The sequence below is a fragment of the Cannabis sativa genome, unplaced genomic scaffold, assembly GCF_029168945.1.
Source record: "Cannabis sativa cultivar Pink pepper isolate KNU-18-1 unplaced genomic scaffold, ASM2916894v1 Contig1, whole genome shotgun sequence".
Classification (NCBI taxonomy): Eukaryota; Viridiplantae; Streptophyta; class Magnoliopsida; order Rosales; family Cannabaceae; genus Cannabis; species Cannabis sativa.
In genome coordinates, this window is record NW_026870037.1 from 1,478,505 (window position 1) to 1,550,593 (window position 72,089).

Here is a 72,089-nt window from a genome sequence, read left to right on the forward strand (position 1 = left end):
ACAAACAGCGATTATGGATCAGTTGAAGACCATAATGACGCTCCTGCAAGATCCTGGAAGGCCGGCAGCAGATTCACAGCCACAGCCACAGCCACAGGCACACCCACAACCGGAAGAGGAGGCTCGGACACCGGAAGATGACTTCATTCTCCCAAATGATTACCAACCGGATGATGATGACATGTTCTGTACACCTGAGAAGACGAATATCACCAACATCGGGGATACTCAGGATTCTGAGGTGCAGGTGTTAGAGACAACTCCAGAAGTCATGGAGAACCGGAGGAAGAGAAGGCGGCCTAGGTAGTTCGCTGAGTACACTGAAATGAAGAAGAAGGCTAGGGCTACTTCGACACTCGTGAATGCGGACCCCCTTAGAGTGATTGATCGGAAGCTGCTCAAGACTTTTCACAATTGGGTACTCGGCCAGATTGGGAATAATTACCCGAGAGAGTGCTTCACCGGTCGATACCATTCGTCTTGGTTCCTCGAACTGCATACTCAAAAGTTTTGGCTTGGGAACGATGTAAGTTTTTAAGACTTTTTTACTGCTTTTGCTTTTAAAGACTTTATCTAACTCTTTTTTATTTAATCTCTGACATATTTAATTTTCATGTTTTAGCATTTGGATGCGGCATTCCATTTGATGAGGAGGTGGCAACACTTTTATCCGGAGTCCTACCCGAATAGATGTGTTATAATGCCGTGTATTTTCCCAGCAGGAGTTATTGCTCGGTGGGAAGCTGCGGGTGATGAGCAGGCTAACTATCAGTGGGACGAGAGCATATTAGATTTGATTCAAGGGGATGAAAGTCAATTCTTGGCCAGTTGGAAGAACAAGGAGAGAATATATATGGCCCTCTACTTCGATGGAGCAAAGCATTGGGTGGCACTAGAGGTAGATCTAGATCATTGGTTGTTGAACATATTTGACTCGAGCCTCGGATCGATTTCCCCGAACGAATTGAAGCGTCACCTGGCAATGTGGGAAAAATTACTACCAAATTTGCTGCTGCAGGCTGGCTTATTCGAGAGTCATGACATGATCCTCGTGCCTCAACTTACCGCCTCAGAGAGCCAGGTCAGAAATTTCACTTCAAAAGTCATGGATCGGGCCGTTGTTCCACAGACAAAGACAAGGTAACTTAATTACAATTGATTTTTTTGTTATTTAACTTGAATTTAATTTGCATACTTTTATTTATTTACTTTTTATTGTCTCATACAGCGGTAACTGCGGGATGTACGTGATAGAGCACATCGAGCATAGTATGCTGGAGACTACGTTTGATAATGTGCACGATGAGAATATGAAGAAATTTAGAGAGCGGTGGTGTGTAGATTTGTTTTACCAGAATTTAGCATGAACAAATATATTTTTTATTTGGTATTTATTAAGATAACAATGTAATTGGTTTTTTTTATTGGTATGTTTATGTTTTTTCAAGAGTTCATACAAATTTTACGCCTTTCTTTCATGCAACAAATTATAATAATTATGTAAACATAAAATATCACAAATTCTAATGTTTAAAATAGTCCAACATTAATTCAATAACAATACATAATAGTCCAACACATCACGATACAAATAAACTAAAATAACATTTTTAACCTCGGTAGTTGCAAGTGCTTCTGTTGTGCCCCTTGGCACCGCACATGCTACAATTTCGTGATTTGATAATCCTTTCACCGTTACAAGCAGTTTGGTTGTTCTTAATTCTTCTAACCTTTTGCTTCTTGGGTCGCCCTACTGGTTGCTTCTCAACAGGCACTCCAACTGTCATGTTCTTGATGTCATCAGGCAATTCCCAATCATCCTCGTCACCAACTGGCATAATTGTTCCTTCATATGTCCTCCTCCAATATTCAGTCGTGTAATATGGCGAGCATAGTGTGTACGCGCTAATACTTCGCTCCTGAGATGCAGCACATGCATGAGGACAAGGAAAGTTCATGCACTGGAACAAGCCGCAAGTGCAAGTATGTTCCTGGAAGTCCACTACGCCACCGGTCATAACTGTTCCTCCAGGGTGAACCTACAACGTGTAAGGCCCGCATGAGTCAACGTTCAAATACCGACCTTTTTCAAAATGCAATGTCAAGTCCTCCTCCATTTCTGGTGCTAGGGGTTTCGTCCACTTGTCAGCTTTTTCTTTTTGTGAAGCAAACAACTTCTGGACTTTGGACCTCAGGAATGCTACAGCAGCAGTGATCGAGAAGCCTCTTGCATCCTTAGTTGTGTTGTTGAAGCTCTCAGCCCAGTTGCTCGTCATTACATTGTAACGTACCCCTGGAAAGTACGACCGGACCCATTTTTCAAATCCAATTTCCTCAAGATATTGTGCAACCGCTGGATTCATGGCCCGAATGTTCTCAAATTCTTTGTGAAACTCTAATCTTGAATACGTGTAGGCACACGTGTAAATGTGATTCGTGAAGACGTCAGTCTTGAACTTGTGGTTGACGTTCATAATAATGTGGTGGTAGCATGCACCGTGGTGTGCATCAGGGAACACGATATCCAAAGCACGAACAATGCTTTGATGCCTATCCGAAACAAAAGCTAAGTTTTCAACATCACCAATCGTTTCTTTCAATTTTCTCATAAAATAGGTCCAGGAATTGTGGTTTTCACTGTCAGCTATAGCAAAAGCTATCGGAAAGATATGACTCCCTGCATCCAAAGCCACTGCACACAACATTTGCCCACCATACCTAGTCTTCAAGAAAGACCCATCAATGCATACAACAGGTCGACAAAACCTAAACCCCCGAATAGAAGGACCCAGAGAGAAGAAACAATACTTGAAGCGGCCATCTTCTACCACAAAATCCGTGATGGTACCTGGATTCCGCAACTGTAGCATGTGCAAGTAACTAGGTAATTTCGAGTATGAATCTTCAGGTGTACCCCGAGCTAGGTGTAGTGCCTTCTCTCTGCACCTCCATGCCTTTTCGTAACTCATTTGGATCTCGTAATCCTTGTGCATACTTTTTCTTATATCAGAGGGAAACTGATCCGAGCCGTCAGTTGCGAACTTATCCTTAATTAGATGGGCAACTATTACAGGTGATGCTTGACGGTTATCTTTTCCTCGAAGATCAAGGGAACATGTATGTACATTATGAAATGTACTCACCTCAAACATGTTAGAAAGTACATTCTTCTTCGCTCTTAATCTCCACCCACAATCTGTATCCTTACATGTGACGTACCAAATATCAGTACCGGACTTCCTAACGTAGTAGTCAAACCCTTTCTTCATTGCATACAGGCCAGCAACCATCTTTAAATGCTCTTTGTCTCTAAAAAACTTTCCCACATGTAACTCCCCGCCTGGTGTGCCACCCGTAGATATATAATGACTATGTAGAATCACTATGTTTTATTATAATGTTACCAACGTGCAATAACCCAGAGAGAGAGAGAGAGAGAGAGAGAGAGAGAGAGATCAAACAACTCCACGTTCTCATAATATGCAAACACTCACGACACACTACAGGGATATGTGTACTTCAACTCTCTTCTTAGCTTTGAAGGAGAAATCAATCTCTAGTGTTGTTTTTGAGCCATTTTAGGTAAGGCGTACTTCCCCCATTGATTGGCAAGGCAATAACTTCTGGTACCTCATATGGATGGTTTTCCTCAACATGTTTCGTCAAAGCTTCCAGAAGGGATTGTCTACTCTTGATTATGAGAAGTTCTTCAGCATCAGACTGGATCTTTCCTTCCCACTCGTAAACTGATTCAATACCTGGTACTATGTTAACACAAGCTGCAAGTTTTTCTCTAACAATGCTTTCTGCCAACTTCTTTCCTTCTTCTTTGTTGGGTACTGTAACGTAGACGACGATGCTGGGAACAGTGTCGCTACCACTCTCCATTCTGATAGAACTCGAGGTCTTAGCTGGTGCTTGGGTACTGAACTTTGATTTCAAGAGAGGGGCAAAGGGCAGAGACTGAGCACAACCCGTTTTGACAGAGAAAGATGAAGAAAATGAAGGAGAGAAATTGCAGAAGCCGAAGCTGAGCATGCAAAACGCCCCAATTAGAGGCAAACGACGTCGTATAGTGGAGGATGTGGAGAAAATGGGCGAAGCTCTGGCTCTGCAACACAGTGTAGAAGCCATGATATATAATGACTATGATCCTCGATGTCTTCTCTTGTATACATTTTCTCCTTGAATTTACCGTAACTTGTCGAAGAAGAAAATGGATCGCTCCATCCAGTCACATTCGTACCTCGAGCATCAGTAGGACCACTAATATCATTGGTCTCTCTACCATTATTAGGACCTGTACTGTCTGTAGTTCCTCTAGCATGACTGGTTTCGCCTGGACGACTACTACTAGTACCAGGTGTTTGGCAATTTTCTCTACGGGGCATTCTTTTCCGTGTCGGTGGCCTCGGTGGTATTTGGTACGATAGTGGAGTCAAGTTCAAAGGTACAGCAGCAGGGGCCTCTGTACCTTGGTCGTCTCTTACGCCCTCATTGCCCTCAACATAACATTCAGGGTCTAGACCATTTAAAAAACCATCGATGAACGACATTTATGCTACAATATCAGCACTCGGCATCATATTGTTTAATTCAGGTAATACATCCGCCACCAACACCTCTGGATTTGTTTCTGGAACAAAACTCCCAACCTCGCTACGATTATCCTTAACAGAACTTGATGTGGGACTAGGATCGACACAAACATTCTTCTTTAACAAAGTCACAAACAAAGGAGTAAATTCATCTGACTTCTTCGCAAGTGTAGATAAAAAGTACCTTGCACGCTTATCATTTCCAATAACTTCAGGGCGATACTCAAAGCCTTTCTTGTACTTGTAATGTACTTCCAATTTCAAGTCAAACTCCACTTTGTCGACATCCAGTTCTTCATACAAAACATCAACCAAACTTGAGTAGCTTAGGTTCGGATCAATGTCAAATGTCAAATTGTCGTCCCGTTTATAAACCCAATCTCTACCATCAAACTCCCAAACACCATTATACATAACACACGCATTTACAGTTGAACCTGTCACATACATTTAAAAAAATACAGTTATAATTTACAACAAAAATCTCACCGGAAAAAAATCTTAATTAATAATTATTACTAAAACCATAAAAAATAAAACAAAAATTAATAAAACAAAAATTATTAATACTAATTAATAATTAATAATGATTAATAATTAATAATAATATTTCATAATTAATAATAATAATTCATAATTAATAATAATTAATAATTAATAATTAATAATTAATCATAAAACAATTATTAATAAAAAAATTAATAACACAAAAATTAATAAAACATTTGTTGATAAAACAAATAAAAAAATTAACAATTAATAATCCAATAATTTATTAAATTCATTACTCAATAATAAATAAAATAATTCTTAAAAAATTAACTAAAATAAACATTATTAAATAATAAATAATAATAAACAAAAAAAACACGTCGGGTCCGATGGGGGTCCGATTGGTCCGACCATCGGACCCACATGGTGGACCGTCGGACCCATGTTCAAAAAAAAAAAAAAATTAAAAATAGACATAAGGCCCGATGGGGGGTCCGACCATCAGACCCACTTGGGGACCATCGGGCCAGGATTAAAAAATTAAAAAAAAAAAAGGAAAAATAGCCTCGGGTCCGATGGGGTCCGACCATCAGACCCTCTTGATGGACCATCGGACCCATCGGGCCATTACCCCTGCGAACCAAATTTTTCCACACATCGGGCCCCCATCGGCCCAGCATCAGATCCCATCGGGCCCGATGGAAAAAAATGCAGAAAACCAGCAAATTCCAATTTTCACATGCAGCAAACATTTTAACAGAAAAAATACCCAAATAACAGCAACAATAGACAGATCAAGCAACAAAAACAACATTCTTAATTAAATATAACAACAACAAACAATATTTTAAAAAAAATTAATTACTTACCCATTAATGGAGCTTGTAGTGTTCTAGGTTCTAACGTGGTGGATTTGTGTGGGGGATCCCTAGTGTGGTGCCTTGTAGTGTGGAAGGTTGTAGGTTTAGTGTATTAATGAGTGAAGAGAAGAAAAAAAAAATTTGGTGGTGGTGAAGGTAGGAGTTCGGGTGGGGAAGGGATTGATGAGAAGAGAAGGTTGGGGTGGGTACATGTAATTAGGGGTATTATGGGGAAAACAAAAAAAAATGTCATATATAACAAATTATGTTAAGTATAAGTTTAGGGGAAAAATTATAAGGTAATGTAAGCATATTAATTCAAATTTCCCTAATTGAAGATAGCATTTGTCTAAAAAATTGTAGATAAGAAAATTAATGGTAGTCATTGGTGGATTTCAATCTTCATTTGCTTCAATAGAGACAATAGTGTAATTTTTATATTTTGCACTTTTCATTCTAGCCGGGTCCGCATATATCTGGATTGTCCATTTTTTCGTTGATAAATTGAATATGGTAGAGTGTCGACAAAAAGTGAAAACAATGTTTAACAAAAAGTGATAGTATTCTATAACAAAATACTATTAAATTATTTTAAAATACAATATTTTATTAAAATAAAACTCTATACGATTAAAATTTCATATTTATCTTTATTCAAAAAGAAAAAAAAAATTGATAAAAAAGAAAAAAAAAATGAAAAGTTTCTATTATTATTATCTCTACTGCCTTTCTAGATGTGAATGATAGTTTCTTCTTTCTTCCATATTCTTCTTTATTTTTTGTATATTGTGTTTGCAACATATATGTAAATTATTACGTAAATTTAAAAAACTTTGCTCCTGGAAACTAATGCATATGTCGAGCACTTAGAATCATTTGTTAGCTGTAAACTTTGTTGGGTTTTTTTCGCCATTGATGTTTGGTTTTGTGAACTTTGATAAAAGTCACGCTTCTTTTTTATTATTATTACTTATATATTTTGTTATTAAGTTGTGAAGAAGAAAAAAAGAGAACTGCGGATTGGAATATTATGTGTGATCCTATGAGAATGTCCAAATTGTAATAGAAAAATGAATACAATAAATAATTAAAGAAAACTCAATCGTAGATGTACAACAGCAAAAACCCAATCGTATTTTTTTGAATTTAATGGGCTTTATTTTATTTATTTTATTATATATAAATAAAAAGTGAAATTTCTCATAAACTATTTTATTTTTAATACAAATAAGAAGTTACCTATGAATTTTTCATAAACTAAGAATTTTGTTATATAGGCACACTTTATATAGAATATATATATATATGGGACACTTCTTAATGGGTAATACCCATTGATGAGAACTAAAAAAAATTAATAAGGTAATAATCTAATAACTTTTTATGGCAAGTTTCTAAAAATTATTTTTTTCAAAAAAAAAATTATTTTTATTTTTTATAAAATTGAAAATAATAATTACAACTAATAATTTGAAAAAAAAATTATAATTTTTTTTAAAAATTAATTAAAATTACTACTTTATTATTTTATAAAATTATGAGTTTATTAATAATTTATTATTGTAAACTAAAAATCATTTACATGTATATTAATGTGTTTTATTTTATTAGAAGAATAGGAGCTTGATTGTGGAATCCAATTGTCTTAATATTATTCATATTCTTAAAAATAAAACGCTACAATACTTCTTAGTTCTTACTTAGGCTATCATTGTTAGAAAAATATTATTATCATCCAATGATTTTTTTGATATTACCATGAATCATTCTCCTAGAATAACTAATGAGGTGTTGTTCATTATTTATATTTTTAGGATTAGAAGATGATAATCTTGTCTAGGAGTCAAATATAATTTTCAGTAATGCAATTTAGAATTTTAGTATGAAGAAATTTTATAAAAAGATAAATATACACTTTTTTTTCTCTTTTTAATCTATAAAATGATTTTTATTGAAAAAAATAGTTTGTTAATTTTTTTAGGGTGTTTTATTTTTTAAATAACAATTCCATTTATAAATTTTTTTATTTCTATTAATAGTTTTATCTATTTTAGGAATATAGAGAATAACAAAATAGGAAATATTAATTTTTTAATATTTAATTAATGATGATAAATATCAACCATTAGATATTTGATCCAATGGTCAAGAATAAAATACCCATACATGGGTAATACCCATTAAGAGCATACCCATATATATATATGCATATATATGGAACACTTCTTAATGGGTACTACCCATTGATAGATAAAAAATAAATTTAATTAAATATTAATTTTAAAAATATTAAGCCATTAAATTTTAATCCGATGGTGAATAATAAAAGAGAAATTTAAATTTCTACGCTTAAATTAGCTACTTAATTAAAGAAAATATCAAAAAAATACATATTTTTACACTATATCAAAAATAAGTTTATATGAAAAATATTTAAGTAAAACTCAATATTTTTTTATCATTTTTTTGCTGAATTTTTTTTATTATTATTTTCTTTTCAGCCGATGAAATAACCTCAACCCATATAATGAAAAAAAATGAGAGATTTTTCTAATTAAATAGAAAAATTAAACATAAAAGCTCCATTTTTTTAATATTACCTATTCATGGGTAATACCCATTAAAAGTGCATCTATATATATATATATATGTACATACCCATCTTTCAAAAAAAAAAAAAATTGTACATACCTAAACTACCCGATTATAATATAGTTGAGTGTTATTATTATTTCAATCCAACCTAAAAAAAATTATAACAAATTATTAAAGTTTTTATTTTTACCTTATTACTGAAATTCGAAACTAATACCGACTAAACTTTGACCACCACGCACAACTACAAGAAAACAATCTTAACAATCTAGGAAAATCCTAAAAAAATTTACAAAATAAAATATAAAAACAATTTACATTAATAAAATTATTAGAGATTATATTTATACCTTAGTGGACGTTGAGATTCAATGATTTCTCCACCAAAAGCGGCAGCCGAAGCTACAATCACCACCTCTAAGCTCAGTTTATCCTAAAAAATCAAACAAAAGATGATCAAATTACGAGAATATATTTTTGGGTATGAAAAAGGCAAGTTTTTTGAAAAATGGATAAAAACATATGAAAAATGAAGAAATGGGGGATGGAAGGCGGTGGTTGGGTGAGGGTCTTGTGAAAGAGTTGTTGGTTATTTTCTTTGGGGAGAAGACGAAGTGAGGAAAAGGAAGGGTTGATCATGGTTATATAAACCCTATGTCATCATTTATTTTGTAATGACCGATGACATAGGGAACACGCGTCAGCCAATGCGTGTCCCTATGTCATCGATTATTACAAAATAACTAATGCCATGAGTGTTTTCATTAAAATTCATCCCTCTATGGCGTCGGTTATTACAAAATAACTAATGCCATATGTCTTTTTCATTCTAGACTCACTCTATGGTGTTAGTTAGCTTCCTTTTTGTATTTATTAGCTCAAAAAACTACCTCTAAAGGCTTCTTTTGTAGTAGTACAAATAAATTTACGGGTAAATACCATTTTGGACCCTGTGTTTTGTAAAAATTACCAATTAGATCTTTTATTTTGTTAAATGACAAAATAGACTCTCTATTTTGTTAAATGGTAAAATAGGACCTTGAGCTCAATTTTCAACAATTTTATTTTTTAATGTAATCAACTTTAAGACAATTTCTAACACGAACAGATATAGAAAATGTAACTAGTTTCGTCATAACATCTCTAGATCGAATTATTATTAAGTTTTATTTTGACAAAAAAATCAGTTTAGGGTCTTATTTGTACAATTTTAGAAAATACAGGGTCCATCTTGTCATTTAACAAAATAGAAGGTCCAATTAGTAACTTTTACAAAATACAGGGTTCAAAATGATATTTACCCTAAATTTACTCAGTTTGGTAAAATTATTAAAACTACAAAGAAGAATATATTTCACTTATAATTAACTTCAAAATTACATATGTTGACCGAGGTTTTCGGCAACTAATAAAATATGATTATACTATTGAGCTGTAAGAAAGTGAGAGAAGGATTTTTACGTGGTTGGGGCGTTAATGAGCCTTAGTCCACGAGTCTTTGTTATTTATGGATGTATTTAATACATAATTTATGCTTGGGAGAATGTCACCCTTATAAATACAGAGAATGTTCTTGGTGAGTATTTACTCTTCTTGCTCATATGCAGCCCAAGATTCTCGATCACATTTAATGAGCTTTGAGGGGGTATTTATAGTGTTTTGGTGGGGTAATCCCTAGAATTGTTCTTACAAGTGTATCTGTAAGTATCCATAAAGTTGGGTATTCCCAATGAATATACCATGGGTGATGCATGGTCAAATCCCTAGGTGTTGTAGGGTTTTTATGAAGAATGTCCTTTTTGCCTTGTGATTGATGTGACTCTTCGCAGTGTAGCCGTCGCTAGACTTAAATGATCATTACTGTGGCGCTGCTGGTTGGAGGTTGTGCCGTCAGACTTTATTGCATGTTGCGATCTCAACACGCTTCCTCCCATGCAGCATTAAATGCGACTTGATGGCTCAGGAGAAGCCTGACACCTCACGGAGAGGCTTTATGCTATGCGAGCTTCCGAGAGCACCTTGTCCTCCGGGTGCCTCCTCCGGGACCTATGCCCAGGGTATTTCCTAGCGGCATACAAAGACTTAGTGAATATTTATAAATTATCTGATCCACGTGTCCCTGTCCAGTTGGTCAACGTATATTGGGTGAAATCAAGGGCAACATTTACCCCCCAAGCCTTGTTTATTTGAAAAATAAACCAAGGCTTGTTCAGGTGCCTCCGGTTGACTCCTCGGTTTCTCGGCACGAGCTTAGAGCGCGTGAGGGTGTATTTAATGATGGCATTAAATGCAGCGATTCGCTTTTTGCAGAAGTCGATTCGTTTCATGCCCATTGATTGATGCGGCGCATTAATGGTGTCAGACGTATACTCAAACGTTTCCACCGCCTCTATTGCAAATCAATCTGGCCTGTTGATCTTTGGGTATTCGAATCGTGCGTTTGCCTCACCGTTGGATTGGTAGGTGGTGACGCCTGTTCCTCATGCACTTTTGCCTATAAAAGCCACCATCTTTCCTTCATTTCGGTTACTTCCCATTTCTTGCCAACTTTGCTCGAATTTCCTAAAGAGAAAATCCTTGAACCCAGCACGAAACCTTTGAACACTTTGCCATTTTCCCAGTTCTTCCTTGCTTGCTGCTATTAGTCCTTCTCATCTTTACTCGACTCACATCAGGACCCCCAGTTCAACACTTCATTGTAAGTTTCTTGCATCCTTTGGTACTGACATGCTTTTACTTGTTCTGTTTGTTCTTTTCTGGGTTCGCATTTGAGATTTCTGGGTATGCAAGTGTTTAAGTCCTTTATGCATTTTGTTATGCGTTTACTGCTTTAGTTGTAGGATTGCCATTAGCATGCCTCTGTTATTATTGTGCATTTTCATTGTAGAAGACCATACGCTCTTCGTTCAATGGTTGTTAATGGCATAAAATGGGGTCTTTTCTTTTTTGTTCCCCTTATTGTGTAAAACCACCTTCTGCGATTTTACTGCACCCGACACTTGTTCAGGGAATCTTTCTGGGGTTTCCCGTGTGACACGTGTCCGGAGGGGGCCTCTTTCCAGCGGTTAGGGGACCCCCATTCCCGTTTTCTTGACTTAGGGTTTGGTACGGGGCCTAACTGCTGAAATTTTTTCTTTCCTTTTTTTTTACAGAATAGACAATGTCTGCCTCTGGTTCGAAGTCCTCAAAGGCAAGTGGGAAACGCATGGCTACCCTAGAGGAGGTCTCATTGGGACCCGTTGCCCAGGAGGGGTATTAGTCCCGGGCGACCGGATGGGAAGCGGCCGAGCTTCATTCCACCTTAACCTGTCCCCATCATCTGGAGAATATTGTGGAAGTTGCTGGGATCAAGCCTTCCACATCTGGAACCTACCATCGGCCACCTCGCGACTCGGAGACGCCCAACCATAATTATGACGGCTTTGGAGCCTGGAGCCAGACGCACCTGATGGCTGGTGCCATGCTTCCTCTTCAGGACTATTTGATTAATTTTCTTGTTTTTGTCGGCCTTGCGCCATACCAACTCATTCCCCAAGCTTATCGCCTGCTTTCAGGCTTATTCATTTTTTATGCCGCCCGCGGATGGGGATCTCCCCGCCCGGCGGAAATTTTATATTTTTATGAACTTGTATCCGTCCCCAAGAAGGGGGACAAACTTAAGGACGGTTTTTATGGTTTCTGGATCCATCCTGCTAACGAAGGGGTGGTTCCGTATAATAGGCAGACTCACGTCAAGGAGTATCGCCATCGCTTTTTCTTTTCCTCCGAGTTCAGGGCAGTGGACCACCCGGAGCTCCTTACCGAGTGGGTGAGGATCCCTCCCTATCAGCGGACGGCCCCTACACAGACCTTCCTCCGGAGGGCCCAGGCCTTTGCCTCCTATGACCGAGCCGACCTCGACGTCGGGGGTTTGGTCACTACGGAAAACTGCAGGAAGGCCAAACTTATCCTTCCGCATCAATCCGCGGAGGACTCAAATCTCTCCCGGGTCATCTGTCCCAATGTAAGGGCGCCGGTCGCGGAGAAGACCTTCCGGGACGAGATTATCGCCACGGCGGAGAAAAAATACCAGGACTATCTCTACCGGAGGGCCCAGGAGAAGGCATACTCTCAGGCCCAGGCGACCTCCGGGAGGGGACTTCGCGTGGGGAGTCCGGTGGTAAGAAGAAGCCAGGCGATTGCCGGGAAGTCCGAGGCTAAATTTTTTGACAAGATTCTTCAAGAAGAGATTGGAGATCGTCCCGCCGGGAGGTCCCTTCGCATTGAGGATTCTTTGGAGAGAAGGGCTCCTAGGCCACAGCCTTCGGTTCCAGAGCCAAACTCAGGGGCTCCTGGTGCCAGCACTTCCGGTGCCGGCGGTAAGTCTCCTTTGATAATTCATTATGTTCCTTCTGTTGGCGAATATGCCAGTCGTAGGCCCGTTGGGTTCGACGAGCGTCTATATAGGTTTAGGATGCCCTCGACCCGGTGGGGGGATCGTTTGAAGGAGTTCTATTTTTCAAACTTAGGAGATTTTCTAGGTCGGTCCCGGATGGGTTCTGGTCCTCCGGAACGTGTTCCCTTAGGTCCTTCAGCTTACATTACATCCAGCTGGTTCCGGCCTTCGGACAGCTACCTTGGAGAGGATGCTGCCAGCATTAAAGTTCAGGACTTTGCTAGGGCCGAATTAGGAAGTTCGGGTAGGAGTAGTTTATTTGCCATATCTTGTGTAAGGGGTTTCCCACGGATGTCTAACACTTGCCTATTTTTGTTAAACAGGTACCTCCATGGACGCCATCTTGGACCAGCTTGCCGGAGTTCATACTCCTGAGGCTCCTCCGGCCTTTACTTCTTCCCCAATAGCCCCTGCCTTAAAGGCCTCCTCCTGCGCTCCCCCTGACACTATTGACTTAGTGGATGACGAGGAGGTACTACCGGGAGAAGGTCAAGAAAAGCAATGGGGCTTTTCTGAGGAAGTCGCAGAAGGTGCGGGAGAGCTCCGGGCTCTTCCTGGGGACGCTGAAGAAGGCGAAGAAGAGCCTGAGGTTGCTCTGATTCGTAAGCGCAAGGGCAAGATGGTTGCCCAGGATGAGCCCAAGCGGCCTCGGAGAGCTGACACTCCTGCCCATGGTCTCGACGGTGGGGTCTCCCCCATGGAAGAACATCCTGCTCCTCCCAACATTGTGCTGACTCCAGTTCCTGGGGATGAGGTGAGGAAAGAGCTCCGGATAGCCAAGCATAACTATGCCATGGACGAATATTCCCGGGGGTTTGCCGAGGTGGAAGCCCTTAGGAGGGTTCTGCGGGTTGAGATGCACGAAACCATCAACAACCCGGAGTACCAGGATCCGTGGGACCTAAACTTGGACCCGCTGTCGGACTGGTTCCGTCGCTTCCTTGGGCCCACCTTGGCTCCTTTCGCCGCAGAGATGACTGGTGAAATTGCTTCTCAGCTTACCCGGTGCACGCCCAAGCAGTTCGCAACTTGTGCCTCCCTGAACTCTATCTTCCAGGTCCAGGACCTCTGCCACTCCCTCACTGTGGTAAGTGTTTTACAAGTTTGCTTTTCCCTTTATTTTTCTTTTTTGGGGATTCTTTTTTACACCAGCTGTATTGTTTTTCAGCTTGCTGCTGAGGCTGCCCGCCTCTCCAAGAACATCATTAATCATGGCTTCGTTCTGTCTGATTTTGGGGATATGAACGACGTCAGGAAGGTCCTTCAGGACCTCACTGCGGAGAGGCAGCTCTACCAGGAGGCTGCTGAGCGCCGGGAGGCGGCTGCCAAGGCCAATGAGGAGGAGGCCCAAGCGGAGGCCATGATCCGGGACGAGGCCCAGCGGAGGGACCGGGTGGAGGCCCAGCATCAGGAGGAGCTGAGGGCACAAAGCGAGGCTGCTGATAAGGCCAAGCGGGAACTCCGGGAGGCCAGGGAAACTTTGGACGAAATGGTTGCCAAGGTGAGATCCTTAGAGGAAACTCACCAGGCGAACTTAGAGTCCAAGGCCGCTCTAGCCGCGGAGTTGAAGGAGCTCAGGGACTTCAAGGAGCTCAGGGACTTCAAGGAGCAAACCATCAAGAAGGCAAAAAGAGCCGAGCTCCTTTCTCCTGTTTCCTGCGGCCGGTGCCCGAAGCGCTTCGACGATGGAGTCTACATGGCTTGGTCTACCAACGACCAAAATATCAAGCTTACCTTCTATCCCAAACCTGAGGAAATGATTGCCAAATTTCGGGAAAAGAAGAAGAAGCTTGATGCCATGGTAGAGGCACGTATTGGACCTCGCCTTTCTCCGCGCATTGACTGGGCTGCTTTGAGATTGACCCAGTACAACCAAGATTCCACCCGCTTCTTTTATTATTATTATCTCTTTTTTTTCTTTGTACATATTTGCTGCTGCCTTGGAACAATATATTTAGGTAGCAGTTTTTATTCGAAGGGGAGACAATTTTTTAAGGCCTATCCCCGGGCCGTTTGTATGTATATGACCTGCCTTTTGGGTCAGGATATTTTATATGTGATCTTTCTTTTGCCACATATTTTTGTGCACACTTTTTGACCTGCCCTTTGGGTCAGGATATTTTACTTAGTTTGTTTTTCTGTCTGTCCGTGCGGTATACCCTAGTACCCCCCTGAGTGGCATAGAAACTTTGTTTTTAAGGCACTCAGTTTTATTCAACATGTAGAGGAGGTATACATTTGGACGGTACAAACTCTTTGAACAAAATCTAAGTTATATTTTTGCTATTGGTAATATTTTCTGAGGTGATCGGCATTCCAGGCTCTTGGCACAATGGTTCCATCCATTCTTTTTAGCTTGTAAGTGCCGGAGCCGATCTCGTCCTCGATTTCATATGGTCCTTCCCAATTTGGCCCAAGTACCCCCACTCCAGGTTCCTGGGTGGCTGGGAAGACTCTTCTTAGGACAAAATCCCCAATAGCAAATTTTCTGTTTTTAACCTTAGAGTTAAAATACTTGGTCACCTTCTTTTGATAAGCAGCCATCCGTATTTGAGACTCATCCCGAAGTTCTTGGACTTGATCCAAAGCCTCTTGAAGCAGAGCTTGATTCGTGGCAGGATCGTAAGTCGTCCTCCTGTGGGATGGGAATAATGTTTCCACCGAGACCATCGCTTCACAACCGTATGCCATTGAAAAAGGCGAGTGACCGGTCGTGGTTCTGGGGGTTGTCCGGTAGGCCCATAATACCCTTGGCAATTCTTCAGGCCAGTTGTTTTTGCAGGCCAGCAGCTTCTTCTTCAAGGTGACCTTTAGGATTTTATTGACCGCTTCCGCCTGGCTGTTTGTTTAAGGCCTGGCTACCGCGAAGAAGCTCTTCAGTACTCCGTGTTGGTTACAGAAGTCAGTAAATTCCTCGCAATCAAATTGCTTTCCATTGTCAGAGACTATTTTGTGAGGCAAGCCATATCGACACACTATGTTTTTGATAACAAAGTCCAATGCTTTCTTGGCAGTTATTGTCTTCATGGGCTCTGCCTCTGTCCATTTGGTGAAGTAGTCTACTGCTACTATTGCATACTTTACCCCTCCTTTTCCTGTTGGTAAGGACCCGATGAGGTCTATTCCCCAAACCGCGAAGGGCCAAGGACTAGTCATCAGGGTAATTTCATTTGGAGGAGCTCTCGGTATGTTCGCGTACCTTTGGCACGAGTCACACTTTTGGACATAGTCTATACAATCTTTTTTCATTGTTGGCCAGAAGTACCCTTGCCTTAATATTTTCTTTGAGAGGCTGGGTCCTCCCGTATGATCTCCACAGAACCCTTTGTGGACCTCTAGCATAATTTGTCTAGCTTCAGGGTCCGATACACACCTTAAATAAGGCATGGTGAGTCCTCTCCGGTAGAGAATTTGATCCATCATCACATAACGATGAGCCTGATACTGAATCTTCCGAGACAGTGCCCTTTCTTGGGGCAACTCACCTTGTGTTATGTATTTTATGATGGGGACCATCCAGCTAGGTTCTTGCCCAACCGTTAGTGTGGTCTCTTTTATTTTGATGCTTGGCTCTGCCAAGCGTTCCACTGGTACTACCCCCAGCTCTTCGATTTCGCTATCCGAGGCTAACTTAGCCAGACAGTCCGCGTGAGCGTTCTTTTCTCGGGGGGTTCTTTCTATTTTGTAGTCCGCAAACTCGTGGAGCAGTTCTCGGACTATTGTTACGTACGCGGCCATCCGCTCGCCGTGGGTTTGGTATTCTCCGCATACCTAGTTTACGACCAGTTGGGAGTCACTGTAGACTTCCACTCTTTTGGCTCCTACTGCTTTTGCCAATTTCAGCCCTGCTATCAGGGCTTCATATTCGGCCTCATTGTTTGAAGCTGCGAAGTCGAATCGGAGGGCCGCCTGGAGTCGCAGTCCAGTTGGTGATATCATAGCCCCTACGGGTCCAGAACCGTTCTCATTAGAAGCTCCGTCCACGAATACCCTCCACGTGGGGATTGGTGGTACCGACGTGTTTGCTGTTGCCTCGGCTTCGTTGCATTCAGTAATGAAGTCTGCCAAGGCTTGGCCTTTTATAGAAATCCGGGGGACGTAGTGCAAGTCGAATTGACTTAGTTCCATTTCCCACTTGAGGAGCCTTCCGAACGCTTCAGGCTTTTGGAGAACTTCCCGGAGCGGGTGATTGGTCAGAATCTTGATCGGATGGGCTTGGAAGTATGGCCTTAACTTCCTTAACGCCATCAGGAGGCAAAATACCAGTTTTTCAATGACCGGGTATCTCGTTTCGGCCCCTATCATGCGCTTACTGACATAGTACACTGGATGCTGAGTTTTTTCTTCTTCCCGGACCAAGGCAGTGCTGACCGCGTGTTTGGAGACAGCCAAATAAAGAAATAAGTCTTCTCCGAGGACGGGTTTTGATAGGATAGGAGGCTTGGCCATGTGGTCTTTTAGCTTTCTGAATGCCTCCTCGCATTCGTCCGACCATTCGAACTTCTGGCATTTCTTTAGCACGTTGAAGAAGGGTATGCACTTGTCCGTGGACCGTGAGATAAAATGGCTCAATGCAGCTACCTTTCCGGTCAAGCTCTGCACATCTTTATGCTTCTTGGGGGATGGCATACTCAGGAGAGCCTGGATTTTCTCCGGGTTTGCTTCAATCCCCCTTTGGCTGACTATGAAACCCAGGAACTTTCCTGATTTGACCCCGAAGGTGCATTTCTTTGGGTTGAGTTTCATGCCGTATCTCCGGACCACTTCAAAGCATTCTTCTAAGTCGCTTGCATGGTTGTTGCATGCTTTGGATTTGACGAGCATGTCGTCCACGTACACCTCCATGTTCTGCCCCAGGAGGCCTTTAAACATCCGGTTAACCATTCTTTGATAGGTTGCTTCGGCGTTTTTCAGTCCGAAAGGCATGACTAGGTAGCAGTATACCCCCTTATCGGTCCTGAAGCTAGTGCACTCCTGGTCCGCCATATGCATTTTTATTTGATTGTACCCAGCATAGGCATCCATGAAGGATAACAGCTTGAATCCGGAAGTGGCATCTACCATCTGGTCGATCCTGGGCAGCGGGAAACAGTCCTTTGGACAAGCTTTGTTTAGATCGGTGAAGTCTATACAGACTCACCAAGTTCCGTTCGGCTTAGGCACCAGGACAGGATTGGCCAGCCACTTCGGATAGTACACGTCGCGGATCATGCCGTTAGTCAAAAGTTTGTCCACCTCTTTCTCTAGAGCTTCGACTTTCACCGAGTCGAGCGGGCGTCTCTTTTGCTGGACAGGAGGCATGTCCGGATTGACATTGAGTACATGTGTGATGACATGAGGGCTTATGCCAGTCATGTCTTCTTGGCGCCATGCAAAGATGTCGATGGCGCCCTTCAGTGTTTTTATTATTTTGTCTTTTTCCTCCTGGTCAAGGTTTTTCCCTAACCAGAGTACTTTGGTGGAGTCGACATTGCACACTGATATTTCTTCGACGTCCTCCATTGGTTCCACGATTCTCTCGGACCCTACACGAGGGTCCAACTCATCTTCTTCAGCCATTTCTGGCTCATTGGACTCCCGGACTATAAGTACTGGCAGGTGGGTTGCAACATTATAACATTGCCTTGCTTCCCCCTGATTTCCCCTCACAGTCCCGACTCCGGCCTCCTGGGTTGGGAACTTTAGGCACAGATGTCGGATTGAAGTGACTGCGCCAAAGTCCACTAGGGCCGGTCGGCCGAGGATCGCGTTGTCGGCTGTCGGACAATCCACCACCACGAAGGTGCAATATTTAAATGTGCTCTGGGGAGTGTCCGGGCACAGCGTGACCGGGAGCCTCACTTTTCCCATTGGGATAAGTGTCGTCCCGTTAAACCCTGTGAGCTGGGATCCATTAGGCGAGAGGTCAGGATCTGTCAAGCCTATCGCGGTGAAGGCTTCTTTGAAGAGCAAGTTCACGGAACTCCCATTGTCAATTAAGACTCTGGCCACCACTTTATTCGCGATAGGGGTCTCTATGACCAACGGGTCGTGATGGAGAAAACGCACCGTCTTGGCGTCTTCTTCTGTGAACGTGATGGGTTGGTCCATCAGCCGAGGCCTTTGAGCTGGGAGTTGAGTAACTTCCCATATCTCATTGTGTTTTGCGGCCCCGGCGTATCGCTTTCGCTCCTTGCGAGTATTCCCTCCGATGTGGGGGCCTCCGGAGATCATGGCTACCCGTCCATTAGGCCGGGGTGGCAGTCCGGGGATATGCTGGGCGTCACCTGCGGGAGCAGCTGGAGCCAATGAACCTGCTGTACCCCCTGGTGTTCCCGGAGGCATACCCCCAGCTACCTGACCCGGATTGAGGTGGGGCAGCCTATTCTTGATCCACTCATAGAGGTGGCCCAATCGGATTAGATTTTCGATCTCGTCCTTGAGATTCTTACATTCATTGGTGCTGTGATCAATGTCGTTGTGGTACTCGCATCTTTTGCTCGGATCTCTCCGGGAGCTGTCTTTATACAACGGCTGTGGTCTCCGGTAGTGTGTATTTTGCCTAGTGGCAAAGTACATACGTTCTTGGGAGTCCGATAGTTCCGTGTATTGAGTATATTGGGGGGTGTACCCCTTTTTTTGGCGCTTCTCTCCCGCCCGGGTGCTGCCTTTGGAGGACCTTTTACTCCTTGATCCCTGGGAAGGGCCTGTTAAGCTAGCAGCCGGAGCAGAGTGTGAAGGAGCTTGCCCATTTGCTCCAGACGGGTTGCCAAAATGAGAAGATTCCGGTGCCAAAGCTTGGCCCTGGCTATACCCGGGGGTAGCAGAGAACTGTATACAACTTGTTTGTGGGGTCGCAGTCGGGGCAGTACCAGAGGGCGATACTCCGGGCATAAACCCTGCTATTCCGGTGGGGTAGTAGCCCCCATAAGCCACGATTTGGGCTTCTTCGAGGTTGATATATTTTTGGACTCTCTTCTGGAAGTCCTGGAGGCTAGCAGCCCCCTCTTGCTGCAACTCATTCCAGAAGGGAGTTCCAGTACGGATTCCTGCTTGGAGAAGTGCCAGCTGTTGTCCGTCATCAACCTTCTTGGTTTTCGAGGCTTCCTCTCGGAACCTCTTGATGTAATTTTTCAAGGTCTCGGTGGGCAGTTGCTTGATATTAGTCAAGGCACTGACCTCCAGGTTGACCTTTCTTGCGGCGACAAACTGTCTCCGGAAGTTGGTCTGTAGCTTGTTCCAACAGCCCACAGATCCTGGTTCCAGTTTTTTGAACCATTCCTCCGCGGACCCACTCAGAGTGAGTGGGAAGCACAGACACTTGGCGTCATTGCTGACCCTCATGACCGTCATGACACGGTTGAACCGTGACAGGTGGTCGCTGGGATCGGAGTTCTCGGTATATGCTGCCATTTCGGGCATCTTAAAGTTTTTAGGGAGCTTCGCCTCCAGGATGTGCTTGGCACATGGCTCTCGATCCTCGCTGTCCGAATCGGAGTCGTCTCCCTTCTGCCTCCGAGAGACTCGGGCAATGTCTTTTCGGAGTATGGCAAGTTCCGCCATAATTCCTTCATTCAACGTACCCGAGGAAACCACGGGTCCGTATCTTTTTTGGTCAAGGTGATCCCGAAGGTCACCTTGGTTCCTATTGATTTGATTTCTCAGATCAACGGGAGGATATCTCTGTCCTCTTCTCCCTCTACCCCCGGGTTCCTGGTGTATTGAAACGCTTTTCCGGTCCCCTCGATCCTGAGGGCCAAGCCTCCTTTTTTGGGGCTTGCCCCTCTGCGGACCTTTCCCTTTAGGGAAATCTGAGCGGACCTTTCGCAGATCCTGCACCTTTTTCTTTCGCCCAGGGGTAGAAGTAGGGTTTTTTGTTTGATTCCCCTCAGCAGGATATCTTATAGGGCTAGGTTCCTTAGATTTCTACTGCTGGGAATTAGGCGAAGATGTCGCTGGCTCCTTGTCGAGTCCAGCGGTCATTGCCTTGGGGTGCACGTGAATGCCAGCTGCTTCCATGGCTTTTTGCATGGCCAGCATCACTTCCTGCATTTTCTGGTTTTGCGCTTTCTGAGCTTCGATCTCGGCTTCGTGATCGATAGCTTTTTGTCTAAGAAGCACCAGTTCTGAGTAGCTTCCTTCGTCATAGGCGTACTCATCGAGGTTTCCCTCGTAGTCATCGTCGGGGACTATTTCTTCTTCCTCGGACTCCTCTGCTGCTCTTGAGGCTACATCTTCCTCGTTTGGGTCTTGAGCATCTTCCAGAGGGCGAGGCTGACGAGTATTTCTTCTTGTCTCCACCATTTTTGTGAAGTCAAATGCTTGTTTTGTAGCAGCTTTCTTCAGCTCTCAATGAAAGCACCAAAATGTTGACCGAGGTTTTCGGCAACTAATAAAATATGATTATACTATTGAGCTGTAAGAAAGTGAGAGAAGGATTTTTACGTGGTTGGGGCGTTAATGAGCCTTAGTCCACGAGTCTTTGTTATTTATGGATGTATTTAATACAGAATTTATGCTTGGGAGAATGTCACCCTTATAAATACAGAGAATGTTCTTGGTGAGTATTTACTCTTCTTGCTCATATGCAGCCCAAGATTCTCGATCCCATTTAATGAGCTTTGAGGGGGTATTTATAGTGTTTTGGTGGGGTAATCCCTAGAATTGTTCTTACAAGTGTATCTGTAAGTATCCATAAAGTTGGGTATTCCCAATGAATATACCATGGGTGATGCATGGTCAAATCCCTAGGTGCTGTAGGGTTTTTATGAAGAATGTCCTTTTTGCCTTGTGATTGATGTGACTCTTCGCAGTGTAGCCGTCGCTAGACTTAAATGATCATTACTGTGGCGCTGCTGGTTGGAGGTTGTGCCGTCAGACTTTATTGCGTGTTGCAGTCTCAACACGCTTCCTCCCATGCAGCATTAAATGCGACTTGATGGCTCAGGAGAAGCCTGACAACTCACGGAGAGGCTTTATGCTATGCGAGCTTCCGGGAGCACCTTGTCCTCCGGGTGCCTCCTCCGGGACCTATGCCCAGGGTATTTCCTAGCGGCATACAAAGACTTAGTGAATATTTATAAATTATCTGATCCACGTGTCCCTGTCCAGTTGGTCCACGTATATTGGGTGAAATCAGGGGCAACAACATATATTCACCATCTCAATTTCTTCACCCAAATTCTAATACACTATTTTTTTTTCTTTCTTACTATCATCACACTACAAGCTCACACTCACTTTTATTTTCACATCTCATTCTTTTTCTCGCATACCACTCTCTCACACACAAAAATACATATTTACAAAAAAAAAAATAAAATGTGGGCACCAAAACTTTCCTTTTCACACAATTAATAATTACCCAAAAAATTATAACTTTATAAATATAAAAATTAATTTGAGTCAAAATTTAATAAGGGTACCCACATAGTCCATCCCCACGAGTAAAAGTTTTCATCCATAATTTAAATAATAATCAAATTTCATTAAATATAAAAAAATCCCACCAACTAGCTTTAATAAATTAATTACAAAATATAGTGTATGGTCCCAAACTACAATAAAAGTTAGAGTTTAAAGTTATTTTTTTTTTTTTGGAGGGTGGGAGTTTACAAAAGAAGCTCCTTTCAATTTTTCTTTAATCTGTCTTCTCCTTAATTTTGAAAAAAAAAAATCTGGTCACAATGCATTTGGACTTGACACTCGAGAGCGGCACAATTGCAACCTATCTTCAAGGTGACCATTTTGAGATGTGGAAAGTATATATATTTTTGTCATTGCTGAAATCAAAACAACTATTTGGTTACTCACAATATCAATCATATTATATTGACTAAGAACCCAACCCCAACCTTGGACCCAGACTCGATCCCACCCAACCCGGACCTGAACTCCGATCCTGAACTTGAGTAGACTTGGACCTCGACATTGGACCCAGACTTAGACCCGGACCCTGGACCTTGGCCTTGATCCTAAACTTAGACCCTGCCACACACCCGGGCCCAAACTCGACCACAAACCAAAACCCAACCACAAACTCTGACCCCAGAAACTTACCTTAACCCAGACCCAAATCTAGGACCCAAACTCGAACCTAGGCCCCAACCCGAACCTGGACTCAACTCATAACTCGGATCCAGACCTTGAACCCGACCCTTACCACGACCCTATATCCTGACCTTGACCTAAAAAAATGATATGGAAGATAATGAGTGAGGATAGAGAAAATAATGAGAGAGAGAAAGTAATGAGAGAAAAAATAAGAAGAGATAAAGTGGTGAGAGAGAAAATGAGTTGAGAAAATAATGTGAGATATAGTGAACGAAAAAATATTGATAACAAATCAATTGTTTTTTAAAATAGAAATCAACATTTGTGGTTCTCAAAATTTTTATTTTTTGTAACTTTTTCTTGAATTTGTTTTTCTAAAAAAATTAGCTTTCTATTTTTAAAAATAAAAACAATTTGTTAGTTATGATGTTAAACATAAACTTAATCTTGTTATTTATAATCTTCTCTTGGTTTTGCATTAATTGATAATTTATCATCATAGCATTGTAAGTGGACAATTTTATATATTTATATATTTTTGTGAAAAATAAGATTATCCATTAATAGGTAAATAAGACAAAATTTATTAACTGAAAATATTGCTCATGGAGTATAAAATCAACAAAAATAGGCTAAACCGTCTACAATAATAAGAAAGAAAATCTTAATACCTTCAACTAAATAATTCATAAGCCGCCAACTGTAAATTGGCATGCGAAGAATGATAAATTTCAAACGTTGAATGAACATGTGACAAATTACACTTATTAATGACTATTAACCAAAAATCTTTCAATAAAAATTGAATAATGATAACCTACTTACTCAAACTAGAATAAAAAGGAATAAACCAACCATGTTAAGGAAGAACTTAATAAATGATCAATCTATAAAATGTGGGGTTAATAACAATCTCGAAATCTCCCAAAACTTGAGCATTGAGTAGAGGAACTTTGCTCAAAATAATGACTACTACTCCCACTGATACAGTGGAATGGTGTGGAACAATTATTATTGAAAGCATAAAACAACTATTGAAAATTAAAACAAAGAAATAAAAGCACACAAGAAAACTAATGCGAGAAACAAGCACCAACACTTAAAACTCTAGGACGCAACAACCACTACTACCACCAAGTCAAGAAGCACCCCAGGCCCATAGAACATTGCCATGGCGAACGAGAGACCAGCCAAATATGAACTTGAACCCCCACCAGATCGCCACCGTGTAGCCCAACCCCAACAAATCTCTAACATCCATTTGAGAACATCTCTACCAAACCGCCCATTGGGAATGAAAACAATTCTCACAAAGAACGCAAACCAAACACAATGACCAGGTGGAAATTAGTAGACAATTAAATTAATACTAAGATAGGAGACAAGGATGATTGAAGGGACAAAAAATTTAAATTTCCAACTTATTTTACTAGAAAAATAATAATTAGTATTTTTGCTCTGTAAACTAATAACACTGTATAAGTTCAATGGCCAAAATTACTTATTAAAGGAAAAAATCATTCAGATTACAATTTGAACGAAAATGTGATCACTAATTCAATTTAGGGAAGAAAAAAAAAGTTAAAAGTTAAATGTAAAAAACTAAGAAATAAATCATATTTGATCTTGAGTAGCCTTATCGTTTGTGTCTTCACCTCCCCACTCTCTCACGCGTTCAGTCGATTGTTCCACCTGTCAAAATTAGAATTTATAATCAATTAATTAACACAACCTATATACTTTTATGGCTAATTATGATTTTTGTTTCTAGAATTTTGAATTTTTATATGTAGCAAATCATGTTCCCTAGACTTTTAAGGTCGTTAAAAATATCCCCTGAACTATTGAGGTTGTTGGATTTAAGGATTTTTGTCCAATTTTAGTAAAAAAAAGTCTAACATGGATGCAAGTTCAGGGGGCATAATTTAGTACATGTCAAAGTTCGATAGACATGATTTGGTAAATATCAAAGTCTGGAGAGCATAGTTTAGTACATAAACAATTACTGAAATAGTAAAATTAAATGAAATTAGACAAAAGTCCTTAAATCTAACAATCTCAATAGTTCAGGGGGAATTTTTAACGGCCAGAAAAGTACAGGGGACATAATTTGATAAATGTTAAAGTTTAAGGGGTAAAAATCTTAATTAACCTACTTTTATCTATACAAACTCAGAATTACTTCTTATCTTATTTCATACTTTCTCCATATTCTGTATTTTAAGACTTGGAAGTTATTGAACCTTATAAATTGCAAGTAGAACCATGATGACAAAAGATATAACGTTGAATGACAGCTAAATTAAAAGGAAGAAAGGATAAAGAACATAGCTCTCTCGAAGTACTTTTTAAATGTATATTACTATTATTTCATTTTTCGAATTTATTTAAAGGTTTTCATATATAAATTGGGGAAAAAAAACACTCCTACTAACATTACATTGGTCTTTCTAAGTACAAGTTGTAAAGGTGTGAGTACTAACCTCCTTTGTCCAGTTGGTCCTGTATAGTATGATTGACAGAATTAAGGTCTGTAGTGCAATTCCGATTATCATTCCACCCCAAAGTCCCTTCATTTATAATTTCATAATTCATCCATGAATTCAGAGTTAAATAAAATTAACAATATTCCAAATGAATGTAGATTTTTCATTTTTATTTTATTAATTGTAAATAGTTTAAAGTGGATATTATAACATACCATAACTCCAAACCCTGCATAGTGACCCAGAACATATCCAAGAGGCAGGCCAAAAATGTAGTAACTACCCAAGTTTACATAGGCTACTGTGGATTGCCATCCACCTCCAATGGCCACTCCTGCAGATGCAGTGGAAAATTAGCACTACATTAATGCTTAAATCAACGAAAAAAATCGATGGATGGACAATAACAGACTCAAAGTGTACTGGGGAATTACCCCATAATATATACTGTTTTTTTAACTTTTTTATTTTTCAAATTTACACGTGGGTTTTCAAAGTGGTTGTAGTGCTAGTTGCAATAGGGGTTTCTATACAATTTTTTGTTGCAATTTAAGTTGCAGCGCTAATTGCAATAGGGGTTTTTACGTAAAATTTTATAAAAATGCGAAAAAGAACTGTTATGAAGTGTAAAAATAAAAATGTCCCTAATTAATACTACCTGAAATTACTTGCTGGACACTGTTGAGAAGCATTGTGAAGCCAAGGAGGTAAGCAAGATGGGAGACTGATTTCCTCAAAGCGGCGTCGTTTGTGTAAATTAAAGCCAGGTATTGTCTGGCTACCAAGACAACGATCATGAAGAAGAGTCCTATTAGTAAAGCTTGAAACAAGGTCACGTATACTGAGTATTTGGCTGCTCTTGGACGTTTCCTACCAAGCTCATTGGAGACACGTACACTGTACACAATGACAATTTAAATGAATTAATTTCCATGACATAACTAGCTGCTAGAGAAAAATTAAAGAGCACTTCAAACACTAATTGGTGTAAATAAGGATAATATTTACAACTCATTACTAAACTGAATTACAGCAATGACTAAAATGATAACAATGAGTACTAAATTACCAATCCATCCATTAAAAAGAAACAATCCTAATTATGATTTTTGTCCCTGAACTTTGACACGTACTAAATTATGCCCTTTGAATTTTTGTCTAATTTAATTCAATTTTATTATTTTATGTACTAAATCATGCTCCCCAAATTTTGATATCTACCAAATCATGCTCCTCGAATTTTGACATGTACTGAATTATAACTCCTGAACTTTCATCCATGTTAAACTTTTTTATTAAAATTGGAAAAAAATTCTTAAATCCAACAATCTCAATAGTTAAGGGGACATTTTTAACGACCTTAAAAATCCTAATTTGCCAAGAAACAATTACTAATCCATCACATGCTTTATGGAGCATCCTTATTTTAAAAGAAAAGGTAAAATTTGAAGAGAAAGAGAGAGATAGTGGTGAAACTTACCTTATTGCAGCGTTTACTCCAACGAATAAAATTCCTTCCCACCCGTTAAGATTGAGGCTGAAACAAGGTCACATTATTAAGATATATATATATATATATATATATATTTTTTTTTTTTTTTTTGTAAGGGTGACATTATTAAGATCTAGTTCTTAGTTCTTACCAAATAGAGAGTGAGCCAACAGCAATAACTGCATTGTCTAAACTTCCAGTGAGAAGGTAAATGCTCATTATGTACCAAATCTCTAAGCAAAGCATCAAAGCAGAGGCAAAGGAAAGCTTAAGAAAGGCCCATAGATCCTTAAAGGCCAACCAGGAAAACCCAGTCCAACCCTCATTACACCAACGCATAATATAAACAATTTGAGCCAAGCAAAGGCCCCATCTAGTGATATTAAAAGCTATGGCTGCACCCATTGTTCCCAATGAAAGGACGTAAATGAAGAGCCAGAGGAGGCCAATGTGAGCGAGTAAGGCCAGAAATGAAATCCATGCGAGGACGTCGAACTTGGACTGAGATTGAAGGAATTTCTGTGCTGGGAAATTGAAGGCCAGAGAGAACAACTGAGGAATTATCTGAATGGAGAACTGTCCAGCCAAATCTGCTATTTCATCGTTTTGGCCGAGCAGTTTGAGAATTGGTCCGGCGAAAATGTAGATTGGAGTGAGTAAAATGCAAAAACTAAATAATATTATCCATGATCGTTGCATGTAAATCCCAAGCATATGAACTTGTCCAGCCCCAAATGCTTGTCCACATAGGGTCTCCAGTGCACTCCCCATACCAAGCTGCACATAATGTTTGGATAGAATGACATCTCAAGTTATGTTTCAACTATTGGATCTTAATAATAATAATCTCTCCTATATTTTATAGAATAAATAAGAGTTATCCGGACCCTTTTAAGAATTTTGTTCCCAAAACATTTTGCTGTTACTTTGAGGTATAAAAATCATTACAAATGTCAGTTGCATTTTGCTTATTTTTTAAATAATTTTGTTGATATAACAGTAAAGTAATGTGAATCTAGTCCAATTTAATAATACAGATGAATTTAGTCCAATTTAGTTATATAAATAAAAAATACATGTATAACTAGTAATTTATTGATAAATGATAAATTATGAGAATATGTATATTTTTAAAGTTAATATTTATATATTAATATTAATAAATTAAATTTAAAATAGCTTAAAATTATTAAATAAGTGGTACATAACTTTTCATCAAAAAAAAAAAGTGGTACATAACGGATAGTAAATTATTTATAAAAAAAGAAGAGCATAATATAACTGGAGTTTTTACAAAAATGAATTTTGGGCAAAAATTTATTTCTACACCAATTTTTTTACAAAAATGATGTCTTTTTATATAACAATGGTAAAACAATAAAGTAGAACAATTAAAATAACAACCGAACAACTAAAAATAACGAACAACTGTAAAAACTTAACAAAGTCCGTACTTTGCAGGCAAAAATGGAATTTATTCAGTTATAAGTCAGTCAGTCACAAAGGTTTAAATGACATAAATTACAATATATACCAATTCTAGCTATATATATATAAAGATATATATATATATATATATGGACTGAGCAGAGAGTAATATGTATATATGTATACCATGAAGCCGAAAGAGAAGGTACCAACGACGCCAAGAGAAATAGAAATGGCAGAGAGTTGAATATCGCCGAGATGTCCAACAAAGATGCTGGTGGCCGAGTTTGTACCATACTGACACATAATGGTCACTACTGCCGGACCAGCGATTCTCCATAACTTCAAACTCTCCAACCAAAACACTGTTTTCAACTCTTTAAATCCCCTCGCCGGTGAATAGTCTTCATTTATTATACCCTCCTCCGCCGACACGTGGTTATTGATATTACCATTCACGATTTCCGATGCTGTCCTCTCAAGCAAAGGCTCATCCATCTTTTCTTTTCTTTTCTTTTCTTTTCTTTTTTTGGCTATTATATACCAATATTCAATATAGATAGTTGAAATTATATATCTTTGACAGTTGGGTACAAATAGCCCGGTTTGGTGGTTATGTTAGTGGTTTGAGAGTGTGATACGACGACTGTGTTTGCTGGATGGACCCTATCACTGTAAACATTAATGACTAGTGTTGTTTTGTACCGATCAATAATCAAGTGTCATCAGTGGTCAGTGGATAGAGACAAGTGGTAGTAGTAGCCACCACAACCCCCAGCTACTACTACATCGCACGAAACTTTTAAGTTTTTCTTAACCAACATTAATTTAAGAAAGTTAATCATGAGACCATCTCACCCACCACTACCTTATTTATTCTATGAAAAGGCTAGGGTACCTTAAGGTTACAACTTACCCAATTTAGGGTAGTTAATGTCCAATTCAATTATCCAATTACAAAACAATGGGATATTTAATTACAATTCGATTAAATTAGATATTAAAAGTTAGATTGTAATTGAATTGGATTAGTTCAATCTCAAAATCTAATTAATAACCAATGCAATCAATTTACATTTATATATATTAAAAAATTATTTATATTTAATAAAAAATATTAAAAAATAAATGAAAAATGTATATCTTAGTCGTTTTTTTGAATTTGTAATTTCGTTGTTTTGTGTATTTGTTTTCATATGTTTTGTTTTATTTTGTTTTTGAACAATGTTGTTATTTTAGTTATTTCAAACTTTTAGTTACATTATCCCAAAAGTTGCACCAATGATGTGGCACTTAGCGAGGTGACACGTGGTTGAAATAATTGAACCTAGGCAGAGTATATCTCCTAATTATATCGACTAGGCCAAAATGAAGTTGAATTAGTCAAAGTCGGACCCTCGACAACAATCATCCGATCGAGCAGAGCTAAGATCTTGTAAAATACCAAGTAGGCTTAGCGTGACGAACGATTCTAATGGCTAACCAGAGGTACGCAATGAGTAAAACTCTTCCACAAATCTTTTCCTTAACTGTTTCCTCAAAAGTAGCTCAATTAAATTCCTATTATCGTGGGATTTGCTAACCAGATTAAGATAATTGTGGGATTTCAAATTTAACTCCTTACCTAAAATTTCCCCTTTAATATCGAAATTTACATTTAATATCTATTATAATTCAGCAACTTACGTAATTTCACTTCCCTTATAAATAGTGAAGTCATTTCACTATTTAGGGGGACCTTTTTTGCATTCTAAAAGAGTAGACACTCGACAAAAATATTTGTACACTTTTCAAGAGCTATTGAGAAACTCACCTGACCAGACCTTGTGGTCTTGATAGGTCGTCACAATAATACAATAAAAATAGGAGTAGGCTATATCATAATTAGGGGCTGAACTTCTATAAACACTGTGTGTTATTTATTTTCTTATTTTATTATTATTTACTCTACAATATTGTCACTTTAAAGATTCCATGTTGTTAGCTAAAAGTGAGGTCAACATTTGGGTTTTTTCATTGAGGGCGAGGAATTTCATCTTGCTCTCATCAACCTTCGATTTTTAAACCACACTTAAGTCAACAAACCATGGTTTTGACAAGAAGATCTTCGTCAACTTAACCACGTGATCCTATGGTGACAGATCTTAATGTCCACGCACCCGTTGATTCAGGGGTAGACAACCCCAACACTGGGCTGCTTCCTCAACAACTCGAAGTCCCCGCAAGTGCAAACACTAGAAGCACTCAGGTCACTACCCCCACCACTAGATTCACACTTGGTGCTCGAGAGACTAGGACGGCCAGTACACAATATGCCAGAGAAACTGGACCTGACACTGTTCAGCCATCCCAAGGAGAACCTTAAATAGACATGGGAGATAATTCTAACCTGCATAACTTAAGAAAGTCCAGACGCATACCAACACACTCCACCACAACCAAGAGAAAACACATATTGTTGTAAACCATACTTTCGAACAACAACATCGTGAGCTCTAGGAGTGGATGAATCGTTAGGCTCAATCCATGCGTGCACAGCAAGAAGAGATAAATCTTTGCTTCAAGGAAACTACTAACCTTATTAGGAAATTTACCCAACAGGCTGGCGGCAAAGACAGGAGGTCCAGCCACCTAGACGAGGCTCCAGAAGAGGAAAAGGTCTTTGAATCCCAAGCGAATGACGAGAATATGGGCTCAAGGAATGTCCAACCAATTATATACCTTCTAATTCCATGCCCCAAGATCAAATCACTGGTTGCCTTATAGATGATTAAGTTTTACCTGGTCACTACCTCAGAAGAAACGACAAGACGAACTTCCAACCCGAACTTGAGAGAAGGAGAGAGGGCATATCTCCTTGACAAGCTGGAGAATCCCAGCGACATGTAGGCCTGTATAATCATGATCGAAGAGTCCAAGTTCATGGTCAGAACCAGTATGCCGACTAACAACCTCAACAAGGTCATTCAAGGTTCTGGAGTGGACAATCATACCCTAGCAGGAATGATGACGAAGCCGACAGTAGGCCCTGTAATGATAATCAAAGGTGTGACTACCGTTAGGACAAACCGCCCAACGATGGTAATCATGGTAACACCTAGGATGTCGTAGATCCTCCCAGGTCAGCAAGGTCCACAAACCAAAATGCGAACACAAGGCTAAAAGCTGACTTAGTCATCCAAAAGATGGGACCTAGGCCCAAAAATAACCATCAGGATGATTTGAACCAAAGTAGAGGCCATCGGGATGGACATTTCGTCCCACCACATGATAATCATCATATCAATGTGGACAACTATGTCCTGCAGAATAGAGACAACTTTCTACGCTTTTATATTCTAGGGGTCCAACAGGTGACCCAGTCAAAAAGCTTATTGATTTAATTCATCCTTCATTTGGGCGAGAGGGAGGCTGTGAGTCACCTGGGAAACCGATTTGTCGATTGGTTGATTCTCGAAATAACCTCTTGAGGAAAAAGGCCCTCGGGTCCCGACCCACAAATGAATAGGAAGCGGGGCGAGGGTCTTTCATTACCCCTTTACTTTATGTTCTTTGTATGGATGTATTCTCAAGATATCTGTTGGAATTGGCCTCAAGAAATACAATCAGAGGTTTTAAAGTAGACCGAGCCGAATTGACATCCTTAATCTTGCTTGGATTCTTACCCCCCGGGTCTGCACCATCCGTTCGGTCAACAGGCAGGTCAAGTTGATCCAGGGGTGCAACCTCAATTAGACCAACTTTAGAGCCTAATACAGAGTCTAACCAGCCCAAAACTCACTAACTTGGAACTCAACTAGGCAAGAGGCACGCCTTTCTTAACACGGATCAACTCCCTTCACCTCATGACTATGTTCAAAATGTCAACTTGAAAGGTGTACACCGAGAAGGAGGACCCTTTGACTCACATTAAATATTTCATTAATTGAAATAATGGTACAGTGGAGGTATATATAGTACAAAGCTAGCTGATGAAAATAGTTAGAATTAACAACTAACTCCTAACTAACCTATAACTAAACAATAAAAATTTTAAATTTCACAGTGTAAGTTATTTGTAATTTTTTGAAAACTTCCATAAAATTCATTATAATAAATCCTGTCACAAAAAATAATTGAGATTAAAATATTTAAATAGTGTCAATTAAAAAATACAATATAGTATAAATATGTACACACTAAAAATTAAGAGGATCAGTTGCCCCCTTCTCTTTTAAAAGTCTGGCTAGCTATGTTAAATGAGTGTTTTTCCATACTCAGTTATAATTAATTAATCTTATTAATTATTGAAAATATAAGATTAATTATTTTTTAATCATCAATAATTAATCTTATTTAATAAATAAATATAACATTAATTTAGTATAATATTTTTTTATTAAAAAATAACAAATAAATAAATTAATTAATTTCGAGTAAATTTAAATATTTAAGTTTTTGGAGAATAGTTGGGTGGGTGGAGTAACGAATGTTGGTAGCTGCTTTTATTATAAGTGGCAATCCTACAAGGGAATATATACTATGATCAATTTCATATTCATGGTGTGAACCTACATACAATCCGTGTGATATTAATTGGTGTGATAGGCCCTTACAAAAAAAAATTAAATAAATAAAATTAGTGTGATAGATAATATATAAGTATAAAAAATAAATAAATAAATAAATAAAATTAGTGTGATAGGCAATATATATAGTGTTGGATTATTTATTTTACCAGGATCTTAGATCTACTCACAAGTATGTTGTTTAATCACCCTAAATATGAACTTTCTAAAACGATAAATTAAACACATATAAAGTTAAGAAAACCTTACATTGATGCAGTGAAATTAATGTCTCCTTCCACTCAGATCTCTAACCCTTGAATCCTTTCTGTAGCAGAGTATAATCAAGATCTGAGCCCAAATGTCCTTCTTCTTCAAGTTTGATCCTTCACAGTCTTCCAATCTATGATTGAGTTGCGCTTCTTTGTGTGTGGGCACTTACTCTTTCACTAGGGTCACGAAATTGATGAAGGGAAAAGAGAGGGATGATTTCGGCCAGGTATAGAAAGTGGGGAAGGCTCAGTTTTTCTGAAGAGAGAAATTTCTGTCAGAAAGATGATCTGAAAACTTGTGATTTGACTGAGCCATCACTTTCTATTTATAGGCAACTACTAGGTTTAGGTTAGGAATTATTTGGCATTAAAATAATGAAAATATTAATTTGAAATCCCACATTAAGTGGCCGGCCATGGTGTTGTATTGGGCCTCACTTGATTTTGCAGTTTTGTCAAATTTTATCTCTATTTTCTCAAAAACGCCAATTTTCCAATTCTAACCTTTTAAATGCCAAAACTAATTATTTAATAACTAAAATAGATTATTAAATAATATTGTCATTTAATTTAATTATTAATTAGACATATAAAGTCCATTAATAAATAAATAAACCTAGAATCTCTTTTCTTTACAATTTCACCCCTGCTTAGTGAAAATTCATAAAATTAGACATAGTCTAACTTTAGAATTATAATTGATCAATCACGAATCAATTAATGAGTCTTACAAGCAGAATGTTCTCAACTAGAATGGGGACCATGGATCTATATGCTGAGCTTCCAATAAGTGAACCAAATTTACCAAGTAAATTCCTACTTATTAATTCTTCGTTGAATCCACTCTTAGAACTTAGAATTGCACTCTCAGACTTATATAGAGCATATTGTATGTTCCACGATATCAATATACTATCTCATTTAACCATTGTTATAATCTTATTGTGATTTAAAGATCCTCTATATAGATGATCTACATCGAGATGGGATTTCTTTACCGTTCTCACCCCTCAATGTATTTTGCCCCTTAAAACACTTAGCTACCTGTAAATGGTGTTTAGTGATCTAATAATTAGTCAGTTAAACAAGAGCTCATCCATTTACTTCTATTTGCTAAGCTCGAAGGGAATCATCACTTGACTTCTATACACCAGTAGAAGCTATAGATTCCATATTTATGTTCAACACTCCCACTCAATCATACTATCATGTTCCCCAAATATACGTATCACCCTGACCCAAAAGTAGGCTTAACTAATAAATCAAAGAACATGAATATCACTCCTGAGTTGAGCCTAAGCATATCAGGATTTAGATTCTTTTAATCTTAAGATCAACTACTGATATTGACTTGGAAAGATATGTATAACGGTAAGTTTGTAATATCTTAACTTAGTTGCAATATCAGTCCAGTCCAATGTATACTCCATACATTCGAAACTAGTATACTTTACTAATCTCCTGGAAAGAACATAACACTTACTACAAGTGTAAGTACACATCATCGCTGATTATCACATTAGTGTAAATCCAATAACACTGATGAAACAGGGACCAAGTCTTTTGATTCATATGATCACAATCACATTCCACTGTGTTGACGATACTGTAATTGTGAATAAACATATGATCTGGATTTAACTGATTTTGTGTGTATGAATGTAATAAACATATCAAACCATTAGCATGTAAAATTCATGCAAACATCAATCACTTCAAATTTCTTATATTGATAACTAATCAGATTGTAAAGAGTTTTATTTAGGGCATAAAACCCAACATATAGCTATATATAAGTATTATCTATATATCAGAAAAAGTGATGGTTCAAATTTGAACACATCAATGGCAAAAAAGTTTCACAAATATGTATTGTACTTTTATACAAGGTAAGATATTCTTTATGCAATTCTTACTATTTTTCTTTGACCACATCTCTTTTTCTTTAGATCCAACATTGAGAATTTTTTTTCCTTATATTGCTTAATTATTATTAATTTTTGAGTAATTTGCGGCAAAAATATTTAAATTTTATGTCGTGTAGCATATAAATACCTAAGTTATATTTTTTGCGGTAAAAATACCTTCCATCACACTCCTGGAACTTCCGTAGGTACCTCTCCGTTTTCTTCCAAGTAAGTGTCCACGTGTCACTCTTTTATTAGTCCATATCATTAATTTTATTTTTTATTTTAAAATTCGTTTAAACCTATTTAAAAATCATTTTTAAAATAAAAAAATATTAAAAAAAAAATATATTCTATTATTCTTACCTTTTTTTTAAAAAAAATATCATTTTACATAAAATTAAAAAAAAAAAAAAAAAAAAAAACATCACTGTACTCATCACCACTCATCATCCTCACCACATTCAAAACTACTGTTCATCATCTCAACATATCCAAAACCAGATTCAAGAAAAAAAGCCCAAGAAAAAAAACCCAAAAAATTAATAGGTTGTTCCATATTCTTGTTCTACAAACTCAAATTTGTACATATGATTTTCCCTAACATATACACAACACATTATAATATTAAAGCATAAAACAAAATATACATATATTGATTCTCACAGTTGCACATCTCCAAATTACTCTCCCACCAGATCTATCTTTTTCACTTGATCTTCTCTTCCATTCCTTAAACGATTTCCATTCAAACATATCCAAAAGTAAATATCGAACTTTTTGTTCAAATTAAAAAAAAAAAAAAAATCCAGAAATTAATTACCTATTTGCCAAGAGAACTCATCTGATGCAGCAACCTCAGATCCAAAAGTCTCAAACCAAAAAGCCACATCCTTATTGTACCTTCCTGAGCTTGCGGTGGTGGTTGCCTAAGTTTGGGAAGGTGGTCGATCGAGTCATTTTTTGGAGACTCAATCTGCCCAATCCTCAATCGTTAATGGTGTATCTCTTTAAATTATCATTTGTATAGTTTTCATCTCTGATTGTCGAAAAGCTTCCCACAAGTTAATGTGTGCAGGTATGGTGGGGTTATGATTTAGGGTTTTCAATTTTACTAATAGATAGAAAAAAAAATTATAGTTTGCAATAGAGAGATTGAGAATGAGATTGATGGAAATAGAAAAAGAAAAGGAAAACGGGAGGGATGATAAATTTTACAGAAGGATTGATGATGAAGAAGAAGATCGTGGATGAGATTGAAGAGAAAAGGGAAAAAATAATTTTTTTTAATTTTATGAGATATTTTATTAATTTTATTATGTATTTTTTTTTTAATTTTAAAATGCTTAAATGAATTTTTAAATAAGAGATAGAATTTAAATGATGTGGACTAATAGAAGGGTGACACATGAACACTTACCTGGAAGAAAACGAAGAGATACCTACGGAAGTTCCACGAGTGTGACAAAAGGTATTTTTACCGCCAAAAATACGACTTAAGTATTTATCTGCTACCCGACATAAAACTTAGGTATTTATGCCGCAAATTACTCTTAATTTTTTGAGTTTAGATATTCTTTAATTTTGAGTGAGTTCTTTATAAATTTGTCAATTTTTAATATTTCATCAATTTATTCATTCTTTAATTTTTTAGATCTACTATTACTTGATGGATCAATTTTTTATAAAATCACTTAAAATACATCAATTTATGATCTCTTTTTCTTATATTTTTTAATTTTTTATTAAATTTATAAATATTTATATATATAAGTGAAAAAAGACACTATTAGTTAACTATATAAAAATTTATATATATATAAAATTTGAGTGAGTATCAATCAAATACAAAATTAGATATTTTTATTTTTTATTCACTAAAGATAGTAAGGTAATTTTTCTTTTCTTCTTCTCTTATATTTTTTTAATATCACGTATAATTAGTTTTTTTTTTTAATTAAGTTTAAAATTAATATTATGCGCATATAATTAGTTTTCTTTTTATTAAGTGTAATTAGGTGATGTTAAGTGCAATATATATATTTAATTTTTTTAATTAGGTAATATTTTTTTTTTAATTTTTGAAATTGAGTTTGAGATTTTAATCTTTCAGGTTTTTTTTAGCTATTACGGCTAGGAATTATCTTTTATTTTAATTTAAATTAAACCAATAAAGTTAAAATGTGGTTGAAAATATCTAAGTTTATTAAATTTAAATTAATTTTCTTATATAAAATATCTAAATAATTTTTATTTTTAAATATATATATATAAATATTATAAAATTAATAAGGAATATTATGTTATACAATTTTTTAATTTTAAATATATATAATAATATTATAAAATTCATAATGAATATTATGTTAAAGAATAATATTAAAATTAACATAGAAAATCAAAAAATATTTTTAAACTAAAAATTTTGTTATATAACCACATTTTTTGAAGTGCGGAGCACATCATCAGATTGTGTCCCAATTTGTATAATAGCAACATGCAAGCACTTGAAATAAACGAATTAAATTTTGAGTATAAACCTAAACAATATCTAAAACAACTACATAAAAAAACCAAAAAAAAAAAAAAAGTTACCTCAATAAGAATGTCTAATTTTTTGTTCAATTCAACAACAGCAGTCATAAGAGTCTGTTGCTTGTTAATAACAACATAAATATCTTTTTTCAAGTCCTCGTACTCAATACGAGTGACATGGTCATGCGTCTTTAATGATGATAGACCAATAAATTTAGCTTCCATAGAAGACTTGGGGACAGACTTAGAATCTTGATCACGGTTGTCTTTACCTTTAACCTTAATAAAGGACAGAGTCGTGTCACCCGAGAAATAATCAGCCAAGTTCAAACTTACTCTCTCCACCGATGTTGGAGAAATATTTTTCAGTTTTAACTACAACAAAAAAATAAAAAAGTTATAAACAAAGGGCATAAATTGAATTAACTGAAAATGAAAACAAATAGAAGTAACAACAACTATAAAATAATAATAAAACAAACGTAAAAAACAAACAAGTATCTCCTTCAACAGCCGGTTAAAGATGAGGTTGTTGACATTATCCATCTTTAACTGTGTAACTAGCTTTGGCATTTTAGGCCAACTAAGAAGCCTTGGAATGCCAATGTTTGAATACAACATAAGTTTCCCAACAACATATGGACAACACTCAAAAAAACCAAATTCACAACACTAACAGAAATCCAATGACCTATAAAACCACCATCTTGTTCCTTCTTCTTAACCTTCTTAATACCATCATCAATTTTACCCTTCAATGATTCAATTGTCATATCGAAACACTATTTTCCCCACCCATAATCATTGTAACGACTACTATTCACAACATTAATTTCCTCAATGGAAATAACCTTTCTAGGAGAACCACCCAACAAGTAGCACTGGACAAAATACAATACAATCAACTTGATTGCTAGTTCATCATTATCCTTAAAATTATCAACTTGGATAGAATTCTTTGTAATTTTTTTATTGGCCTTTAAACAGTGTTTAACAAGCATATTTTCATCCTACTTGTACTGGAAAATATCAGAGTAAATATGGCAATCTATACCCACAATTAACAAAAATTTCTCGACACTAATCCTTAGCAATTTGCCTTGCACAGAAATTCCAAATTCCAACTCATTTGGTTGTTGAACCTCCCTCAACAGTAGACCATGTACTCAGGAATACGGAGAAAATGAGCAAAGCTAGTTTTGGAAAATATTTCTTGTTGGGTTGGGGTGAGAATAGTTTTAATATCTTTTATAATTGAATAATACCCACAGGTTATTGCTCTGAAATGATAGTATTCCAAATGAGTGTACTTGCAAGTCCAGTCCTAGAAAAACAGAATAAAAAAACCTACTTAAACAATACAATAACAAAAGAAAAACAAATGAAGCATAAGTAACCACTAATAGAAAAATAAAAAAGCACACACCTCAACAATCCTTTTTCCAGTGACCTCATCAAACACATCATCAGATTCAACATTCTTAACTCGATTTATCCTTCCCCTACAAGTAAACAAAAAAATAATAAATAATACCAAGACAATTGTTAATCAACGAATACTACATTCAAACAAAACAAACACACAAATACAAAAAAAAAAAAATAACAAATAAGACATATGACATAGAAAATTAAGAAATCCCAGACAAAGATAACTGTAAGAAAAAGAAATTGAAACAAAACCCTTAAAGCAACATAAAAACAACCAAAAATTACCTCATCAACTTTGGGTGTCTGTAAAAATTCAGGCTCAACTCAAAATCAGAGTCTGAATCTTCTGAAATGGGACGAGGATGTTTGGATATCCTCTTCTTCGAAGTTTCACCAACTAATTTTCATTAGGTAGGAACTGGAGAGATAGGGCTAGGGGATGTTCTTTGAAATTCCTCTTTCCCATATTGAGAATCGAGGTAAGTTTTTCTGAAGTTTTTTTGGGGGATTTTTTACGTACAAGTGGGGAAGAAGAGATTGATCGGGTAACATTCATAGATAATGAACATGCAAAGTATTTATAGGAAAACAAATAAAGGGGGAAAATATAGAGGAAAACTTGTGATTTAAAACTAAAAAAATAACGAAATAAATTTCAAATATGACCAACTAATACTGCCCCTAACACAATAACCCTATGAATTTCAAAACAAAAATAAATATAAAAAAAGATTCTCACGAAAAAGATGATGAACAAGGAGAGAGAATAATGGGGAAGTAGGACTAAACTGAAAAAAAACATGTAGTGAATATTAAGGGTATGATATTTTTCATCATCAAATTTAATTAAAAGAAAATAAAAAAAGAGAGAACTGTCACTAAAGTGACGACACTAGGTTAAATCAAAATTTTATAAAACTTAAAATATAATATAAAAAGATATGAGTAAACCCTGAGATGTCACGTGTGATAAAACTGGGACAAAATTTTTTTTTCTAAAAAACATAGTATAAAAAAATATTAAAAAAAGCAATAATTGTTAGTAATAGTAAAAATGAAATAAAATGGAAAAAAAATGTATAAGTTGTAAATTCCCCATATAAATATACGATCCTTACAAATATATTGGAGCATGAGTGAAAATATAAGTATATGTTTGGTATCATTACTAAAAAATTATTTTTTATTTTTAAAAATAGAAAATTATTTTTTAAAAAACACTTAGGCGTGTTTGGCATTGTCTTTCGAAAACTGTTTTCAGAAAATAAAATTACAAAAATTTAAAAATTTTGAGAACAACAAAATATTATTTTCTGTTTTAAAAAATAATTCAATTTTAGTCAATATTTTTTCTCCTCTTTATCTCACATCATTATACTCATGATTTTTTATACTATTTTCTCTCCCTTCATTTTCTCACACTTTCTCTTTCATTAGTTTCTCACATTATTTTCTCTCTCATCATTTTCTCTCTCTTCATTTCCTCATATTATTTTCACACATTATTTTCTCTCTCCTTAGTCTGGGTTTGTGTCCAAGTCGGGGTCTAAATCTGGGTCCGGGTCTGAGTTCGGGTTTGGGTTTAGGGCCAGGGCCAGGGCTGGGGTTCGGTTCCAGGTCTGATTCCAGGTCTGGGGCCTGGGCGGAGGTCATGGGCTGGGTTGGGCTGGGGTTTGGGGCTGGCTGGGGTTCAGGCCCGGGACGGGTCTGGGGTTTGGCCGAGGTTCGGGGTTGGGTCGGGGTCCGGGGCTAGGTCAGGGTCGGAGGCCAGGTCGAGGTCCGAGGCTAGGTCGGGCTGGGGTCTGGGGTCCAGGGTCGAGTTAGGGTCCAGGTCCCAAGGTCGAGGTTTGAGTACGAGCTTGTGTCCAGGCCGGGGTCCAGGGGCGGGCCAAGGTCCGGGCCGGGCCGAGGGCCGGGGCTGGGGTCCGAGTCTAGGTCTGAGCCGGTGTCAAGTCTTGTTCATATCAGGGTCTAAAAGTATTAAAGTGTTTTTCAAAAAAAATAAAAATAAAAATTATTTTTTGAAAAATATTAGCCAAACGCGACTTCTAATTTAAAAACTTTTAAAATTATTTTTTATTTTTATTTTTAATTCAAAAAAATAAAAAACAATGCCAAACATACAAAATTTCTGAAGTGGGATTGTTTTTCCTAGTAGAAATATATAAAGATGTTCCAATTTAGAGTCACGTAGAGAATTATTCTGCAAAAGTAAACTGTATATTTTACAAGTCACGAGAAACATAATTTATTTAATTACATACATGAAGAAACAAAACATAGATTGTTCATATTTAATGGAAATTGCAATCTTTCTCAAAAAAAAAAAAAAAAAATCCATAAATTGCCCTTCAAATAATACTAAAATGCATGTTTATATATTTAGGACCAGTAATACTGAATTTATTATAGTGTGTTTCTATAATACTTCCTTTAAAAGGGATGCATTATGCATTGATACACCATCTACTTATTTCAGCATCGAGGATAATTTTTTTAATTTTTTTTTTATATTCGTGTATGTTATAGTTATTTAATATATTTTACAAAATTTTAAAAAAATTGAAATAATTTACAATATAGAAAACAGTGTTCAACTAATCTATTTCACACGCGTACAAAATAAAATAATCATGCGTGCAACATAATGAGTGAACCCTGTTTTCAGTGTATTAATTTTTTTTTTGAATTTTTTAAAATATTGCAGGATTTCTTAAATAATTATAACATACATAATGTAACACCCTAACTAGCATAGGCGTATCACGTGATTTTTAAACATACTGTGCAGCTCGTTGCTAATCAACGAGGTTTATGGAAAACGTGATTAATTAAAATTTTTGCTTTTTAATTAAACTTGTAAAATATTTATACAAAATACTCGGGATCCCGATTACAAAACCATTTACAAAAGTTTACTGTCTATATAAAATACTTGTCGCCTAGCGACTAATTACAAAAATAGCCTTGCTGTCCCGATGATCGTACACTCCAGGCCTAACCGCCCCGACATGTACAATCTTCACCGGCTCGCTCACGGTCCATCAGCCCTAGCCTTGCCCTTACCTACACATAAACATAGCACTGTGAGTCGACAGACTCAGTAAGAAAAGCATAATAATACTCATACATAAATCCCGGTCATGATCAGACGCCCATACCCCTGACCATAACCCTAACTGCCGTGTCCAACACGATACTGAGTCCTGAACGTTCATAGGGACGGTATTATTGACAAGTAACAGCCTATACTCGGTCGAACTGGTCATACTCCAGCTGCTGGTCATACTCCAGCCTGTACCGATGTGTTACAGTATCAGCCTATACTCGGTCGAACTGGTCATACTCCAGCTGCTAGTCATACTCTAGCCTGTACCGATGTGATACGTCAAATAGTACGGAACCACCAACCTAAGTATCAGCCTATACTCGGCACCTTAATGGTCATACTCCAAACTCGCTAGTCATACTCTACCGTCTTGGATGTGATACAGTGTCAGCCTATACTCGGTCAAACTGGTCATACTCCAGCTACTAGTCATACTCTAGCCTGTACCGATGTGACACAGTCGGATGGTTCGAAGCCAACATACATATCTAATGTAATCTAACAGGCTTCCTAACATGCACGCTAAACATGTAATCTACATATGCATACTGTTATACTAATCTTACCTCAACTCTGAATTCAGGTGTGCCGGTCAACCTGACTGGAACTATCTGCGTGGCGGATTACAGGCTCCTAAACCATAAAAATCACAACACTATAAGTGATACGCTAAATCACTTCCCGGGGACTTAAACTAGGAACTAAAAGTTTCCCTATCGATAAAAAGCATGGCAATACCCCAAATAACATAAAAACGAGGAAAACTAGGGTTTCTGAAAATCACCCAACCGGCAGACCGGTTGCCCAACCGGAATTCCGGTTCTGGGAATTTTCAAAACCCATCCGGAATTCCGGTTCCTCGCAGGCAGAATTTCAAAAATTCATAACTCAACCAAATCAAATCCAATTAATCTCAAACCTTCCAGACCTGTTCTAAACATCCTATAGAACATTTCTAAAGCAATAAAACTACCCAGAATGCACAGAAACAAAAAGTGCCATGTGAGCTCCAAGCTTTGAGTTTCAAACTCAAACTTGGCTAAAGCTCACCAACAAGCATCAAACCATGATTCAAACTACCTAAACATGCATACTAAAGCTGCAGAAAGCCAAAACAAACTCATGCAATAATCACAGCCACCAAAATCTCAATTTCACTTTGAAAAACCATAGCTTTTGCATAGAAAATCCATAACGCTAAACAACCTAACTATCAAGCACCACAAGTAGCTTAATTAACCTCAAATAAACATGCTTAAATCTCTGAAAATAACAACAAAATCACAGCAGCAACAACATCAAATTATCAAGCATGCATTACACCATTTTCATCAAAATTCAACAAACTTTAAGAAGAAAAGATTAGGAGCTAACCTAGCTTGGATTAAACACACACAAATCTTGAATCCACAAAGAAAGAGGAGCAAAACCCAGCTGCTCCAAGGGCCGAAAATAGAGAGAGAATTTTGAGAGAAAAAGCTTTTCTTTTAACTTTGGTTTTTCTCAACTTTCAAGTTTTGAATAAAATGAAATAAATGCATAAAATGAATCTTTATTTCAGCCAACACTTAATAAAATAAAACACATAATTCAATTAAATAAAGTCCACTAAAAGACAAAACAATAATGGGGCAAAATGACCATTTTACCCCTTCACACTAAAATAACATAAATAACACTAAAGGGGTATTTTTGGGAATTTCTAAATTCCCGGCCACTCCCGACATTCCCAATGTCTAATAAACCGTCCCAAACTACTAACATACTAAGTTGTGATTTTACTAAGCCAAACACCGAGTTCCATGATACCGGGCACCGGAAATGCAAAATTATGAAAACTACTAAATGACATAAAATGCATCTCAGAATTCAATAATAACAGTATAAATAATTATTTAAATAGCTATAAATAATTTGATAATTAAACATGATTAACTACTAATTTCCAAATTAAACTAAGCGGTCTTTACACATAACCATAAAAATACAAATTTAACTAAAATATTATTTCAAATATCAAAATAGATAAGATACATGCATCCCTTTTAAAAAGGTGAATTGTAGAATTTTTCATTATTATATTATATCAGTACAAATATTTAGAGGCGTCGCGACAGAAGTGGTGGGATGCTTTGTTCGTTTCTAAAGAAATTACTTGGATCGACCTTGGTTTTCACATTAACTAACCTCTTAAAGTTCATACCAAAATACTTTTTACCCCAAACACTTGCTTGTGAGTAACTAATAGGACCCTTCTCGTTATTTGTTCCCAAATCAAGGTCCCTATAATTGAGATATGTAGCTCTTGGATTTTGGGACACATAAGGAGACATGAAATTATATGCACTTCGGACCCAATTCATATGCTTTTCACTTTCTCCTTCTTTCTCCCATGCAGACAAGTACAAAATTTTGTACATAAATCCAGCTCGGTGAGGGAATGGAATTGCTGATTCTGAAATCTCATCCATTTTACCACCATAAGGGTACATCATAAGAAACCCCACACCTACATCTTCTTCATATAACTTCTCCAAAAGTTTTACCATCACAACTTCTGGAACTGGCTTCTTTACATAGTCTAATTTCACCTTGAAAAATACATTTTGTTGAAATGTTGTATTAAGTAAAGATTCTGGTGTATCCCCACTTGAAAAACCATCGAAGTAAACGACAGTTTCAATCCAGCTCTTTTCGAGGCAATCTTTTCTTTCAATTCCCAACTCAGGAAATTTCTTTTGCATCAATGTGAGGAGACTCTCAACCCTACCAAGAAATATAGAAGAGAATGAAGCTTGTATAGTTGTCTTGTATTTCCCTTGTGAATCGGTAGAATTAATAGTCATGAAACTAACAAAGAGTAACAAATCTTTTTCAAACTTGTAAGCAATATTTTGCCATTTGTTATATATCTTCACAGTCTCGTTCATCTCCAAGTTTTTACTAACAGAGAACATAGTAACTTTTGATGGAACTGCAACCAATCTGATTTTCCAAGCGAGAATGATTCCAAAGCTTGCTCCACCACCACCACGTATGGCCCAAAACAAATCTTCTCCCATAGATTTTCGGTCAACGAATTCTCCATCTGCGTTGACTAAGTGAGCATCAATGATATTATCAGCTGCAAGGCCATATTTTCGCAACAGTGCTCCATAGCCTCCTCCACTGAAATGCCCACCTACCCCAACAGTACGACAGTACCCGGCGGGAAAACTCGGATTCCCATTTTTCTCAAAGAATCTTATAATAAAGTTCACCAATGGTAGCTCCAAATTCTTCAACCCATGCGGTTTGGTATCTACGTCTACAGTGATTGAACGTAGATTTCTCATATCTAATATCACAAATGGGACTTTAGACACATAGGAGGCACCCTCAAAGTCATGGCCGCCGCTTCGAGTTCGAATCTGCAAGCCATATTTCTTGGAGCATAAAACACAGGCTTGGACATGGGATGTATTTGAAGGTGTGATGATAACTAGTGGTTTTGGTGTTGAAGGAGAAGCGAATCTAAGGTTTTGTATAGTTGAATTTAGGACAGAGATATATGATGGATCATTTGGAGTGTGTATGAGTTTTACAATTGATGTATTGTTATTGTTGTTGATATGTTTGGAGAAGCATTGAAGAAAGTTTTCATGTGGATTAGCTCGAGAAGTTTGGATAGAGAATGAGAGAAGTGAAACTAATATTTTGCAAAGAAACCAAAAAGAGAATGTTGAGTACTTCATTTTTCTTGCAATTAACATGAGTTTAGACCTTTCTTATATATAGCATTATTTGTGGGAAAGGTAAACAAAACTAAATTTTAAATAAATGGGTGAGGAAGGAACCTATATATTTCATTGATTTTCACACTTCATTATAATAATCTTGTTACTTTGACTAATTTTAATATTATAGTTTTTCATGTATAAAATAATAGTCATGATGATGCCAACGTTATCTTCTAAATAAAATTTACATATAATATTGACTATTGTTAATTAATTTTATATTTGAATGGATATGTACTTGTTTGATTTTAGAATTATTATGAATATCTTCTTGTGTGTGAACTTTTTTTTTCAGAAAATGAAAATTGGCCTCATGAAAATCGCAAAAATAAGACTAGGGGAACTCGAGGGGGGATAAAAGAGAGTTAATATCATTGATGGAGTAGGTCGATGAGGGTCTCAATATAAATATCTCATGGACTTTCTTATTCTATTGAAACCAAATTTTGTTATCATACAATACTTTTAGTGTGCACCTCAGAAAAATGTGTATTGATGCACCTTTTTATTATTTTGGCATAAAAAAATTGTTTAATTTTTTTATAATAGTGTACGTTGTAGTTATTTAAAATATCATATAAAATATTAAAAATTCATAATCATAAATGTCATAGTTGATAAATTTATAAAAAAAATTCAAAATTTTAAAAAATATTTTAAATAATTACAACTTATTTTACTATAAGAAAAAAAAAACATTTACATTTACAAAGGTTTTTGACATTTTTTTTAGGGTGTCCATCAAAGTTAGTCTCAAATTGTAGATCTCAACTGTCTCCATCAAAATTATCTTCTATTATAGCCAACTTATTTTAATTTTCCTACCTTTGAATTATTACTTTTCTCCCACTCCATCCTCATTCCTCCCCCAAACACCATGAGATCACCAATGAAATTCCATTTTTTATAATTACAAATTTATTATTTAATTAATCAATTAATTAAACAGTGTACAATAAAATCAATACAGAAATAGGTAATTTGTAACTATAGAACACGATTTTGTCACTACAAGAAATGGAACCTTTTATCTCATTTTTTATGCTTAGAAAAATAAAAAGTGGGACAAAAAGTAAGCTGGAAATTTTTACCCCACTTTTGTATAAGACACAAGGGCCATGTTTGGTTTAACACTATCAAGAGGAAAATATTAAACTAAGAAAAAGGTTAAAGTTTTTTATTGACTAGCCAAACACACTCCTAATGGGTCTTCTACTACACTTTGGAGCAAGGGCCTTATTTGGGTGGTCACGAAAAAATTAAGGTTTCACTCTTTAATATTTTGCTGATCAAACCAAACGAGGTAAAAGGGAACCCTTTCCGCGATAAAAGGGTTTCGCTAGTCCTTTTATAAATACTTTTAGGTTTAGGGTTATCTCTCTCATCCAAGTTCTCTCTCTTTTGTCGCCCTCTCTCTTTGTTTCTCCCAATTCTTTCTACATTGCTGGATTCTAGGTCGCGATCTCAGCCACGCACGAAGGGCCTTCTTCTTCCTCTCCACTTCTATCTTTACCCATCACTGTCAGAGAAAACTCTTCCTGAAAAAACCCTGAAGCTCTCTCTCTCTCTCTCTCTCTCTCTCTCTCTCTCTCTCTCTCTCTCTCTCTCTCTCTCTCTGTAACGCCCTAATGCTAAGGCACGCTACAGTGCTTTTTCAATTATTGTGCAATCTTTGCTAATCAAAGAAATTTCTCGAAAAACGTGTCAAATTAAAACTTTTGCATTAAATACTAAACTTTGTAATATAATAAAATATTTACAAATTCCGGGATCCCGTTTTCAAACTTTGTAAAATTTACTTTTCAAACTATACATTCCAAAATACACAAATTTATAGGTCGCACAGCGACTTTCAAAATACAACTCCCAGATGTCCCGAGACCGAACACCTCAGGTCGCGCTGCTTGACATGTACAATCTCACCCGAGCTCAGGTTCACTCCTGTTCAGCCTTTGCCTTTCCTTTACCTACACAAGGAAGCAGAAACTGTGAGTCAACAAACTTAGTAAGAAATGCATATAACATATCATAAAATTTTCGACCTGTAAATAGGCGCCCATACACCTATTTACAGAGCTTAACAGATGAGTATGAACGCTCAACACTAGGGTACAACCACTATACCACATACACATCGTACCTCACTGTACGAGTGTTGGTAGGGTTTACCCCGAACACTGAGTAATACTGAGTGATGTACCACACACCTTAGCATTTTCCCGTGCCCGTGTTGGTATCACTGTATCATACTCACAATGAAAATAATCACTATAGCAATGCACTCTATAACTTATTCATACAAGTGTTGGTAGTGCATAACATAATTTAAGCATGCATATACAAACACATATACACACATTCAGATAATCACATCATACATTATACACAGTTCTTACCTATTTTCCGAATTCAAGTGTGTTGGCCGACCTGAACGGAATTCTCGTGCTAGATGGATGCCCTAATCACATATTGAAACCGGGTAAGTCACACGATTAAAACCCTAATCTCGGGAAATCCAAAACCAAAAACCTAGGTTCTGCTATGCTCTTAAAGGGTTATTCTAACTCTGGAAATGGGGAAACACCCAACCGAGGCATCGAAATGGCAAAAATTGAGAAAATGAAAGGCCCGGGGAACCCTGCCAAAACCGGCTAGCCGGTTTTTGTGGCACTGCAAGCCGGCTAGCCGGTTTGCACCAGTTTCCCCAAAGCATTTCATTTGTTGCTCAATCTTCCACCAATTGCCATGAAACCTTCCAGAGCACCTATTCAATGCATAAACAATAAAATCCAGGCAGTATTTCACAGAACAAACCAACAAATCTCAACTTGCCATTAAAGCTCAAAGCTTGAGTTTCAAAACTCAAGCTTGCTTAAAACTAACATCAAGCCTTAAAACCAGCTACTAGGAGTTGAAATCAACTTAAAAGAACCCTTAAATTTGAATTCTAAACACATGAAAACTTAACAGCCACTAAACCTAGAAAACTCATATTCAACCTTCCATAAAATTCAAGAACTAGAGAGGAATAAGACTAGGGCTTACCTTAGCTTCAAGACCCTTGAATCTCTACTGAATTCCCAGCAAAAGAAGCAAAGAACCCCCTGATTTCTCCTTCGTTTGGTGCAGCTCGAAGGGAAAGGGAGAAAGAGAAGGAATTCTCCAATTCTGGCTTTTCTTTCTTTTCTTTTTTTTTTAATTAAGTAAATGATTTACTTAACTTATTTTGGCTGAAAAAGGGAGTGCTAGGTGTCACCAAGCTAGGGCATCCACCAATTCTACCATTTAACCAAAAGACAAAAATGCCCTTTAACCCAAAACTAAGGTTTTTCAAAAGCTAGGGGTAAAATGGTCAAATTCCATAACCCCGCTCAACCCCGATAATTTATTTTCTCTAAAATATTTCCCACTATGAAATAAGGTTCTAAACTTACCCATGTGATCAATCTAGCCATCCATCGCATTTTCCGTTGTCGCCGAGCAAAAATTACAAAAATAACATATTACACATATAAGCTAAATAATACCCCTAGAGTTTAATAAAATCTCCGAAATTGAGAAATTATAACTCTAATATTTATTTCTAAATATTGGAGTCCACCAATAAATAAATTCACAAATAATAATAAAATAATAAAAATTAGTGCTAATTGCCCTTACTAATCCAAATTACTAAAGCGGTCATTACACTCTCTCTCTCTCTCTCTCTCTCTCTCTCTCTCTCTCTCTCTCTCTCTCTCTCTCTCTCTCTCTCTCTCTCTCTCTCTCTCTCTCTCTCTCTCTCTCTCTCTCTCTCTCTCTCTCTCTCTCTCTCTCTCTCTCTCTCTCTCTCTCTCTCTCTCTTACATCTTCGTCGCCATCAACATTGCTTCATGGTTGAAGAAGCTTTTAAGTAAGAGAATGAAAAATATAACGCGCTGATACTGTAATAGATTTTAACTTTTTTTCTTCCTTTGATATTGTAATGTTAATATTTATGGTTTGTCTCTATTTTGTGTTATTTTTGAGACTTTGATATGATTTCATTAATTAATGGTGATATTGTAATTTGAGATCTGATCTCATATTTAATCTTTTCTATGAACATGTTTTTATTTATCTGACGAAACTATAGATAAATTTCTGTAATGAAAAACATAGTATCTTGGCTAAATCTTTGAAGAATGATGAATTGATATATATATATATATAGTATTAATCCTAGTTTTTATGGAAAAATTGGAATTAAAGGGAACTTTTGATCCGAGTTTTCAATTAAAACTGGGATAAAAAAAATCTTTTATCCCGTTTTCCTATAATAATCGAAATTAAAAATACTTTTTTATCCCACTTTTTATATGAGTTTTTATCCCACTTACATATATCCTAATTTTTATTTTAGCAAAAATCGGTATAAAATGCCCATAAAAATCGGAATTAAAACCCCTTTTCGTATAGTAGTGTGTAACTGCAAAATAGAAACCAACAAAGAATTAAAGTAAAGAAAATTATAAAGCGAACAGTTTTTATACATGGTATCAGTAATCTTTATAGATTGTTACTAGTTTACTTTACAGGATCATGCCGAGATAAGATTCATTAGATAGATCTTAAAAATATAAAGTAATTGACTTATGCATAAATAGACTCTTTTTTATTATATGTTGCAAGCTTGATGTATTCTACATTCTCAAAAGAATCTTGCTGAAACTTCAAGTGTTCGAACTCCCTTCGATTTACTTGAAAAGTGCTTTCTTCCTTTTCGAAATAAGACTTGAAACACTTTCTCCCGAAAGCGTGAAGAACTTTCTCCTGAAAGCTTAACAATAACAAAGACGTATACACAGAGGTAGAGTAGAACTCACTCTCCTCTACACAATAAAGTCACTTTTTCTCACAAAAAAGAATTAAATTTAAAGAGATAAAAGATATACTAAATGTAGCTACTAAAACGTGTATTTATAATAAATATATGCATTTTAGACAAATCATACACAATCTGAACAAGACAACAACTCACAAAAAACTTCCTTGAAAAAAATCTTCATTCAACCCAAGAATTTCTGCTATTGTACTTACAAAATTGTGAGTAGAAGATGTAACTTTCCTTTCATATAAAATGAAAGTCTGATTTTAAATTTTTTCAAGTCATTTAAAAAATTAATATAGAATTAGAATACAATAAGAAACATAATAGAAAGATAAATATTTTTTTTTTCATTAAAATTTACAAATTGTGTCAAACTTTCTATTTTAGAAAAGTTTGACACTTAATTCACTTTTAATAAAATAAATAAATAGAAGGTATAAGTGGTAATAAATAATACACAGTTGAAATCTTATATTCAAATTATAAAATATTTGAATATGAAGGAAAAAAAAATTACCAACCATCAACAATTTATTAACTTGTCAACCAGAAGTGAAATTAGCACAAATGGACGATCACCTTTTATATTTTTGTATTAAAGCATCATTCACCAAAAACAAATGACTCGTGATGAGATAGAGCGTACTCTCATGACCAGAGCACAATTAATTTGTGTTAGAATTTAGAATAAGATGAATGCGGTTTTATCTCAAAATTAATTGGCAATAGGATGAGTAGCCCATTCATCTTATATATGATAATTTATTTCCGCACATTAACAATGTGGAACTAACTCTAATACACCCTCCTTACGTTTGGGCTTAAAAAGTGTGGGTATAACGAACGACCTTTAAAAGGCCATAAGACCGAACGTGATATTTGAAAGAATCCAACAAGGCCAAATATCGAGAAAATTTATGGGTGTACACATCGAAATATTTATGGATTTTTGAAACAGGTCAAAGACCCAACACTAAAAATTGGCACACATTGGCTGAAAGGTCCCAAATGGAGGTTAAAGAAGAGACAGCAGAAGTATCTATTCAGACCGACAGCACTTTAGCTCACAACGGATCACAAGCGGTTTTTTGGACCGGTAGCATTTGAGCTCACAACGGATCACAAGTGGCTCTGTACTATGTTAGAATTTAGGATAAGATGAATGAGGTTCCATCTCAAAACCAATTAGCAATAGAAAGAGTTGTTCATTCATCTTATATGGTAATTTATTTCTACAAAATAATATAAGACTAACTTTAATAATTTGGACAATAATTTGTTGGTGGCTCAAGACATGAAGAGAATGGCATACATAAAATAAATGGCACAGGCTTAATCTACTTCAAGACTATATCAATCTACTTCAAGACTATATCAACATTTTTAACTAACGGTTCTAGTCAATAACAGAAACTAGGAAAGAGAAAAAAAAATGTTATTTTAAAAATATTATAAACAAGGGACACGATTTTGTCTTGTGATGTACTTTCACGGAATGTATTCTGTGGTACATTAGATGTGTCTCAGGGTACATTAAATGAGTATCAGGGTACGTTTCTACTTTTTAACCTTAATTATCCCTATATCAATTTCACCTGTCAGATCAAATAAGTCCTTCATCTGACGGTTGTCGTACATCACGGAATGCATTCCGTGAAAGTACAATCAAAGGACAAAATCATATTCCTATAAACAAACACATAAGTCAATGTCAAAATAGGATCTATAAAAAAAAAAATAGGAAAAGCCAAACAAGAAAAAATTCATTTGTTTTAACTAATAATATGATAGCTCTTATCTTTACTAAATCTTCGATTTTATATCATAGGCGGAGTCTATTATTTTAACTTATTCACTATTTTTTTTTTTTTTTGGTAGCTAAGACTAAGTTTGATATTACCATTAAAAAATGGAATAATCAAAGACTTATTTTGTTAATTTTGAATTTACATAAAAACTCTATCAATTATGAAATAAATCAAGGAATAAAGATTTAGTATTAATATAATTTATGCTTTGACCCGAGTAGTATGAGACACGTGGAATATCCTATGTGAGCAAGGACCATCTTGTATTTATTTATAAATTCAAAAGTAATATGGTTATATTTAATCTTTAGTGATATGGTTATAAATTTAAAATCTTGAACCTGCTATAAATTAATGATTTTTTTAATGATATAAGTATTCAATATTAGTAGAAATGTAATTTTTATCTAATTTTATTGACAAAATCCATTATTGTCTTAAATTGGACAAAAGTAAGGCCTGATTCTAAATTATTTTGTTTGGACAGAAACATGTAAGATCAATTACCTCTAATTTTTTTTTTTAATAAATTCAAAATGTTTATAAATATTAAAATAATTTATACAGCTAAAAAATATCAAATATTTATACCGTTAAAAAAATTTATCAAGTTTATGATAATTAAAAACTCAAAACTTTTGCTAAAAAACAAAAAAAAAACTCAAATATTTATACCGCAATTTTCTTTTATAACAAGTAACAATTAAGGAACCTTATCTAATTTTACTTCCTTGTAATCATATTATAATAACCACTCAAATAATTGCAGGGAGAGAAAAAATAACGACCAATTAAAATTTTAATTAAGTACGACTAAGATTTGTTTACAAAATAAGTAAGAAATATTAATAGATAATCTTAGATAATGTTAAAATCTCAAATACATGTATAATTGAGCTTTCATAGAAATTTCTCAAAGTCAATTAACCGGATATAACGTGTAAGAAATTGTGATTTTGTAAGACTAATTTTTTTTTTTATTTTGACTAAAGACTAATTTAATAAACTAAGGGAAGGTTTAGACCCCTTTGGCACAATTTTGAACCAACTAAAAACTGTTTTTTAAAAAAAAGGGTTTTTTCATAAATATAAAAAATAAAAAAAAATAAAAAAAAAATAAAAAAAGTAATAGAGTTTACTTTTATATGGCATAAACAAATAATATAAAAAGATATGGGATTAAAAAATAATTAAAGATTAAAATATGAAAAACAAAAAAAAAAAAAAAACAATCAATAAATTTGATAAAACTTCTAATAATAGGTTTCTCTGAATAAGTCACCGGTGTTAAAAAAATCACTGAAAAAGTCACGAGTACTGGAAAAGTCACCAAAAAAATTATTGTCGCTGAAAAAGACATTGGAAAAGTCACTGTCACTAGAAAAATCACCAAATGTAGATGTCTCAGATATAAATTAAAATAGAACTGGTTCTATAACATAATGAATAAAAACAAATAACACAGAATAACTCAAACCGATTATAAATTAAAATATGTTCAGCAAAAAAAATATGAATTAAAATAGAATTGATTCTATAACATAATGAATAAAAATAAGTAACACGCAATAATTTAAGCCAGTAATAATTCAAAATAGAATCAGTTCTATAACATAATGAATAAAAATAAATAACACAAAATTACTCAAATCAGTTATAATTAAAATAGAATCGATTCTATAACATAATGAATAAAAATAAATAATACAAAATAGCTCAAATCAGTTATAATTAAAATAGAACATGTTTTATAACAATTTTATAATGAATAAAAATGAATTAACACAAAATAACTCAAACAAGTTATAATTAATATAGAACTGGTTCTATAACATAATGAGTAAAAATGAATAACACATAATAACTCAAACCTGTTATAATTAAAAAAATAAATAAAGAGAAAATCAGTTCCTAAAACACTAAAATAAATTAAAAACAAAACTAGTTCCATAACAAAATAAGTAAAAAAAAATGAATAACACATAGTACCTCATAAAACCGATTATATATTTTTTTTTAAAACGTGAGTATCAATTCTAAAAATACTGCGGCATAAATATAAATAGAACCGGTTTCATAACAAAATAAATAAAAACAAATAATAACACACAATAACTCAAAAAATAATATAAAGAACCTCTTATATTTATCAACTAGTTAAAAATTTATTCTGTAAAACAACCAAGATAAAAACGTACACACAAAAAACCAGTTAGATAAAAATAAATAAATTAAAAACTAGTTCCTTGAATTAACTAAATTAAAAATCAGTTCCCGAAATGACTAAATTAAACACCTGTTCCTTGAATTAATTAAATAAAAAACTAGGTTTTGAAATAAATAATTCAAGAAATATTTTCTTAAATGACTTGAATAAAAAAATCACTTGGGGTATAAATTAAAATAAAACCGATTTCACAATAAAATGAATAAAAATAAATAACACACAATATGTCATAAAACTAATTATAATTAGAAAAAAAGAAAAAGAAAAAAAAAAGAGAAAATCAATTCCAACTATACTAGGACATGAATTAAATAGAGTCGGTTCCACCACAAAATAAATTAATTTCACATACACAAAGTTTAGTCATCAACACACTTGATTGAATTGAATACCTTAGATTGAAAAATTTTCAAAGTATTAAACTCAAAAAATACAAACATACTAAACTAATCACAAAACTTAATTAGATAAAAGTCAAAAATGCACATAATTTTCAAGAAATTTTCACCAAATTTTCCTCTTCCAATTTATTGACATAAGCTTTTAACATCATTATCAAATCTCTAGCCACCACACTTGACGTCGGCACCTGAAACATGCATATGTATATTAGGTTTAAAAATTGGAAATAATACGTAAATCTATTTCAACCCAGATTCCTTGTTGAACTAATTAATAAGTAACAACTTTGACTGTATGTAACAACTAAATCAACCATGACTTGGTATCAGAGCCAAGTTTGTGACGAAAAATGGCAAGTGGAGGAATGATCCCCTTCCAAGTTTCAATGCTCACCAAGAGCAACTATGACAATTGGAGTATTAAGATGAAGGCGCTACTGGGAGCTCAAGATGTATGGAATATTGTTGAGAAAGGTCATAAGGAGCAAGACGGTGTTGCTCTTTCCGAAACTCAGCGAGATGCCTTAAAGGATTCAAGAAAGAGGGACAAGAAAGCTCTCTACCTCATCTATCAAGTGGTGGATGAAGATGCGTTCCAGAAGATCTCAGATGCAACGACGGCCAAAGAAGCATGGGAGAAGCTTTAAGCTTGCAACAAAGGAGCAGAGCAAGTGAAAAAGATCCATCTTTAAGCTCTTAGAGGTGATTTTGAAACTTTATTTATGGAAGATACTGAATTAATTTCTGATTATTTCACTAGAGCATTATCAATTGTCAACTAGTTAAGAACAAATGGCGAAGAAATTAGTGAAGTAAAGGTCATAGAAAAAATTCTTCGTACTATGAGTCCAACTTTTGAGTACATTGCTATAATCGTTGAAGAGAATAAAGTTTAGAATCCATTACTATCAAGAAACTCATGGGTTCTTTACAAGCCTATGAGGAGAAACAAAAAAGAAAAAAGAGGCGAAAAGAGAAAATAGAGCAATTACTAAAGCTCACCTCGGAAGAAGAAAATTCTGACAATAGTAAAAATCAAAAAGGAAGAGGATGTGACCAAGGAAGCGAACGTGGACGTGGTCGAGAACAACGAAAAGAAGGAAGGGGTGGCTATAATAACATTAATTTCAATAATGGAGAACGAAGTCAAAATTCACAAGCACCAAAAGGGCGCAAAAGAGGCAACTCATTGTCAAGGAGTGATAAATCTCACATTAAATGCTACAATTATAACAAGTATGTGTTGGGTTTTGTGCCCTAAATAAAACTCATTTCAATATAATCAGATTTACTAATTAATAAAGAACAGAAATAACATTTTATGTTGCATGGTTCACATGATTTATTTCATGATTATATTTAATGTATAAATTCTATTAAGTCCAGAACATATGTATTTGTTAATGATTATAGTGTTGTCAGCACAGTAGAATATAATCTTGATTATATGTTCGAAAGTTTAATTCCCTGATTCGTCAGTTCACTGAAATTAGACTGGCATGATAATCACCGATAGGTATACTTACACCTTGGATAAGTGTTATGTCCTTTCCAGGGCATTGGCAAAGTTTACCGGTATCGGATGTATGGAGTATACATCGGAAGGGAGCAATATTGAACTTTGATTAGATATGTTAAATTTACAGTAATATCTATTCAATTCAATATCACCTAGTTGATCCTAGATCAAATGATCTTAATCCTGACATGGTTAGGTTCGATCTCAAGAGTATTATACATGTTCTTTGATTTGTTAGTTAAGCCTACTTTTTGGTCAGGGTGATACGTACATTTTGGGAACATGGTAGTGCAATTGAGTGGGAGCGCTAAACATAGATATGGAATCTATAGCTTCTATTGGTATTTAAAAGTGAAACGATGATTTCCTTCGAGCTTGCTAAATAGAGATAAATGACAGAGCGCTCATTTTAGTGATCATATTAGTTCACTATAATATTATTTATAGGTGGCAAGTGTTTTAAAGATAAAATGCATTGAAAGGGTGTAACGGTATTTTTATCCCTATGCAATGTAGATCATCTATAGAGGATCATTGATTATTCGGATTATAACAATGGATAATTAATAGCGTATCTATATCGTGGAACATATAGAGCGTTCTATATGACTGAGAGTGCAATTCCAAGTTCTATGCGTGGATGCAACAAGGAATTAATAAGTTAGTGGATCTACTTGGTAAATTATGGATCTACTTATTGGAAGCTCGGTTATATAGGCCCATGGTCCCCATACTAGTTAAGACCATACTGCTTGTAAGACTTAGTTAATTGATTTTAGTTAATCAATTATAATTCTAAAATTAGACTATGTCTAGTTTATGAATTTTCACTAAGCAAGGGCAAAATTATAAGAAAAGAGATTCTAGGTTTTATTTATTAATTAAGAGACTTTTTATGTCTAATTAATAAATATATTAAATGACAATATTATTTAATAATTAATTTTTAGTTATTAAATAATTAGAATTGGCATTTAAGTGGTTAAATTGGAAAATTGGCGTTTTTGAGAAAATGGGATGGAAAATGACAAAATAGCAAAATTGCAAAGTGGGGCCCAATCCACATCTCATGGCCAGCCACTTAGTGTGAAATTTACCATTTATTTTTTCTATTATTTTAATGCTAATTAAATCTAACCTAAACCTAGGTGGTTACCTATAAATAGATAGTGATGGCTCACACTTAACAGATTGATGAAATTTAACTTTCAAAAATTTTCTTGAGCCTTCTTTCTCTATAGGCCGAAACCACCTTCCCTCTCTTTTCTTCTTCTAAATTTTCGAACCTTGAGTGATAGAGTGAGTGCCCACATCAAGTGGTATCTCAATCATAGTGTGTAAGACTGTCAAGAATCCAATCAACAAGAAGGAGAATCGGGCTCAAGAAGGAGAGAAAGAGATCCAGGTTCAGATCTTGATAATGCTCTGCTACAGAAAGGAATCAAGGGTTAGAGATCTGAACGGAAGGAGTCATTATATTCCGCTGCACCCAATGTAAGGTTTTCTTAAACCCTTATGTGTTTATTAAATTATTTTAGAATTCATATTAGGATGTTAATGAAACATACTTGTTAGTAAATCTAGATCCTGGTAAAATATTTCCAACAGTATAGTCATTATGCCTCCGAATGTAGATCAAGGAGGGTTGAAGAAAGAGCCAATTTTGTGGAAGACAAAGGTGGAGAAGAAAGAACTTTGTTGCTTGCCTGCAAAGACAAAGATGAAGCTCAAGAAAATAAATGGTATCTTGACACCGGCGCTAGCAATCACATGTACAGAGAAAGAAGAATGTTTGTGGAGCTCAACCAAATGGTAAAAGGGAATGTCTCTTTTGGAGATGAATTAAAAATACACGTGGAAGGCAAAGGTAAGATTCTTATACGCTTGAAAAATGGAGGCCATCAATTCATCTCAAATGTTTACTTTGTACCCAACATGAAAAATAATATTTTGAGTTTGGGTCAATTACTAGAGAAAGGTTATGATATTTACTTAAAATAAAATAACTCTTTCTTAAGAGATGATAAAAGTATTTGATCGCCAAAGTTCCCATTACAAAGAATAGAATGTTTCTCTTGAATATTCAACATGATGTTCTGAAGTGTTTAAAGGCCTGCTACAATGAGTCATCATGACTTTGGCATCTATGCTTTGAACATCTCAATTTTGGCGGGCTTAAACTCTTAGAGAAGAAGGAGATGGTGAGAGGCCTTCCATGCATCAACCAACCAGATCAACTTTGTGAATGATGTTTGCTTGGAAAGCAATTCCGAAGAAGTTTTCCAAAGGAGTCACAATCAAGAGCCACAAAGTCGCTTGAGCTCGTACACACTGATGTTTGTGGCCCAATTAAACCAAACTCATTTGGTAAGAGTAAATACTTCCTCCTCTTTGTTGTTGATTTTTCAAGAAAAGTATGGGCTTATTTCTTGAAGGAGAAATCAGAAGTGTTCCAGAACTTCAAGAAATTTAAAGCTCTAGTTGAAAAAGAAAGTGGTCTTCCTATTAAGGCCATGAGATTTGACTGGGGATGAGAGTTCACATCAAATGAGTTCAACAAATACTGTGAGGATCATGGAATTCGTCATCCATTAACAGTGCCAAGATCCCCCCAAAAAAATGGAGTGGCGGAGAGGAAGAATCGAACCATACTCAACATGGCTTGCAGCATGCTAAAAAGCAAAAGAATGACAAAGGAGTTTTGGGCTAAAGTGATAGCTTGCGCAGTCTACTTGGTGAATCGCTCTCCAACAAGAAGTGTACATGAGAAGACACCTCAAGAAGCATGGAGTGGAAGAAAACCTGGAATTTCTCACCTCAGAGTCTTTGGAAGTATTGCTTATGTTCATGTTCCCGATCAGAAGAGAACGAAGCTTGATGACAAAAGTGAGAAGTATATCTTCATCGGCTATGATTCAAGATCCAAAGGCTACAAGTTGTACAACCCAATTACTGGCAAAACTATCATCAGTCGCGACGTAAAGTTTGATGAAGAAGATTATTGGAATTGGAACACAGAAGTAGACGAGTATGATTTTCTTCCTTTCTTTGAAGAGGAAGATGTAGTGGAGCAACCAAGGATGGAAGAAAAATTTCAAGAACCTATTACTCCACCAATCTCGCCAACTAGAAATATACAAGAAGATTCAAGTGAGAGCTCTAATGAAAAGATGCCTGATTAATGGTGAAAAATACACAATTATTGGTCTTAAATTTAAAATAAATTAAGTTTAAATTAATATTTTCATGAAATTAATAAAATATATTTTTATATTGAAAATATTTTATTTAGATTTGATTTATTGTCATTTTGTAAGAATTAAAGTGTTGTTATTGAAGGAAAATGAAAAAGAGATAATAATGAGCAAATATGAAAAAAGAAAGATGAAAAAGGGCAGCCCAGAAAGAATGAAGAGAAAGAAAAAGAGAAGCCCAGCCCAATAGGCCTAGTTCTCTTTTGGACCCCGCCTGCCTCATCAGCGCTAGTTGGCGCTATTGAATTGGTTTTCCAGCCCAGTCAGCGCCCGCTTGGCGCTTGTTTCTTCTTCAGCACATGCGACACTTGGCGGATTATGATTGGTCAACCGCTTCCTCTTCCTTCTCTTCAGCTCTCCACACGTGCGCCACATGGCATCCATCTATTGGCTGCAGCTGCTCCCATTTACTCTCTTCTGCTCCAGCACGTGGAGACTGCCACCCATCAATCAGCCCTTCAATTTCTCTCACACCAAAGCTGTGGTTTTTGGTAACACTTTTTTAATTAGCTTTCTGTTTTTAAAAGTGAAAAAGTAAAAATATTTTTCAAAAATATGTTCTATAAAACTGTTTTTACTTTTTAATTTTATAATTAGAAATCAAAATTTTAAAAATAAAAAAAATCACTTTCAATATTTTTTTAAACAGTTTTTTTTTTCTTAATTAATCTTTTGAATTACGACCAGACCCGGACCCAAATCCCCTTCCCACGGCCCTGACGCTGAACCCCGCTTCTAACTTGAACCCAAATCCGACCACAGACCTAGACCCGACTTAAATAAAATCAAAAAATAAAAATAAAAAAGAACTTTACAGAACACACTTTTATTTTCTGTTTTAAAATTAAGAAACAAAAGTGGTTACAGAACCAATTTTTGTTTTTCAAAAATAAATTTTTTAAAAACAAAAATTTTACTTTCATTTTCTGATTAAAAAATTAAAAAACAAAAGTGTTACCAAACGGCACCATAATTTATATGAAATTAACGTGTTGTTGCATCTTTAAAATTATATATTATCATTATTATTATGTTTTTTATTTTGTGACCCAAACTATTATATTTTGCATTTTAGTCCTTTATGAGGTTCTATAAATAGGAACTCATTGTTAGTTTGTAAGTGTGTAATTTTTCAGTGTAATTTTTAGAGTAAAGAAACTATAGTAAAATTTCTCTCTATTTTTTTCTCATCTTTTTTCTTTAGAAATTTTATGAGAATGATTAGCATAATGATCTAATCTTCCTTGGAAGGTTAGGGATGATTCTATATACAAAGTGAGGTTATGTTGTATCTTTGATTCACTTTTTATAATTTTTATTTGAGTAATGCAAGTGTTTATTCCACTTTTATTTTTATGTTCTTCTTCCATCTATACTACTATATATACTATTATATACTAAATATATATAGACTTAGTCATGTTCTTTCTATATATTTTTATTTAGTGATTATAGTAATAGTAGTATTGCACATTTCTATCTTTTATGTTCATTTTCATTTATTTTTTGTTAAATGATATATAGGTTTAGTCATACTCTCCCTATGTGTCTAAAAATTAATAAAATTACTATCAATGTTCATTTCCTTCACTATTACCACCATCTCCATATCTATCTCTTTGTAATTATTTTTTACTAAAAATATATAGGATTAGTCATGCTCTTTGTATGTGTTACTATTTAGTAAAAATAATGTTAATGTTTAGTTTTATATTTAATCTTTTATTGCATTATTGCTTCATGTATAATGTCATTTCTAAATTCTACATAAGATTAAATTATTTCTTTTATTTTTAAGAACTTGTATACTCAAAATATAATGAACTTTAATGTTATATTATTTGTGTCAACTTTGTGAATTAAAGGTACAAAATAGCTAAACAAGCATATGGATGATTCTTGAAGCTTTTCTCTTTTTTACTATTGATTACACCTTTATTTGCTTTTTTTTTTTAATGTTTATTAGCAAAACACAAAAAATCTTCAAACTCGTTGGTTACTATTGTCACTCTTTATTAACCTTTTGTGTTTATTTTTCTGCTAACGCTATTGTCCATAATCACCTCCCTGTGGAATAGACCGCCTGATCTATACTACAACTACTGCTAGTAGAAATCACATTTTGGGTGTTAAACAATGCCACGCTTTAGAAGCTTGCAAGAACTTTATGAGGCAACTGAGAATCAAAATGATATTTCTCATATGTGTCTATTTGGTGATTGTAAACTTCTAAACTACCAAGAAGCAGTAAAAAGCAAGAAATGGAGAGATGCGATGGATGAAGAAATCAATTCAATTACAAAAAAATGACACATGGGAACCAGCTACTCTTCCACAAGGATACAAGCCGATTGGAGTAAAATGGGTGTACAAGGAAAAGAAGAATGCTAAAGGTGAGGTGGAGAGATATAAAGCAAGATTGGTAGTAAAAGGCTATAGTCAAAGGGAAGGCATCGACTATGATGAGGTATTTGCTCCAGTTGCTCGTCTTGAAATTGTTAGACTAATAATTTCTTTAGCAGCCCAAAATAGATAGAAGATCCACCAAATGGATGTAAAGTCTGCTTTCTTAAATGGTTTCCTCGAGGAAGAAGTCTACATCGAGCAACCATTGGGCTATGAAGTAAAGGGGCATGAAGGAAAAGTTTTGAAGTTGAAGAAGGCTTTATATGGCCTAAAGCAAGCGCCGAGAGCTTGGAATACTCGAATTGACAAGTACTTTCAAGACAAGGATTTCACCAAGTGTCTATATGAGCATGCACTCTACATCAAAATTGAGAATGAAGATATCTTGATTGTATGCTTGTATGTGGATGACTTGATCTTCACTAGAAGAAATTCAAGTATGTTTGAGAAGTTAAAGAAAGATATGGCAAAAGAGTTCGAGATGATAAATATTGGGGTCATGTCTTATTACCTCGGTATTGGGGAGAAGCAAGAAGACGAATGCATTTTCATCACTCAAGAAGGCTATGCTAAGGAAGTACTTAAGAAGTTCAAGATGGATGATTCTAATCCAGTTAACCCACCATTAGAATGTGGAACAAAATTGTCAAAGCATGACGAAGGAAGAAAAGTGGATCCAACACCTTTTTAAAAGCCTTGTTGGAAGTTTGCGCTACATAACTTGTACAAGGTCGGATATTCTCTATGTTGTTGGAATCGTTAACCGCTTTATGGAAGCTCCAACAATAACTCATTTGAAAACTGCAAAGAGAGTACTTCGGTACATCAAAGGTAAGACCAATTATGGGTTATTTTATTCATCTTCTAATAATTATGAGATAGTTAGATATAGTGATAGCGATTGGAGTGGAGACTTGGACGATAGAAAGAGCACTACTGGATTTGTGTTCTTCATGGGAAACACAGCATTTACTTGGATGTCAAAAAAGCAATCAATCGTTACACTATCAACTTGTGAAGCCGAATACGTTGCTGCAACTTCATGCGTTTGTCATGCTATTTTGCTAAGAAAGTTGCTGAAGGATTTAAACGTGTCACAAGAGGAGCTAACTAAGATTCGTGTTGATTGCAAATCAGCAATTGCATTAGCAAAGAATCCAGTCTTTCACGAAAGAAGAAAACACATCGACACCCGCTATCATTACATGAGAGAATGTATTGGAAAAAAAGAAGTAAGAGTAGAATATGTCAAATTTCAAAATCAAGCAGTAGACATTTTTACGAAGCCACTCAAGAGAGAAACATTCATCAAACTACGAAGTATTATTGGAGTCACAAATCAAGTTTAAAAGGGGTGTTGAAATATTAAACTTGATTTAATATAGTTAATTTCTAGAATATTCTTGTTGCTACTAAAGTTTCTAGATTATTCTTATAATTACTAAAGTGTCTAGAGTTTTCTTGTTTGTTTGAGTACTCTTGAATTTTTTAGAATTATCTTTCACTTGTGTTAGTAGAGGAAACTATGTAAAACAATGTAGAAACTAGTCATTTAATAATATTTCTAGATTAGTCCATCGAGTCCTATAAATAGAGATGTAATCCCATCATTTTGTACTAAGTCACAAATCACACAAGTTGAGATATAAAATATAACTTCTTTTTGTACTAAGTCACAAATCACACAAGTTGAGATATAAAATATAACTTCTTCCGTTCAAGTATTCTCTCCAAAGTTCTTTTTATTTTCCAACAAGCTGTATGCATTCTTACTCTTGGTCGGGACAAAACAAAGAGAAAAGCTTCACACAGAAGCAGAAAGAAGACATTGAGGTAATTCATACGAGGTGAATAGGAGGAGACAATCAATACAGAAGAGATAAAAATTGTGTTTAAATTCTCAAAGCAGCAATGTGGCAACCAATAATTATAATAATAATAACAACGAAAGGGGTTTCTACTCACCAAACCAGGTGAGGTGTTGAGCTCCTCATTGACTTCAACTACCTTTCCTTTCCTAATATAGGAAAATAAATATCACTTGATGCCTTGACACTTTCAAATGCACCAAAACTTTCTCTCTCTACTTCTCTGGTAACTCAACAAGAAAATTTAAACACATAATAAAGAAACACATTTTGTGTACTTAAGACAAAACAAGGAACACCCCTGTATTTGAGGAATAAATGGGGTGTGGCCTGAAAATAAAAAACAACCCGTGTGAAATGGAGAGCTATTGATAACTAATTTCCTATACATGCATCTAATATAATAGGATCTTCTTCTTCTTCGTCCTCTTCTTCGATTTCTAATTCTTCCTTTATCGAAACTGAGGTTGTGGGGTTTTTGAGGGGAAAGTGAATTGGATTTTAATGGAGTCTGAAGACCTAAACCACCGACCGACTCCATCTGCTGATGAAACAATGGGGTTATTTTTTTAATTTTATTTAGAATAATAAACAAGGAGAAAAATAAAATTAAAAAGTTAAAGAATGGCATTCTAATTTTTTTTTTCAGAAAACTATGGCATATAAAAAACTATAAAAATATAAACAAAATAAAAAGTTCACGCCCCATTAATATTATTTAATTATGCCATAAAAAAAATTAAATCCTTAAATTTTTCCATAATTCATGTAATTTCTACTTTAAAAAAATTGTGGACAAAAATGTTTTATAAACAATTCAAAAACCGTTTATTGAAAAATTTATAAATGAGCTAAATCTGATATAACCTAACTTTTTTTTAAAAAAAAAAATATTTTGAATAAAAGACTCTATAATAAATTTATTTGTACTAAAAATACGTTTACTTATTTATTGTATCTTAAAAAAATATTCAAAATAAATAAATTATAATAAAATAAATAATATTTAAATATCTTTTTTTTTTTTTCTTAAAAATATTTTATATTTTATATTTTTAATATTAACATTCCACATCAACTTAGAATTTCTAATATTTTTTTTTTACATGTGATAAAAATATAATTTAAAAATACTATAATTTATTTTTAACAAATGCATATAAATTTATATTTTTAGGAGAAAATAATAAAAATATATATAAATAATAATTAAAATTTTATATAACATAAGTTGTTATATATTTGTGATTATAATAAACTAGATTATAACATTAGGATTTTTCTAAGGTGGAGAATTTAAGAAATACCCCATTTGTAGGACATTTAATAGTTTGTTATAATTGGACAATTGCATTGTAATACCGTGGTATTGAATACAACATATTTAAACTAGGATTGATTAAAATCTTATGTCTTTTTTTAAAAAATAATTCAATAAGTAGTGCTAATGAGATTCTCTTTTACACTCTTTTTTGCACTCTCTCTTTATTTTTACCACAAGTGTCAATTATTAAACAATGTCTATTTTTACTTAATATTTGGTCATAATATTATCATTTTATTACACTTATGTCATTAACTAAATCACTTTACTAATTTATAAATAACTTTATATTTATTTTTAAAGGTCATACTTTTTACAGTTTTAAAAAATCACTACCGTATAATACATAGATTATTATAAATTCTCTTAAAAATTTTAATAGAATACACACATCAAACATGGTTAATATACTATATATATATACAATTGTAATATTTCTATACATATAAATGTATATATAAATACTACAATATAGGAGTTTTTACACCACATCCTAAAATTTCGAACTTTTTTACTTTTTTAATGTGGGGCGGAATTTTTTTAAAAATGCTGTATTTTTTTCTTTCAAAAATACTGTGTAAATATATATTGTGTACTGTGTTAAGTTTTTAATGTTGTTCTACGTTGTTTTTTAGTTGTTCCACTGTTATTTTAATTGTTCTGTTTTGTTGTTTTATAAAAAGACAGTATTTTTGTAAAAAATTTCGTGTGACAGTAAATTGTAAACTTTTGCCAAAAATCTATTATTTTTGTAAAAACTGTTCGGTTTTATGCCCTAAATAAAACTCATTTCAATATAATCAGATTTACTTATTAATATAGATCAGAAATAACATTTAATGTTGCATGGTTCACATGATTTATTTCATGATTATATGTACATAATGTATAAATTCATCTGAAACCCTTTTCACATACTTGATCCTGTTTATTGTGCCGTCAACACATTGGAAAGTAAACATGACTATGTGAATAAAGTTTCCTAGATTTATCAGACACAGGGTTTTACTGATATGATAATCTACAACAAGAGTTTACTTGTATTTGGAGAAATACTATGTTCTTTCCAGAGCATTGGTTAAAGTAAAGCTCAGGTTGGATGCATGGAGTATGCATCGGAAGGGACCGATATTGAACTTTGACTTAGATTTAATTAAACTTACCGTAATATCTATTCAAGTCAATATCGCCTAGTTGATCCTAGATCAAATGATCTTAATCCTGTTATGATTAGGCTCAATCTTGAAAGGCTATTCGTGTTCTTTGAATTGTTAGTTAAGCCTACTTTTAGGTCAGGGTGATACGTACTTTTTGGGAACACAGTAGTGCAATTGAGTGGGAGCGCTAGCATAAACATGGAATCTATAGCTTCTATCTGGCGAATAGTAAGCAAAGGATGATCTCCTTCGAGCTTGACCAAACGAAAATAAATGGTGGAGATCTCATTTCACATAAGCTGAAATATCATTTATACGGGGTCAAGTGTTTTAAGGATAAAATACATAGTGGGGTGTTACGGTAATTTAATCCCTTTACTGTGTAGATCATTCATATAGAGGATAATTGATCAAATTAGGATTATAACAATGGATATGTGTCTATATGGTGGAACATATAGAGCATTCTATATACTGAGCGTGCAATTCTAAGTTCTATGCGTGGATTCAACGAAGAATTAATAAGTTAGTGAATTTTAGTGCTAAATTCTTGATCTACTTATTGGAAGCTCGGTTATATAGACCCATGGTCCCCCCACTAGTTGAGATAATATTGCTTGTAAGACTCATGTAATTGGTTTTGATTAATCAATTATAATTCTCAAATTAGACTATGTCTATTTGTGAATTTTTCACTAAGTAAGGGCAAAATTGTAAAGAAAGAGTTAATAGGTGCATATTTGTTAATTATGATACTTTGTATGGTTCAATTAATAAATATGATAAATGACAATATTATTTAATAATTATTTATAGTTATTAAATAGTTAGAATTGGCATTTAAATGGTTGAATTAGAAAATTGCCGTTTTTGAGAAAATCAGATGCAGAAAAGATAAAACTGCAAAATTGCAAAAAGTGAGGCCCAAATCCACTTGTATAGGGCCAGCCACTTTTGTAGGAAATTTAAACTGATTTTTTCATTATTTTAATGCCAAATAATTCAAACCTAACCCTAGTGGAATGCTATAAATAGATAGTGAAGGCTTCAGGAAATTTACACTAAAATTTCTACACTTCTGATTCAGAAAAAACTGAGCCTTCTCTCTCCCTATCTTTGGCTGACCCTTCTCTTTCTCCTTCCCTCTTCAATTTCGAAAATCTTAGTGTGAGAGTAGTGCCCACACACAGCAAGTGATACCTCAATCATAGTGAGGAAGATCGTGAAGAAAGACTTTCAGCAAGAAGGAGTTTCAGCATCAAAGATTCAGAGAAAGAGATCCTGGTTCAGATATTGATAATGCTCTGCTACAGAAAGGAATCAAGGGCTAGATATCTGAACGGAAGGAGTCATTATGTTCCGCTGCACCCAATGTAAGGTTTCCTAAACTTTATATGTGTTTATTTCATCGTTTTAGAAAGTTCATATTTAGGGTGTTAATCAACATACTTGTGAGTAGATCTAAGATCCTGGTAAAATAATTTCCAACAACTGGCCTCAGAGCCATGGTAATTGATTTACTTGCAAGAAATTTGGAGTTTAAAACGATTGTTTGTATGTTTTTGGATGGTATCATGTTGTATTGAGTGTTATTTGATGATTGATTGATGTTTGTAAATTTTCGTGAAAAATAATTGCGATTCTGTTTCTGGAATTTTTTTTTATTGGATAGTATGGAAAAAATTAAGCAAGTTAGCCTTTTACAGAACTCAATTTCGATTTTATTTGAATTAGTTATGATTTTTTGAAGATTCGAAAAAATCGGAGGTGTGCTGAAATTTTCCTGCGATCGCGAAAACTGTCCGTACAGTTCACAATTTTTTTGTTTTTCTTCGATTTTTCATGCTTTTTCATGGAATTAACTTCCGATTTTTTGTATAGTTTTGTATTAATACTATTACTATTCCTAATTCAATTCTAATTATCATTTTGAATTAATTTAATATTTTTTAAATTTAATTCAAGATATTAGTGTAATTTGAATTTGAATAGAATTAGTATCTATCTTCTTGCTTAAAAATCTATATTATTTTTAAATTTGATTATATCTTATCTTAATTTTAAATTTAAGGTCAGATTTTATATATATTTTTTAAATTAAATCTTTTTTAGATATTTTGACCTTATTTAAATTTAAAATAAGATAATTATAATCATGTAATTTTAAATAGATGTAAGATATTTTGCTAACTTTTAAATTTTGTTATTTTATTTATTTAAATTAAATTTAAAATCTGAAAAAAGATATTTAACTTATCTTTTCTAATTTTTATTTATAAAATAACACTTAAATTTTAAAAGTAGTTAGCAAATTTTGAAATGATATTTAGGTTGGTTGAAACCTAATTTTTCAAAATTGTAGGTTTAATTTTGAATTTAATTTTTTTTTAAATTTTGAATGATTCAAATTTTTTTTTTAAATTTTCGAAAAATTATTTTTTTAATTAATTAATTATTTCGAAATTAATTATTTAATTTAAAATTAAATAAATCCTACATCCAACTATCCAGCTAACCTTGTTGCAGGAGTATGTGTTTTAGCTTGTTTGTAAGTTTTCAAAACCTATTATTACTTGATTGCAAATAGCCATGGTTACTTTTTGCCAGATCTAATGATCTGATGGCTCCCTTGGTCAAGTTAATAATTTGTAACAGGTATATTTACAATCTTCTTTCATCTGTGTATGACCTAGCAATATGATAGGACCCATCCAAAGTGTACCTGTGTGAGCCTATGTGTTTAATTTGATTATAGATACATATAGGTTGTTGTTGCTAAAATAAATTATCATAGTTCTTGATAGAATTTATTTAGGCCCATTTAGTTATTGGGCTTATTCAATTAATAACAGTTGTTCTTATTAAGGTTAAATTCCTCTCTTTTGGGCCTTGTGTGAGAGTTGGGAGCCATAGAAGTGGGTACTACATACTGAAACCAGCACCCCCTCACATGAACCACCCCAATTGTGAAGGCCCATTTGCCTGATTTGAACAACTGTACTAGGTTAATTACACTAGTTTAACCTAATAAAATTGATTAGCAACATAATTAATTTCATTTATTTTGAAATTAATTTAAGAAAATTATAGTTTAAAGAATTATTTATTCTAAGCTAAACTATATGTATTTTCTTGCATTTAATTAAATATAGAATTATAACCATCTAGATTCTTTCTGGAACTTAATTTAAATTTTTCATTAAATATTCTTATTTAAGTTGATATTTAGTTATCTACAACTAACCAACTTAAATCTGAATATCTTTTCAATTTCAAATTTCAAAATTAAGTTGAGGAATTTTAGGCATTGGTTATTAAGATTCTTTAGATATTTTTTAAGTTAATATCTTTTCGAATATTAACTTAAAATGAAATATTTTCAAATTAAGTGGTTACAACTTAATTTTTTTGATATTTAATTAAATTTAAATTTGAAAATATTTAAGTTCTAGATTTTTTCTAATACAACTTAAATTATTTTTTTTTTCAAATTTTGTAGAAAAGATACTTAATCAAATAAGATATTTTCTAGATAGTTATTTCTAGACTACTTATTATTTCTAATATTAAATAGGAAAATATTATACATTGTGAAATTAATTATTTATATAATTAATTTTGGTACAATTTATTTTAAGTATATTTTTCCTAGTATTAAACTAGAGATTAATAATTAAGCCTTCTCTACACTTAATTATTTATTTCTTGAATTTAATACATTTAATTAATTTGAAAAATTAAATATCTAAGTTGATTTTCATCATGATACTTAAATATTTCTTTTTCATGACATTTAATTAAATAGAAAATTATTTTTAGTTGAAATTTATTTTTTCAACTAAATTTAAAAAAATTTCAAAATATATTTTTTCTTTATTTTATTAATCAATTTTCGAAATTGCATTTCTTAAATGCTAGAATTTCGAATTTTATCTTGAAAAATAGATTAAGTTGTAAATTAATTATTTATTTTATTTAATTCTTGGATCAACTTAAATCAATGATTTTTTTCATTTATTGATTAATTTAAAATAAATTGAATTAAAGTATATTATTAGAAATTGAATTAATTAGTCAAAGGAAAATCTAGATAGATGATATTTTTGCTTGAAGTATTTTTCTAGTGTATTTAATTAAATAGAAAATTAATATTTAAGTTGATTTTCATCATCATACGTAAATATTTGAAATTTTTCTTATATATTTAATTAAATAGGAAAATTATATTTTTTGTTGTAAATTAATTTTATTAATTTTGGGCCAACATTAAATTAGAATAATTTTTCCAGGATTAATTTTTATTTTAACATGCATTTTTCGAAAATTGTATTCTTAAATACTTTAATTTTTCGAAATGCAATATATATTTATAGAAAATTAAATTTGAGTTGTAAATTAATTTATATTAATTTTGTAACAACTTAAATTGAATATTTTTCTAAATATTTATTGGAAATTATTACTAAGATGGAAATAATTCATGTTATTTTTATATCCATCTAAGTAAAATTTATAAATATTAAATTAAAATTTATATTTAGAATTTTTCATTCTAAATTGGAAATTTTAAATAAATATATATTTAAAATAAATAAATTAAATAAAGAGAATCAAAGAAAATACAACTCACTTTAAATAATGAGCTTGATTATTATTAAGATATTCGATCTCCATTGTTGGTCTTACAAAAGTTAAATGTTTTCAATATAACCTCGAGACGCTAGACTTCGTCCCCCTATGGATGGTTATTCGTTGAACGCATTTAACACCGTAAGATTTCATTTGATAAGTGTTTTGTGAGTTTTCGTCTCTATTTAGACTCTCTCCTACGGTGACTACTTAGAGATAAACTCATAAAACATGAAACAATGGTGGAAGCTCATAAAATGAGAATAACCTTGACTCTCGCCTACCGGGACAACGTTGGATTCTTATTTTGATCGAATAAAAGGTTGCTAGAATGGTTTCTATTTTAGATGAGCTGACAACTCTATTCAATAAATGATACTTTGACTCTCGCCTACCGGGACACTATATCAGTTTGTTGAAAAACTTGGAAATTATTTAGGATTGTATGTTTTAGTATTTTCACTAGTCATTCCTACTTGCTATATGTTTATAATTTCTGAATTGTGTATGAATTTATATTGAACCATGTTATTTTCTGTTATTAAGTTGTAGTTTAATTTCGAATCTTCATTGTTGGTCTAACATGTTTGTTTTTCTAATGAGATAAATCCCTAATGGATTTTCACCATTAGACATACACAATAGTGTA

General features: G+C 34.7%; 4 protein-coding genes and 1 pseudogene across 4 annotated transcripts; 1 reads left to right on the forward strand and 4 right to left on the reverse strand.

Moving 5' to 3' along the window:
* Positions 1-325: 325 nt before the first annotated feature.
* On the forward strand, positions 326-1,716 carry LOC133032974 (uncharacterized). The gene is made up of 3 exons (XM_061107464.1): positions 326-526; positions 623-1,140; positions 1,229-1,716. Exons 1-3 carry the CDS (start codon positions 326-328, stop codon positions 1,365-1,367), a joined length of 858 nt encoding a protein of 285 aa, XP_060963447.1. The 3' UTR covers positions 1,368-1,716.
* Positions 1,611-2,018, reverse strand: LOC133032975 (uncharacterized). Its single transcript, XM_061107465.1, has one exon. The coding sequence runs from the start codon at positions 2,016-2,018 to the stop codon at positions 1,611-1,613; it is 408 nt and encodes a 135-aa protein (XP_060963448.1).
* A 1,354-nt stretch (positions 2,019-3,372) lies between these two features.
* On the reverse strand, positions 3,373-4,134 carry LOC133032927 (protein CutA, chloroplastic-like). The gene has a single exon (XM_061107398.1). The coding sequence runs from the start codon at positions 4,132-4,134 to the stop codon at positions 3,550-3,552; it is 585 nt and encodes a 194-aa protein (XP_060963381.1). The 3' UTR covers positions 3,373-3,549.
* A 20,357-nt stretch (positions 4,135-24,491) lies between these two features.
* LOC115719395 (protein DETOXIFICATION 35) lies at positions 24,492-29,187 on the reverse strand. The gene is made up of 7 exons (XM_030648430.2): positions 28,605-29,187; positions 27,142-27,767; positions 26,979-27,035; positions 26,157-26,395; positions 25,714-25,832; positions 25,496-25,582; positions 24,492-24,704 (listed from the first exon to the last, which is right to left on the reverse strand). Exons 1-7 carry the CDS (start codon positions 28,914-28,916, stop codon positions 24,627-24,629), a joined length of 1,518 nt encoding a protein of 505 aa, XP_030504290.2. The 5' UTR covers positions 28,917-29,187; the 3' UTR covers positions 24,492-24,626.
* Positions 29,188-44,246: 15,059 nt separating this feature from the next.
* LOC133032949 (tetrahydrocannabinolic acid synthase-like) lies at positions 44,247-45,977 on the reverse strand (annotated as a pseudogene).
* Between the last annotated feature and the right edge of the window lie 26,112 nt (positions 45,978-72,089).

Bases quoted from the DNA above. Each gene is read 5' to 3' on its own strand.
- LOC115719395 (XM_030648430.2), bottom strand. From the start codon at position 28,916: ATGGATGAGCCTTTGCTTGAGAGGACAGCATCGGAAATCGTGAATGGT. The intron at 27,036-27,141 runs GTAAGAACTAAG...ACCTTGTTTCAG, and splicing joins GTTGGCTCACTCTCTATTTG to CCTCAATCTTAACGGGTGGG. The intron at 25,583-25,713 runs GTATGTTATAAT...TTATAAATGAAG, and splicing joins ATGCAGGGTTTGGAGTTATG to GGACTTTGGGGTGGAATGAT.
- LOC133032974 (XM_061107464.1), top strand. From the start codon at position 326: ATGAAGAAGAAGGCTAGGGCTACTTCGACACTCGTGAATGCGGACCCC. The intron at 527-622 runs GTAAGTTTTTAA...TTCATGTTTTAG, and splicing joins AGTTTTGGCTTGGGAACGAT to CATTTGGATGCGGCATTCCA. The intron at 1,141-1,228 runs GTAACTTAATTA...TGTCTCATACAG, and splicing joins GTTCCACAGACAAAGACAAG to CGGTAACTGCGGGATGTACG.
- LOC133032927 (XM_061107398.1), bottom strand. From the start codon at position 4,134: ATGGCTTCTACACTGTGTTGCAGAGCCAGAGCTTCGCCCATTTTCTCC.
- LOC133032975 (XM_061107465.1), bottom strand. From the start codon at position 2,018: ATGACCGGTGGCGTAGTGGACTTCCAGGAACATACTTGCACTTGCGGC.